Below are 72,089 nucleotides of genomic sequence, written 5' to 3' on the forward strand. Positions count from 1 at the left end.
TCGTAGAATGCCAGTAGGTCGACTTCCACAGGACATCCTGTATGGCGATCTAATAGAAGGCAGGAGAGCCGCTGGTCACCCACTTTTACGTTATACGGATGTATGCAAACGCGACATGAAGCTCTTCAAAATCGACACTGGCAACTGGGAAGAGGTGGCACTGGACAGATCCACATGGAGAGAGAGCATAAAGGAAGGGTCACAGATTGCAGATGTCATACACAACAGAAGCAGAAAGAAGGGTGAAAATGCAACGGCGCCTGGTGATTATATATGCCCAACCTGCGATCGCAGCTGTGTATCAAGGATTGGCCTCTTTACTCACAAGAAGTTGCAAAGGGAAAAGATCGTCTCTCGAGACGTAAAATGCAACAGATATATACACTTGTTAGTAGTTTATATGATTTACTAGGATCTTGTTAACTGACTGTGATGTTCTTTTACTTTTTAATGGTATTGTCCATTTTAAAATTGTCATTTTTTTTACCTCAACTAGCTTGATAGCATTGTGCTACTTTCCGATTATGTACTCCAATATAACTCAATAATACAGAATAATAAAAGTCAAAACATATCTATTATTTTTTCAAGTTTTATTTTAAGTTTCCATCTTCCAAAATAAGTTTGAATAAATTAGTGACATCATTGAACTGTACAACAAGATATGAATTTCATAAGTGTATACACACACGACATTCGTACACAAACCAAGCACATAACAGTGTGTGCATACCTTCACCATACATTGCCAGGCACCGTGTTCAACACATATCTCATTCTGACCAATATATTCACACACGAACACACACACACATTCATCAGTGAAACAAACACTCTTACAGTTTTTGAAACAAACCAAACAAAGATGAGCAATGTAAACAAACAAATATGGAAAGGACTTTTCAGTCAATGTTCTAGTGACCTGTGATACTGAATGAATCCTTCAACAAATATGTCGCTGACCCAGACTCGGTGGTTAAACGGTATTGCGCTTGGCTTCCGAACTGGGGTTCAAATCCTGGTGAAGACTGGGATTTTTAATTTCGGGATCTTTGGGCGCCTTTGAGTCCACCCAACTCTAATGGGTACCTGATATTAGTTGGGGGAAAGTAAAGGAGGTTGGTCGTCGTGCTGGCCACGTGACACACTCGTTCACCATAGGCCACAGAAACAGATGACCTTCACATCATCTGCCCAATAGACCACAAGGTCTGAAAGGAGGGATTTTACCCAGCCGTGAAAGATCTTTACATTCAATTTCTTACATTTTATTCTTACATTCATCGAAACACACAAAAATGACGACCACTATCTAAAAATTTAATGAGTTCACATATTTGAACCTGAACCAAGCAGAACAAGTCACGAACCGTTTCTCGTTCGGCTTTTCTAACAGCAAGTAGCCTTTACCTTCTATGTGTAAGTATGACCTGACACTGGTGTAAGTATGACCTGACACTGGTGTAACGCTTGGCTAACGTGTGCGATGTACTTTAGGGTAGTTGAAATTCCCGGCGGTCAAGGTCGTTTCTTAGGTAAATATGAACTCATTGTGAAACCACAGATGACGATGTACTTCTTGCAGGCTCGCAGCTCTGTTACATTCTAACCCCCCCCCCCCCACCCCCTCATATACTAAGATTGAAATCAGCCCCACCCATCTCGTGTTGTTCATCATTTCAGCACCACACTCTCATTCATTCACACACACACACACTTTCTTTCTCACAATGTCATTCGAAGTGACAATAATAAGAAACGCAAGATGTCGTAATGTCATGCCAGTCATGACACTGTTCATACCTCCCCCCCTCCCCCCATCCATATCACCCACAGACGACATACATCATACACGAGGGTGACTGGGTGGATTTGGGGGGGGGGGTAGGGACTTTAAAAAAAACAGAGAGACACTCTCACGCAGAACGAACCAAAAAGTCAACTCAGGGCAAAGCGACACAGCCAATGAGGCGATGACATAACTAACAATAGACTCGGGGACAACATGACACGACGTGACACAAAACTACTGACACCAGACGCTCAGCGAATGTTTTACAAACTGTCTCCTGCATCTTCTGTTTATTTACAATCACAAAGATAAAATTAGCTATTTCACAATTCCTATCAATAAGACATTTAAAAAAAAATGTATCAAGTTGGCAACACATCAGCCTCTTTCATTATTCATAATTATTTATTCTAAAGTATTGTCAACAACATACATTGCTATTTGGGTCGGAAAAAAAACTGCTAATTGAGTGCATCTGTTCAACTGTTCCAAATGGATGTGGCCAGATATGAAGATATGGGCTGACCCACGGTGAATTTGAGCCAAAATATTGTTTTTTATAATTCTGACATACATAGTAATAAGCAACCAACCTTCGTCCCTAGTTTTAAGTGATTAAAAATAGAATCTTTTGTACAAATTATTAGAACTTAACTCTTTCTCTTCGTATTTTTTTACCACATTCTGGTGGAATCAACGTTGGTATCATCAGTTCGAAGAGAAAGAGTTAACAAACAAACAAATATATCGTAAAAAGTGGAACAGATATTTGATATTACATAGACATTTTGGCGAACATCATTCAATAAATAAACAAAGAAGCAATACTACAGACCACAGTACATGCACAGGACAAGATATCTACACATATCTGAGCTCTCATAAAATAAAGTGTACAAATGTAACATGGCAGACGTGAGATAAAGAAATAAATATATAATAGTTAAGAAAACTTTTTTCACATAGACTCATCTGCCCAAACTTTCATATACCATACAACAAAAGCACCAGTATGAGAGTGTCTGTTTAACTCATGGTTGAAATCCTATAGGAACACGATTTAAAGAATACTTGTTTCATTGTTATTGGTTTACTTTTTTAAAGCTAAGTCTAGTAAATTACAGTTTTTCTTTTTTTTTTTTAAATCTACTGGCTCCTCTTTTCAAAGACATGTAGATACCTATATAAGGGGTGGGGGATACGAAGAGGAAAAGGTGGGAGTCTTATAAATATATGAAGTATCAGATGCTAATGAAGATAGACTTGTTCATTTAAAAGTGTATATTTACTAACGCAGGACTTTGCAGTTAGATCAAACCAGCATCTTGTTTTAATACTGGTCAACAATACTCGGTGAAAGAATCCAAAGCAGAAACAAGGTTATCAAAAATAATGAAAGTCAATCATCACAAGATTTGCAATAATATTAACAGTTCTATTTATAGATTATCACACTAAAGCTGGGACGCCCTTGGCGTAGGCTTTATCCCAAACAGTCACAGCGGTATAGGGGTGCCCTTGGTGGCACTGTCCACTTGAGCTGACCATCACTGAAGGGTGGACATGGCCTGACCTGTCTATTTTCACCGTCACGTCTCGGCCCAAACAGGGCCCTTTGGAGACGGGCCGTGAGTCCGGTGCTGCGTGGAAAGAACATGGTTTGGTTGTGCCGCCGATGCTTCCGGGGGCGTGAATCTTGATGCAAGCGTCCCCGACCGTCGACCGCGAGTAGCCAGTGGCGTCGCTGCGGCAGGTGGCCGAGCTGCAAGGTAGTGAAGTGTTACTATGGTGACAGTTGCCCCCGCTGCCGCTGTGGTGATAGCCGCTTCCGCGGGCACCGGGCAAGTTCGTGGGTGGGGGGTCGAAGGCGTCACCCTGAAACGGGTGGCTGAACTGTTTACCGGAGACTTCGTTGAATGGGCTGTACATGGTGCTACTGCTGTCGATGATAGGCCCAGGGGCGTCACTGTACAGCTGGGGCCACAGCTTAGCAGGCTTCTCGTTAAAGAGTGAGCAACGCTGCTTGGAGTTCTTCCCCTCAAAGTACTCTGTAATGCACATGTGGGCTTTCGTGAGACTCCGCTCACGGCGGACCTGCAGCAGACGTCTGTGGTGACGAGAGTCCGTTCTGAGCAAGTGCACTGCCAGCAGTACCAGCAGCACGAGAATAAATCCTCCGGCTATAGGCACCGCAATAACAGCGGCCTTGAACCAGAGGTCAGGGTCGTCGTGATGATTCTTTGAGTATACTGCATTCTCTTCGTTCGATGGTGCGTTTCCTGTGAAGAAGAAAAAAAAAACGTTTGACCTTTAAACAGTTAAAATGCTATAAGAATGTTTACAAAGTAACTCCACAAGTTGGTAAATATTTAATTTAAACAAAATCCCGTCATTTTAACGGAAGTACTCTGTTCCTCCCCCCCTCCCCCGCCATTTGTGTACAGCGAATTATAATTATAAATATAACAAAATTGATTTTTTTTTTAAACTGAGGATGAAGCGATAATCAAAGCTAAATACTATAATATCAACTGTCACCTAACCCTAATCTTAACCCTAATCCAAACCTGTCAAAATAAAATAAACAAGGATGCGCGGTGGCTGAGCGGTATCGGGTTCGAATCCTGTTGAAGACTGGTATTTTCAATTTCTGAGTCCACCCACCTCTAATGGGTAATTGACAATAGTTGGGGAAAAGTAAAGGCGGCTGGTCGTTGTGCTGGCCACATGACACCCTCGTTAAAAGTTGCCACATTAAACTGATGAACTTTTACGTATATATATATACAATGATTCTTGATTCTGTAGTGCCAGAGAATGGTAACAGCTTATGAATCCAATAATTATAATAATAAAGATGATGGTGATAATAATAATGACAATATCCGAACTAGTAATGGTAATTATTATTATTATTGTTATTATTATTACTGCTATTATATTAACCGTACTTATCAGAGTCGGAAGGAAAAGACTAGTCTATGTCTCAACGACATGAAACAGCAGAAGACTAAATGCATATAGGTCACAAGCTCTGGCGCATTGCTAAATGCTATGACTTAGCATATCTCAACTATGTGACTTAAGATCCCTAGAGACGATGCATTAACATAAGAATAAAAAAGGCACTGTGCATTAGAGACTTAATCGTGACTTGTAGTCCAAGAATGAAAAAAAACAAAAAAAAAACAAGTGGAGCCCACTTTTAACATCGTGAATGGCGTAGGGAGGACAGGGGCGTTCAATTCTTTATTATCAAGGAGTGGAGGTCAGAACCGCCCAGGTGGGCCGGCGGTAACAGTGGGGCGCCTGCTCGATGGATCGCCCCTCGTTTCTCAAATCACAGAACACCGGAAGACGTATTTTCCAGGACGTGTTCTCTGTCTGAGTGTGTGCGTCAAACGTTTGAATCTTGAGAGTCAAATAGCTCAAACATGACAAAGGGAGACAACCTTTACAAATAAATAAACAAACATAAAAAAAAAAAAAGGTTGTACAGGTTTAAACTTACTTAGACCAAGTGATGACAAGTGGATTATTTCCCTACAAAAGATTAACCGAAAGGTCTATATGCAGACACCCATAAACTAGAAATTTTGATAAAATAAAAACAGTTTTTAAAATGTAAGAGAGATAACTCGTTTTCCATACGCAATTTCCAGAAAGAGAACAATCAATAACTTAACAGTCGGAAAAAAAGAAACGGTTTATATAAAAAAAAATAGAGTGCTGCTTCTATCAGCACCCCCCCCCCTAACCCCAAACTAGATCTATATACACAGCAGATAACAAATTGATTCACGTCCGACACATTGTTTCGCTTTGCGATCATTTGTATTCTCTCCCTTTGTAAATAAGAAAATCCCCGTTTCATTATCCCCCCTTAAGTCAGCTTTTCTTTTCCTGTGCCTGGGCTGTGTGCTTAGTGAACTGCCTGATCTTTAACGTTCTGTTGTCACACACACACACACACCCACACACAGAGACAGACAGACACGCGTTAAAAAAAAACTTTCCCTAGTTTAGAAAAAATAAAATAAAATGGGGGGATGTATACAGTAGTCGAGTAAGTCAAATCCCCCAAGTGCGACAGTTAGGCGCCGTAAGCTTAAGGAATACGGTAGCTGGGGGGCTGTGGCTTTTCGGAAAATCAAGAAGCAGAAACAAGCCGAAGATAAACGGGCAGGGGGGGGGAAGAGACAAAGGCGTGCTGAGCAATGGTGGGAGACGTCTTGTGTTGTTGTTTTTCTTTCTCTCTTTAAGGCAACATAAATTATACAGGTCGTTTGCCACGTACGCCTGGGATAATTAACGGTATATTAATATTTTGTTCTCCTGGCGGGAGGACAGCTTTGAAGTGCGAGTCAGGTGGATCTACCTGGCCATAGTCATAGTTCTATTCAGCTTCAAGCTAAACCAAGATCGTCTGCGCGGTGATACTTTGAAATAAAGATATTTATATAATAAGATATATCTCGACTAATCCTAACTTTGAATACGATTATGATTTTTTTTTTGGAAGGGGGGGGGGGCAGGGGGGGTCTTGGGGATGGCGAATTTAACAAGACTCTATGGGTCTACATTTACATACAACTTAATTATAAATGACTATTTATGCTAATTTAAGGGCACGTGAGGTCTATGCCTCAGCTTCTGGGGGTCGTCAACTTTAAGGAAGATAGCGTGTGACTAACAATATTACAATTGCGCAGCATCCGTGAATGAAACCGACAGAGACAAAAGAAAAGATGGCGCCTGGAGCTAGAGCGAGACCAATCGTTATAGAAGGCCTGAACACTGACCTACAACGTCACAACTTGTGGGCTGTTTAGACCAATGGCTCGTTGCCACGTCACAAATTAGGAATACGTTACTTTATGAGTTTATATAAAATGTAGTTCACAGGAAAACCTTTTTCTGTAACTCTAATGAGCTTCATTCGTTTTTCTAACATTTAAAAGTAAAAAAAATGCTAAGTATTGGATACCTCTCACAAACCGATTGCCAGTGACCTTAAAGTGCCAAGATTGATAAACATTGAACAGGCAAACAATAGACATATAATTACAGTGTCATTTTCCCACAAATAAAGTGACAAAAGGATTCTTGTGCCAAATATATTGCCAACAAAAAAAAAACATTTGCACAAATCCTTTATTCAAAAAGATGTGCATGACCTACATTGTTGTAAATAGAGACATACTGGCCTTGGAGCGATCCTCATTAGCTAAGTTCTTCATTTATTAATGACACGAGGACTACTAATGGATCGGCTTTTTTTTTTTATTCATCACTTCATGCACGCGCCTCTAGCACGTGACAGCGTCATTGTTTCTGGTCAGAGCCCCATGACTTAAGTCACTCGGAAATGAAAACCGTGGGGTGCCTGTCTTGTGTGCAGCCCCCCTATCTCCCACCTTCTCCGCCTAACCAACCCCTTAGAGCAATTTAACATCTGGACGTGCTCACACGTTGACATAGCGGACGGGGGGGGGGAGGGCGGCGGGCGGGGGGCTATCTCTTCTTTCAGAACAAACACGCACGACCGACGAGCTCTTGAAGAGACCCTGGAACTCATCGCGACGCTGACTGATGACGCAGTCTTCGAGGGGCGGCCGACTGCTTGGCGTCAGCGTTACCCAGGGGACAAACGTTGGCTCAGTCGGAAGTCGACAAGCCGCGCAAAAATCAGTACTCACGCCTGGAGGTCTCGTGTGGAGTCTGGGTTTGAATTCGGGGCCATGTGCACGGAAAAGCTACATGTGTCAACGCTATCCCGCGCACGAGGTTCTAGTGTGTTGGAGAAAGAATTAAGTGACTAGATGTACAGGAGAAATGAATGACTGAGCGCATTTAGAAATGAAGGACTGAGCGCATTTAGAAATGAAGGACTGGGCGCATTTAGAAATGAAGGACTGAGCGAATTTAGAAATGAAGGACAGAGCGCATTTAGAAATGAAGGACTGGGCAAAGCGGACAGTTCGCCAGGGCACATTTTTTTTTTGGGGGGGGGGAATGTTCTTTTGCCTTTGAGTAATTTAAGATAAAGTATACCAGTACATAAAGAGACTGGGAAGCCGAGTGTATGTAGGGCGCAAACAAACGATGGACAGGCACTGTGATTATGTGCAATATTACCTGCTGTATTAATGTCGATACACGCCAAATTTTAGTTTTGCCCTGACATGTCACCAAGCTAGTTAGTTCTTAGTTCTGTAGTTCTTAAAAGTTATCAAAGCCTTATTTCAATGTCCAGTGGCTATCTAACATGTCGTCAAGTGTTAGTTCTTTGTTCTTAGTTCTCAAAAGTCATCAAAGCATGATTTCAATGTCCAGTAGTACTTTTACATGTCATCAAGTGTTAGTTCTTAGTTCAGTAGTTCTTAAAAGTCATCAAAGCCTGATTTCAATGTCCAGTGGCTATCTAACATGTCATCAAGTGTTAGTTCTTAGTTCTGTAGTTCTTAAAAGTCATCAAAGCCTTATTTCGATGTCCAGTAGCTATCTAACATGTCATCAAGTGTTAGTTCTTAGTTCTGTAGTTCTTAAAAGTCATCAAAGCCTGATTTCGATGTCCAGTAGTACTCTTACATGTCATCAAGTGTTAGTTTTTGTTGTTTTTTTTTGAACGTGTGTTGCATGACATCGATTGTAAGTCACATGCCTATATATATATGTAAATGGCTCAACAGTAGTTTTTTTTTTAATATCTTATCTTGAAACTGACAGGCTTGTAATCGTCATGTTTATGTCTGTCCCTTTTTGTTGTATGTCTGTTTCTGCCAATGTTGTGCCTTTGGATTGTGTGTATCCATTACCTTTAACAAAAGCCTTTCCCCTCATTCAAAAAACAACTGTGACTATTCCTCAGCAGTCTAAGCAACCATTGCCTATATAATTATGTAGTTTGCACTGAGGTGATTTTTTTCCCCAACAATGTGGCGTCTCACGTGTAACACATTCCCATCTATTCATGACATCGTCAATGACGACATATACCACTCATTTTTTTTTGGGGAATATCGAAACAGACAAAAAAATCGTCTAAATGACAGTAATCGATTCTTCATACTCCACACAAGGCAGCGAGTGTCGTGATCTCCAGCCCAGCTAACGTTATCACGAGTTGTGATTTATTATATCGATATCCGATCGACGTCCAGCTAGTCTCCAGGGCGCCACATCAGTTGCGACCCCCCCCCCTTTTTCTCTTTTTTTTTAATCACTCACACTGCAGGTTGATCCTCCTCTCTAGCGCCCCTTTCCTTCAACGTTCCTTTTTTTTTCTCCCCAAAAATCAAGGGCGGTAATCTATCAGAATTAATCGGAGAACAAAATGGGCAGAAGTGAGTATAAATTACTGGGTCACCAGGAAGGCTTTTTTTTTTCAGCATTGTGTGAGTGTGTGTGTGGGGGAGGGGCGATAGAGGGTGAAGAGGATGCAGAGGGATTATGAGAAAGTCAGAGAGGATAAGACACTGTGGGGACTATTTTTAAAAGCTTAGCAGACGATGTCACGCACTCCTTCAAATTTGACGGAAACCCGATATCTGGCCAGCAGACACTGCACACGGAGTTCCCGCCTGATTTCATTTATTTCCCTTACATTAAGGATGTGTGGATTATCTCCCTCTGCCCATTAGAACATCTAAGGGAGAGCATTTTTTTTTTTTTTTTACAAATGTATATTTGATATTGTGTACGACATAACGGCTAGAGTTTCGTCAGAACGTGATGGAGGTGAGACATCTTATAGTGGTGAGGAGGGCTGGGCGTGGATAGCACAGGTTTTAACGTGTCGTCTCTTTACTTTGTAGACTTGCAAACATCAACGTGGATTTACCCCCCCCCCACACACACACCCACATACACGACTATCACCACACACAGAGGAGAGAGAGCGAGAGAGAAGAGAGGTGGAAAAGAGAAATGCAGTAAAATAGTGAGACAGCGAAAGAGAGATACAGACAGAAAAATAGAAAGCCAATCTGAAAGAGACAAAGGCGGATATATATGCGGAAGCAGAGAGAATTATAGGGTACAGGTTTATGTATGTTGAGGGACATCCATATATACACTTAACCAAACAGACAGACAGGGGGTGCGGGAAAGAAAAGAGAGAGAGAGAGAGAGAGATTCAGAAAAAAGGTTAATGGAGACACAGAGAAACTAAGAGACAGAACAAGAGATGGAGAGATGAAGTGAGAGAGACAACGAGAGAGAAAGAGACAGAGCTTCAGAGAGAAAAAAATATACAGACATTCAGAGAAACCAAAGAGAAAGATACAGAGAAAGAGAGAGGTTCAGAAAAGGCAAATACAGTTAGAGAAACAGAGAGAGAGAGAGAGACAGAGACAGAGAAAGAAACCTACTTAAGGTCAGTTTATATGACACTAGATAAATGCGATGCGGTGTCGAAAAGTTGGAGAACCGCTTCTCTCGAAAAGACTATCCTCACCGTAATGCCTATTTCGTACCACACACACACACACACACAAACACACTCACACGAACACACACACAGCACTATTATATAAACCACATGAACGCATTCAGACTGTACCGTAGTTCACAAGTGCCCAGCACCTCATACAACGTACTTAAACCGAACTACCCATACTACCGTCCACTCTTAATACTTAATAATTCAAACTGACCGGGCTTAAGACTAAACACGAGAATCCCTTGTCCACTAAGAATATTGGTCCAGACACGTTGGCGACTCCAGTCCGAGAAACGGACACATAAATTCTGCCACTGGTACAACTCACTGGCATCGGATTTCGGTCAAAAGCAGCATCGCTCTCCCCAAGAGATTTATGGTCACTGGCGATTCCAGACTCTATAATTAATGTAGCAGTCGAAATGACCATAGACGAAATCGATGTTGCTTCATTTTGATTGTTTCAGTTTGACCGAAGCTTTGGGCGGCATTAGTTGTGATTATTGAGACGGGTGAATGGGATAAGAAGATCACTGCACCCAATACAATATAGGTCAGTGGTGCTATTTTGAGCGCCGATACAGAGCAAGGGAACAAACTCCCTCCTTGGAGACAAAAGCCGTTAACATCTTAACTAAGAGATTAAGAAGAGACATTAATTAAGCTAGAGCGCTGACATAGCCACCTTGTTAAAACAAGCAAATATACCTTAAAAAAAAAAAAAAGCTTATATACGGGAAAGCACCGCATAATCACTGTCATGACTCTCAATACAGTAAAGTTTATCTACCATGTTCTATATCAAACAATATAAACGAATTCAACTTGATCCGAGGATGGGAAGTTGGAGACAAAGACGTTTTAAAAGAATCCACCCAGACAGACACTGTGACAGTGAACTATTAATTTCAAGAGTACAATATCTCTGATGTAAGTCGTCATACGTGGCGTCAGTTGTGGACGGTCAGAGTGAATCAATCTTCTGTTTCCAATCAAGCTGTTTAGTTCACACGGCTACTTGACCTGTGTAATGTCAATATGAGTTACTTCCCCCCTCTCCTTTATATTGCACCTCATTCTTATGGCCTGTCTGTAAAACGGGTTAGAGCTAATAGATGAAAACACATTTATAGGTGATGAACTTTGAAATTGATCTTTAATCAGTCCGAATAAAAAAATATAAAAAACTAATGGAGAAGAAGAAAATCTTAAAAATAAAAAAAATAAAAGAAAACCATCATAGTTCACAATTTTACAGAAAAAATGTTTATCTATTTATGCAAATAATCAAAGAGCGTAATTATTACCTAATTAAAATCGGGGATTCTCTAAGTGTGTAGGCTTACCCTATTACAATACTGCTACAAATAACCAGATCTCTATAGCCACATCTTGCGTTTCTTCAGTGTGGCTAAATGACTATGTAGCATTAGGCTTTGTTTTCTGAATGGCATCAGCTCATCAAACTTTCTTTGTGTGGTGCTAGAGTCATAGTCAAACAATGTATGATGCTAAGCGCATGCTAGGCATCAGGCGCCGGTGTCTACGCCCTCTGTCTACGCTACTATCGGGTAATCTTGTGGCGCAATGGAACTGACGTAAACAGCGCCCCCCTTCGCCGTCATCCTCGGTGGTAGAAGACTTTGCCCCATCAGCGCTTCTCAAACTGCTCTCAATGCGAAAACCTTTGATAGTGAATGATCACTAGTGATGTATAATTAATGTCTTGACGCAATAACACGAACAAGAAGTAGGCCTAATAAGAATAATCTATTACTGTGTTTTCCAAACTGTGTCTAACATTGGAGAAATAACATTAAACGGGCACCGCCACTAAATCCACTTGAGAGCCACCCAAGTGTCTGCATCACTTGCTAACTTCTTCCATCTGCCCTGGCTCTCAGTGCGGGCTTATCTCCCGTGTTTATTCAGTGACCGGCATTCGGGATAACCACTAGCGCGGCGCCCTAATCAACAGCTTTAGACCTACATGGCAGGAGCGTGGGGAAGGGACATGTGTGTGTGGTGGTGTGTGTGTTGGGGGGACGTCAAGAGACTATTAAGATATTGAGCTAATCGATGAAATTCGTTTTATTGTTTATTGCACACGCACACACACACGCACTTTCCCTTTTGTTATTAACAATAGCAAACACAAATAATGCTCTAATGATCGATCGAGACTCTACATTATTCATTCAACCACTAAAATATAACTTCATGTGGTATAGTTCTTGTATCTGCTTAGTTCTTAGATTGCCATGTTATTACTTTTTAACAGTACAAGATACAACTGCAGTGTCATGATGTTTGGCTAATTGATATCGTTTTATTTTATATCTAACAATTCTAGTCAGCTAAACTCTTCATATTATTTAAATAGATCTAAGCTTTTCTGCAAAGATTTAAATTAAATTTAATGTTATTTGTAATTTTAGTTTGAAAAATTATAAACGTAAAAAAACTGAGTTTTCCCTAGTGACTAATTAGCTAGTAATAGTATTCAAAGATATACATAAACTGTACAAAGACAAAAAAAGAGTTCTAGGTCAAACATTCTTTAGTTACACAAGTACAGATGATAGAGTTTACACAAATATATTCTGTCAGAGATAGAGAGAGGGGGCGGGAGGTGTCTTGTAGTGGTTAGGAGGGTGTCAGTTGACCGCAACACGGCGCCAACGAACTGACAAACTCTCGATTCCCAATGGGCATCAACCAGTCTAATTAATGCATCAAAGGGGCAAACAGGGCGCCGGGCGTCTTTCCTCAACCCATGGTAGGGAATGAAAAATCTTGTGTGAAGTGTCTTGTGGGTCGCAACTTGGATAGATAAATAATGTCCGCGGAGGACACGTCGATCTAGATCAACCAGAACATTGGCCAAGACCTTGAAAGTATGCTTGATAAAAACTTGATCAAAAACGATTATAATCAGACGATAAGAACAAAAGTACAAGAAATAAATATAAACTAAAAACACTCTCTGGGCCAGACTTTGGTGATTTCCCCATCACACAGAAGATATAAGACAATGATGACAAAGACAGACACAAACACTTTTTTGTTTTTCTGACGATTTCGTCATTAAATACAATTCAACTATCTGATATAAAGACTTTTACAAGTAACTTCTGAGTGACTCGGCTGGAAATGTATATTTTAGTTTCTATGGTTATAATGTTTTGCTTCGTTTAATAAATACACAGACTGTAAGACAAATTTCCTTATGGATAATAAAGATTATTAGTAGTAGTAGTATTATATACAAAGGCAGATTAATTGAGGCTGATTCTTCATACATAGATTCCATTAATTATTTGTGCTAACGTCAGAATAAACCCAGGAACCCCACACAATTAGTGTCCCTTAGTTCCAGGTCTTGAAATCTCCGCTCCTGATTAATGTAAATGGAAATATACATAAATGTAATCAGCAAAAGATTCTTACTTTCGTTCTAAAAAAAACCCAACTAGATCTAGGTTTCACAAACAAGAAAATGCTTACTGTTAGCATCTTACTTTGAAAAGTACTTCTTCCATTTTTTCCCGTCGACACATGTCCGCCTCTATCAGCCCCATTTACACAAGGGCTTACGCGTCCTGACTGCGTACGAAACAGTAGGAGGTGGAGGTGTCTGCGATAGTTAAGCCAGTGCCACAGCGCCAGACTGTTCTGACATATGACACACACGGGCCCCCGTCACTGACAACAATGTGGCTGTCACTTTAAATTTAACTCCAGGAGTCAGCCATGAGTTGTCATGAGTTTCAGTCCAGGAAGCAGTTCAGTGAATCCCAGCATTCACCATCCTCCTCCACATAAACCTCCCCCCCCCCAAGACGGGTCACAGCCGAGAAATGGTAGGTCTAAATACCACAGAAAACTGACTCTCAGTCTTAATACAAACTGTAGCTAGCTGGGAATATAGTCATACTCACTATACAATATGGTGGAGTTATTACTTTCCTTTCTGCGTCTTGAAAATATAAAACCTTTGTAACCATAATGTTAGATCAGCTTACGATAATGTAAAACAAAATGTAAAACCAAGTTCAACTTTCTTTCTTTGTCATATTTAAATATTAAAATTTCGATAAAACAAAATAAGAAATACTAAAAATGAAATATTATATTTACTAAATTTAGACATAGATCAAATGTTTGTGGCAAAATTTTAAATTACACAAGAAAGGCACGTGAGTGTTGTTTTGATTTAAGGAATGTACACGTATGTAGTAATTACACGAAATATTGTTAATGGAATATATACATTTGTAGTCGTTTGACAAATTATGCCATATCTTTAGTTTTCATTCAAATTCGTAGTTTTTAAAAATTGTGTTTTTTGCCTCTATCCTATCCATATCCCTTAGTCGGTTGGACCGTTAGGGCACCAAGCAAGACCTGTGGACCGTCTTTCTCCATTCCTCTCTGTCTTTTGCCTTGTTTAGAACCTCTTTCAGTGGCAGGCCTGTCCATTTTTTAATGTTGTCCTCCCATAGCTTTCTCTGTCTGCCTCTTCTTCTTGTTCCCTGGAGGAAGGTCTTTGCGAGCCCCAAAGATCTTGTAATATGGCCCTAGATTTTAAGCTTGCGTTTTTTTTTTTTTACAATAGTTTGCCTCACGAGACTTAAAAACAAAATGAAACAAATCTTACAACTAAATAAGAATATTGATCATTGCCATTATATATCGATAGTAAAACAAACACCATAAAAACTATTTGTAATGGTATTGGACTTGTTTGAAAAATAAAATGCATGATTTTCCGCAACAGAATTAAGTATCATTGATATTTCCTTGTATGCTATACCAGATTGTCGACTCATGGGCTAGAAATAAAATTAAATTTTGTGGCTATCTGTGGCACTTCACATTTCCAGAGAAGATCTTTCCCCTGTGGCTATCTGTGGCACTTCACATTTCCAGAGAAGATCTTTCCCCTGTGGCTATCTGTGGCACTTCACATTTCCAGAGAAGATCTTTCCCCTGTGGCTATCTGTGGCACTTCACATTTCCAGAGAAGATCTTTCCCCTGTGCAACTTCCCATGTGACTAGAGAGGTCAATCCTTGATGCACAGGTTGGGCATCTGTAATCACCAGCAGCCATTGCACTTTATGATTGCTCTCCATGTTGATCTTTTTTCCCAACTAAAATGAACTCTCAACCGCTTCCCGTTGTTCTACAGGATCAGCCACGTTGAGGAAAATACAATTTACAGTTTTCCCTAGTCAGGTAGTCAGGTCTGTTACCCCCCAATCTCAAATTCTGTTGGGATATTCATCATCTTTGTAACATCCATTCTACTTTTTCTAATCCATTGTTGTAACGCTTTGGACTTGCAATGCGAGGTTACAGCTTACTAGTAAGAGGCTGAAAATTATGTACAGGGTCAAGGTTTGAGAGGGTAAGTGTAGACTTCAAGTTGATGAACGCGAGGCCGTGTAGGTTTTTAAGAATCAGGAGAGCAGAGTTGGCAGCTGACTTTCAATCAAGGCAAACATACTTTCTGTCACACCAATACAATGTGGCCTATTTATAACATCATGTCATTACGTCATGCCACTACATTATGTCATGACGAGACACATATAAATAGAAAACGGAAATTTCCGAAAAGTAAACATAGGCCTAACAGTCGTAGCAGTTTAGAAAATGAGAATTTAAAAAAAAATAGTTTAGCTTCCGGAATTAAGGCATTACCAAGGTATCCATATAAAGCACAGAATTTGGTTAATTGATCATATTGATGCTTTAGTATAAATATTATACCCAACTCTTTCTATAAATACATTGCACTATAACTAACCAAGCTCCGGAGAATCATATCCTAGCGAGGAACAAGTAAATGATATAGCGTGATTTTCTCATTTAATACCAAAAAAGCAAAGTGTCTCATTCACAATTTGCGATCTATAGGGCAGATGATGTAAAAGTCATCTGTTTCTATGGCCAGCGGTTAACAAATGTGTCTTTTGGCCAGTATACTGACCAACTAATGTGAAGTATCCATTAGAGTTGTGTGGACTCAGAGGCGCCCAGAAATTCAAAATCCCAGTCTTCACCTAGATTCGAACCCGATACCCCCTCGGTTCGGAAGCAAAGCGGTTTACAAGTCAGTCACCACGCCCCCATAAGGTAATAAAAAAAATATTTTCGCATTTTAGGGAGTAAGGTAAATGAAAAATAATAACTCACAAAAAAAAGATACAATTCATAATTAGACTAATCCAGTTTGAAAAATGACTTCAATTCATAATTAGACTAATCCAGTTTGAAAAATGACTTCAATTCATAATTAGACTAATCCAGTTTGAAAAATGACTAGTGTCACTTCACCTTCACATTATGTTTGAGATGGGCAAGTGTTACTACATCAGCGTTCTTGTAAACTGATAACAGGGGCGGCCCACCCGTCCCTCCCAGTACACACACACACACACACTCCCACAAGTCGCCCTGTCATTAATCATTCCCAAATAGCCTCGCGAGGGTCGCGAAAATCTTATAATCATACCCTGGATGGGGAGCTATCACTTGTGGCCTGATCAAATATAGATACATAATGTGTCTTATACTTCGTCCGATGTTGGGAAACTTTCTGACGAGGTTAAAGCCAAGCGTCATGGATCTTTCTGGAACGCTAGTGGGCTCACGTAACTATGTCTTCTGCTATGGCAATGTACTTTGATTAGCTTAATTTTCATTAACAGGAAATGAGTCTACAGTCATTTTGTTCCCTTCCTTGATCTTTACATATTGTGTATAGATTGATTGGCTATACTAATTTATTGTAATGTGATAAATTTATCTTAACAAAACAAACTAAATTTATGGTTATATATTTATGAATATTTTTATTAGGAATACGATAAATGTTATCACTTTAAAAAATAATAATGAAATACAAACATACATTTTAAAAAAAGCATCAAGTCACAAGAATTATATTAACTCTTTCTCTCCTAACTGACGATACCAACGTTGATTTCACCAGAATGAGAGAGAGAGAAAGAGTTTCACTACTAGTATTTTTTTTACACCGGCCACTGTCTCCATTTCAGGGTAGTGAAGTTTTTAGAAGGACGATTAGATTATACCAATGTAACAATCTATTTGAATGACATGGAATGAGACACAGCCCTCATATTTATACATTAGAGTGCATTGATAAATAGGCTGAGACAAGCAGCAATAGGGTCCAGCTAATATTGGGAAACCTGTACGGGGCATGTCTTATCAATATATGAGCACCGGTGGAATAAATGGCAATATTATGTCTGTCGAAAATAAAAATTCAATGTTGGGAAAAAAGAAAGTCAAATGGGGAATCTAAGAAGAAAAAAAAAGTGTTTTGGGGGTTAATTGCATATTTGAAAAAAATGGAGAACGTTATTGTGTGTGTATGTGTGTGAGAGAAGGAGAAAGAAAGAGAAATGAAGTGATTCTCAGTCCAATGTGGGAGACCATTACTGCTTCTCTCAATCCAATTGAGCGGCTCCTTTCAACATAAATTTGCCGCTACTGTCAGCACCACTAGGGGCGAAGTAAGACAGGCCATTAAACCACACTGCCGGGAGTCTCTTGGCGCCATCAACGAAGGATCACTCTTGAAGGAGGCGTAGTGGAGAGAGAGAGAGAGAGAATGAGAGAGAAAGGAGGTTAGGGGAGAAGAGAATGAACAAAAGAGTGTAAAAAGGAACATGGATAAGAAGCCCTTTAACGTTAAAACTTCTTTAGGAACGGAACGGTGACACATTGGCCAGTAGAATTAATAGAATTTCAAGACAGTCTGGCAAAAGATGTGTGGGTGAAAGTGTGTGGTGTGTGAGTTTCTGATGTGCCTCACACAAGTGTTAAGTTGGCCACTGCGTCGCTATTGACACATTCTCAATCGACAGGTCCGTATTCTAATGTCTTCATTCAAATCTTGCCGCCCAGTCACGGAACTGTCAAGGAACAATGCGCTTATACAGTGGCGTCGCATAGGTTGGTGTCAGCAGGTGCGGTCGCACCCGTCTCACCTCCACTTAAGACGCCACTGCGCATATACACTCATTCTGTTTATGAAACGTCTCCCTCCCCCCTCCCTTTTTCTTTTCCGACACCGTTTGATTTACGTTGGTAGTGCGGAGTTAAAAAATCTATTTAAAGAATGATTACGCTTCCATAGCGTAATAAAAGCTAAAATCCTGGAAAGAGAATTAGAGGTTTAGTATGAATGATGACATGGACTGTCCATTAGTGTCCACTGCAACTGAACGGACAAAATATAACTTAAGTCTAAAATGGTAGGGTTTTTTTTTTAGACAAACATCTTTACAAAGAATTTTTTGTTGGTAGTTTGGAACACATTCCTGTGTGTGAATTTATGAGAAGTAAAAGCCAGGTTTAATTCGCCAGTCTTAATTACTAGTCAAAGTTTTTGGCATGAGAAGATTGCATTTTATTTCAAAGGGGTTTCAGGTCTGTTGCAAGAGTATCTCTCGCTGTATTTGTTAAAAGGGGGTGCCAGGTTTGTTGCACGAACATGGCTGCTTCATAATGAAAATAATAAAAGGGCTGAGACCTGAAGGAGTCTGTCGCGGGTTAAAGTGGAAGAGCTAGTGAAAACTTCCCCCTTAATTAACGCTGTGAAGCTAGTCACACTTAAGCATCTTTAAGTTAGGGGCGCCATCGCTCACCTCATTGCAGCGTCCATCCAAAACAGGAAAGATAGTTTAAACGTTAGCCTCCCGTTCTACGGACACCAAAAAATTTACGTCATCATTACATTTTTTACCAATGACCGATGGGTTGGGTTCGAATCTCTATGAAGACATGGATTTGAATTTTAGGACGTCCCCGAGTCCACCCAACTCAATGGGTATTGTGAAAAGTTTCTGTTTTCAGTTTTAAGAAGAAATAATTATAACCTTTAACCTATGACCTTACCTCGCGATAAGGTCCCGTTGTATTTCGGGGTCAGTATAATGCTGATGCCGTAGTCGTCACGGATGTAATTGCACATCTCCTCCGAGCAGCACAGCAGCAGGGGCGGCGCCACAAGCCCTTTTCCAGAAGAGGTGGCGCTGATGACATCCAGGCTAAGTCTGCAGGAGGCGTAATACTCCTCGGGCAGGCTGTCCAGGCAACCGTGTGTCTGGTGGGTGGTCTCGCCCCGGACCTCGACCGCCGTGTAGCATTGACCGATGGTGGACTTGCACATGTAGCTGGTGGAGACGCAGCCGGAGCCGTTACAGTAACACCGGAGCTCACCTGAAAATAGGATTAATAAATGCCCATGACTTACAATGCATTTTGAAGACTTCAAACATTAGTTCAATATTATAGTATAGACCGGGAAAACTGGAGACATTTGTCAAACAGGGCCGGCCTTACAAATAGCGGTGCCAATTAAATGGATGCCAGCGAAGCCCATCTTCGAAATTGTGTTTACACTAACATCTATTACTATTAATTAGATCATTATAGTAACATTTATTATACATGCATAGGAATCAACTCTAATGCATTAAGCGCAAATTTAAGTTACGCCAATCGCACGATACACTAAATATGTTAACCCTCTAAGTCCTATATCTTTAAAAGACTGTGTCAGAAGCCCATGACTGATGGTGATATGCTAAATGTAAATCTCGCTGCCCCTGCCAGGCGCGTGTGCAAATTTGGAGCAATAGGTAAAATTGGCGTAGGGCCGGCCCTGCATATCACCCCTACGACATAAGTTATATCTTCATTTTAATAGTTGAACACTAAGTGTGTATCTTTATTCATTTGAGATTTTTACGAAAACAAAATGTCAAGGACACTAAAATAAACGCATTGTTGCCAATGAAAACAAAATGATCTGTAATTGTAATAATATTTTTAATGCTTGGAAGTTGATGTTCGTATTACATTTTATTATCGCCAGTTAGTTGCAGATTCGTTTTTTTTTAAAGTCTTAAGTGGTAAGAGTGGAAGCTTAATGCTTAAACCATATTGAAATTTGTGCAACAAAAGGACCTTACACATTTAAATCTCTGCAGTGCCTAAAATTACACAAAACTTGTCATGCACCTGTTTAAAAACAGAACTTATCAACGCTACTTTGTACATCAGAAACACCAAAAATACTCAGCGGACTATCTAATCAGAGATTTCCCGCCATGTATGAAAATCTCCATCTTTAAACAAATGTATCCATCTAAGTTCGGACCAATGAACCAACCAGGGGCGTAGATAGAAATTTGCCATCATTTTGGGGCCCCCGGGGGTTTTTGGAGGCCCCCCGCATTTTGCGTAAAAGTTAATATTTAATGTAAAAAAAACCCACTCATTTGGGGGCCCTGGGGATTTTTCAAATTCTCCTCGTCCTCCCTCCCCCACAGTTGCTACGCCACTGGATACAACATATGCCTAATTTACAACGGCGTCAAACTATCAGCTCACAAAAGTTTAGATCTAGGGTCAAATATATATCCGGCACGCGAGTCACGGGCCACGTCATCTCAAAGAGAAGTTTTGAGAAGACGGAGCGCAATGACGTCATGGGCGCAATGACGTCATGTGCAATAGGCACCACTGGTATAAGTCTTACATTAATCATAATATGACATTGTCGCGTAAGATAAAACAGCGGCTGATTAACGTTTCTTCTATAACTGGCGTCTGAAGACTCGTAACAGGTCTCTAGCGGGAGAGAGAGAGAGAGAGAGAGAGAGAAAAGGGAATTCCCACAAAACCCCAAGTCGTAAGACATTTAAAGATAACAATTACAAGCATTAGTCGAGGGCAAATATTTACCGCACAATAAACAAAGGAAACACAGACAATGACAGCGGATGTCAAGGTTGATAGCGTCCTGATTGCCCCCCCCCCTTTCCCTTTTTTTCTGTTCCTTTTCCACTTTGAAAAAAAAACAAAACTTTCCCTTAGCCAATGATCTTGTCAATGATCTAAAAGTCTCGAAGTAAAGCAGAAATAAAAGAGAGAAAAAGGGGGGGGGAAGAAAAGAGAAAGGTTTTGTGACTGAAAAAAAAGGGGGGGGAGTATTTTATCTTCACCAAGCAGTACGTGGATACGAAGGTACGAGAGTTGGAGCTATTTCAACTATGTAAGAGTACCGAGGCCCAGCCATTGACATGTAGCAAACAGTAGACTGACGAATTGAAGAAGAAAAAAAAAAAGATCAGACGATAATTCTTGGGCGCCTTTGTTTACAGTAGCCTCCCCTTGGTTATAAAACAACATGATTAGTGACAAATAAAAAGGAACGGGTTTGAATAAAAGGGGAGATAAACGTTTTAACAAAAATCCAAACTGCCGTTTTTTGATTTGCAGACGATACAGAGGTTTATATTTGAATCAAGTAGTTAGGATTAGAAACTGCTTGTTTTTTTTTAGTTTCTAGTAAAGCTCTTTATGTACGTGCGTGTGTGGGTGCACGAACCAATGTATGCAGTTATGTGGGTAGCCTGATTGCATTGTTGCCCTGTGCTGCCGTTGGCTACTTCAGAGGTGAACTGTCTCTGTGGAAATCTGAAGTCTTAACAATTTAAGAAATTTTAAAATGTGTAGCAGAGTGGCGTGATTCATTGATGCTTTACTGGCGAGAAAGGGGCGGGTTCGAATCCCGGGAGAAATGACTCGAGCTGAGTTATGTTTGCATAGCTCAGCACAGAAACTCTTAAAAACCACAGTTCGCTGAGCATGTAGAGCAGCATGGATGACTAGAGAGCATGGATGACCAGAGAGCAAGGATGACCAGAGAGCAAGGATGACAAGAGAGCATGGATGACCAGAGAGCAAGGATGACCAGAGAGCAAGAATGACCAGAGAGCATGGATGACCAGAGAGCATGTGTGACCAGAGAGCATGGATGACCAGAGAGCAAGGATTGCCAGAGAGCATGGATGACCAGAGAGCAAGAATGACCAGAGAGCATGGATGACCAGAGAGTATGGATGACCAAAGAGCATGGATGACCAGAGAGCAAGGATGACCAGAGAGCAAGGATGACCAGAGAGCATGGATGACCAAAGAGCACTAAGCTATTTATTGTAGCATGGAGGACGCCTTATACAAAAGTAATAATTAAAAAATAATTTCAAATCCTCATGTTCTAGTTTCACACACTAATAGCAATTAAAGATTAAAAGATAATCTAGTTCTATGGCCACGGTTTATGAGGGTGTCATGTGGCCAGCACAACGACCAACAGCTTTTACTTTCCAAAACCAATTTCATATACCCATAAGAGTTGGGTGGGGACCTTTTTTTTAAAAATCAGAAATTCCAAACATCCTAGTCGTCATCGTGATTCGAATCCAAGATGCGTCGGTTTAGAAGATAAACAATTTAACGCCACCAAGAACCATAATAACTCCACCAAGAACCATAATAACGCCACCAAGAACCATAATAACTCCACCAAGAACCATAATAACGCCACCAAGAACCATAATAACGCCACCAAGAACCATAATAACGCAACCAAGAACCATAATAACAATTTATATATATATTTTTTTAATTAGATAATTTTTACTATATGTAACGTATGATGGAAAAAAAAAGTATTCGTCGGCTTCAAGCGACGTTCATCTATTCGCATGGTCTCAAAATCTTTTGTACAAAACAACAGCAGATAAAAAAACAACAACATCAAGATTTCGACATTGGAAATTGAAACTGGGGGAAAAAAAAATATTTTTACTTTTTTTTTTTTAGTGCAAAAGCCCTATTCCCAAAATATTACAACCGGCACAGGACTACACATAACGTGACCATAATGCCGTTTCCTGTTGAAATAAAGAAGTTGCAGTTCTCATATGTTCTCAACATAATATATGTAATTTTTTTTTTTTGGTGTTAAAGCTTGCAAGAAAGCAAGATTTATTTTTTTAATGCCATGTGCAATTAACAGGAAAGCCATGAATCAGACCCAAGAAAGAGAATACTTGTCAAGTCAGGGAATATATGTCAGTTTAAAGAGAGAACGGAGCATGCACATTTCACGCGCTTCCACGGGTTTGGCTCGCGGCTGCAAATCTGACTGAGTGACAACTAAGACGGGATGAAAGAACGATTTGAAAAACGCAGTCATCACAAAATGGAAACAGGGGAAGAAAGGGGAGAGAACAAAATTAGAAGAAGGAAGACAAGTTGGTAATAAGAGAATGGTAGACAAGAGATTTTTTAGATTGACAGATGACGCTAACAGAGAAAAACATGTTTTCAACATTTTTTTTTATTTTGTTCAACAGCCAAAAAAAAAAAATGGTTCATAAAAACTGGACATTTGAGTGATCAGGAAAAATCTGGGATGTTTGTGTACTAGCAGATATACCCGGAGTGTTAAACTTATTTACTTTTGATATTCATCTATTTGTCTTTATAAACATGTCAATATATCATTCTCAATTGGCCCAATTGCTTAAAAGGTCACAATCAAATAGTTATCTTCCAAACTACACCCGCCTCTCCAAATAGTCAAATATTCTCTTTGAACGCAGGTTCGATTTTTGCCAAATGGTTGGTGAGTTCTATATCTGAAAGGGCTGAAGGTAAGTGCTTTAAGTCATCCCCAACCCCCTCCTTTTCCTTTCCCCAACTGGTCCAGACAAGTGATACGATCATAGCGAGAAAGCTAAAAGCATAAAATTGCGCTAAACAAAAACAATTGGTACACATTTTTTTAATTGAACAGGTTTATTATTGTTAGTCTAGATCTATTACTAATGGACTTAGATGACTAATCCAAAGTAATTCATACATATTAATATGAACCTTTTTTTTAAAGTTTTTTTTTGTTTGTTTTTCTTGTTTGTTTTTGTTTTTCTAAACATTTGGTTGGTTTACTTATTTGTGCTATATTCTTCATCTTAATGTGTGCTATATCATAGATGTGTGCATTGTATCCTAGATGTGGGTACTGTATCCCAGATGTATGCTATATCCTAGATCGACATAGTTTGTTTGCCACTAACCAAAGATGCTTGGACAGAATTCACCTTCTAGTCAAACTCATGACTTTTTGTTTTCTCTGGTGGAGTATTGTGTGAATATAAATACTCTCGTCTTCATTCTTTTTTTTTTTTTTTTTTTTAAATCTAACCCAACAAACAAGCCTACATTCAGTTGTACATTCAGGTGTCTCCCCACTACGATTAAATAACGCTGACAACACGGGCAGTGTGTTGCTGTGTCAAGACACAGTCGACGTGGACGTTTCACCGTGTCGCGAATGTCAAGGCATGACTGTCATCTTGTCACATCCATCACTCGGGGCGTAGAAGATCTCTTCCTTCCTCTGCTCGACCCATGCGACCCTTAACACCCCCCCCTCCCCGTACGCCACTAGACTCACCTCCAACCCTGGGAGAATGTAATAGTAACCGGTCAGTCTAGAGAACAGTTTTCTCCTTTTTTTTACCCCATGACCCATACAAGCCAAACTACAGCACTTTCTTTTCTGCTATTTGTGGGGTCATGCTGAAGGAGATCAGGTCGTCCAGAGAGGTCAGTTAGATGTCGACCGTTAAGATCAAGACTCAATGGCCGTGAGGAATAAGCTTCGAAAAGCCGTCATTCCCCGCGGAGGTTAGAATCCCAAGCTAAGCCCTACAATGACGCAATGAGGGGTTTGTGCTCCTAAGCGATGATCTTTCAGTTCTGAAGAACGTACTAGAAAAAGGAAAGCCTCGGGTTCCTTCTTTTTAGGAACTTTGAGCATTAGGAAGGATGCAGCCTCTAATTGCCATCACAGGACACAGCGGTCGTCAAACTGTTCCACAGAGCTGTACGTAAACTTGTCGCGTGGTATTTAATATTTGACAAAGCATATTGGGCAACTGAAGTGAAATAGTTGGCTCAATCATACACGCAGTCATCTTGTTTCTTGATGCTTTTGTTGTCTTTACTTTAACGTCTATCAGGCTAAGCAGGTGTCTGGTGCAATGACTAGTCACACAATGCCTCAAACACAAGCAGCGTGAGCTTGGCTCTTTAGTTCAAGGGAAGAGCTGCGTTACAAAGTTTTTTTCCTCTAATAATATGTATAATAATGTAGTCCACAGCGAGGCCATATTTCCAACAGAAGGATCAAGCGATATCCTACATTTAAGATCTCCTCTAATAATTTACTTTTTTGTGGGGGGGGGGGGGTAGGGGGGAGTACTAGAGTTTTAACTTTCGCTAAGTGCAACTCTTTCAATATATATTCTATGTCTTCCTCGATCACCATATCAAAGTCATTAATTAATACACGGTATGAGCCTTAGTTTACTGGGTTTATCTGGCCCATCTAATTGGCTTTATTAAACCTTGTGTTTAATAACTTTCGCCCTCTGGTGGGAGTTGGGTTCAAAACAAATTGGGAGGAAAATATACTCTTGATAGCCGAGGTGAGAGCGAGGGAGGAGTGAGTGGGCACGAGAGGATGCAGGGTGGAAAGCCCGGGGGCCAAGAAATAGTGTGCTGGTATACAAGCGTGTAAGCCCAGGTCTTCCCGTTAATCCCCATCTGAACTTTGACCCCCCTGGTTAAGTGCGAAACGGAGGTGAGGAAAGGTAGAGGATTCAGAGATGTTCAGCTGATTAATGAGCCAAAGGAAAGAGGATGCGTTGAAACAGATTAAATGCATTGACGCTTCCTGTGTAGCTCGTATATTGACTTGGAGCGTTTGTTTTCACGACTAACTCTAAGAGTTGAGTGTGATGTGTTGGTATTGCATGGTTCAAATCTGTAGATTACATCCAGACGTCTAGCCTAGTGATACAGTATCCAAGGGTGGCCGAGGATTCGTATAAGGTGATCAATGCACTTTAGAAATCAAGTACTTTAACACCTGGGATTGGAATCATTAAATAAACACAAAGCTTAGAAAAGGGTATGGTTAGACCAGCCCTTCTGTAGGGTGTCATTAGGTCAGCCTTTCATTAGGATGTCATTAGGTCAGACTTCTAGAGGATGTAACTGGCGAGCGCTTTTAGAATGTGTCATTCGACCAACGCTTCAGGAGAGTCACTTAGCCAGTGCAGCGATCAACCGAATTTACACACACACACTTTTTTTTAATCCCAGCTTTTTGTTTTTACGTATCTCGGACGTATTTTTCAGATAATTACTTCATAGTCCAAACCTCTTGCCTTTTATTTAAGTCTGGATATTATTTCAATGCACGGAGCAGGGCCGGCTTTAGGCCGATTTTACCGATGGCTCCAAACTTCACTCCGCGCCTGGCGCCCCCCCCCCCCCTCATTTACATTTAGAATATCACTATCAGTCATGGATCTTGTCACGGGCTTTAAAGGATGTAGAAAGATGTAGGGGTTAACATACTTAATGAACGATTGACGTAACTTTAATTAAACCATTGGCACCTATTACGTTTCAGTTCCTTCCTATACATGGTGTATACAGGTCGATAAAATTATCTAATTAATAATAATAGTTGTCATTGTAAAAAAAAATGTAGACGAGGGACCTCGCAAGCATCTATTAAATTGGGCCTCGCAATTTGTAAGGCCGGCCCTGCCCATGGAGTATTTCAGATAGTATTAGAACTAAATACGGGCAGGTTCTTGTTGGAGACGGCGGTATACATGAAAGGAGAGACTTCCACAAAGATCCGCAGGGGGAGAGAACAGATTCCCATCAACATACCTCGGCTACCAGGGACAGACAATCTATAGCTCAACTAGATTTGTTAGTGATATCACATAGGAGGGGCTTTGGTCTTCAAATAAACACACTTCCCATTCTGGGAGGTGAAGAGACGGGAGGAGAGGGATAGAGCGATTAGGAGCGCAAACAAAATTAATATACACAAGAAATAAACTATGCTACATTGAATAGAAGGGGTGGGTGTTTTCTCTTAAAATAGCAAACGCCAACCATCCTTCCCTAAAACCAAAACAAAAATTTTCTACAGAATTTTTTTCCCCAGTGGTTTACGAGAACAAGGTCCACCATTTGTTCCAGGCTTGTATGTACAGTCGCTGTATCAGCTTCTAAAGACACTGTTATCTATAATAATTAACATTTAGATTGCCATCAAGACCAAACAAAGCGGTCCCTCAGGCAGTTGTCGTTATTTGAACAGGGTAAAGTACAAAAAATACATTATCGTGTAAAAGACAACAACTTTCGTTTCTTACAGTATATATTCCTTTTTTTTTTCAGCGTAGGCATACTAAAGACTTAGCTAAGAGGTGATTAGTCTGGACGTTCCCGGTGTAATAGAAATTAATAGCTCAATGGTATTTACTTGTGTCTTAGTTCCACCTCAACAATCGTTATATCTAGGTCTCTAGCCTCGGTCCAGACAAAACGCCAACCTTTCCCGGTCCAGACAAAACGCCAACCTTTCCCCGGTCCAGACAATACGCCAACCTTTCCCCGGTCCAGACAAAACGCCAACCTTTCCCCGGTCCAGACAATACGCCAACCTTTCCCCGGTCCAGACAATACGCCAACCTTTCCCCGGTCCAGACAAAACGCCAACCTTTCCCCGGTCCAGACAATACGCCAACCTTTCCCCGGTCCAGACAATACGCCAACCTTTCCCCGGTCCAGACAAAACGCCAACCTTTCCCCGGTCCAGACAATACGCCAACCTTTCCCCGGTCCAGACAATACGCCAACCTTTCCCCGGTCCAGACAATACGCCAACCTTTCCCCGGTCCAGACAATACGCCAACCTTTCCCCGGTCCAGACAATACGCCAACCTTTCCCCGGTCCAGACAATACGCCAACCTTTCCCCGGTCCAGACAATACGCCAACCTTTCCCCGGTCCAGACAAAACGCCAACCTTTCCCCGGTCCAGACAAAACGCCAACCTATTCGTGACCTCCGTGAGATTGAGTCGGTGTTGCCCCATCGCAAAACACAGGCCACCACTATTTCTTACTGTAGCCCCTGGAGTCCCTTGCTGTACCACCAACTCCCCCCCCGCCCCCGGGGCCAACCCTCTCTGTACTCGCAGTTGTAATCCTTCCACACACGTGCATTAAATACTGCATAATCTCAGCAGGAGTTTCCTCCGACCTCTGGATCACATAGAAATATCCATATATTACTCTGACGCTGGGGGCGCAAACTATATTTATGAGTGCACGAAAGGGAGGAGAGGGGCGCCGAGTGTAAGGGAGTGCGAGTGGAGATTACCTGCCCGGAGCTCGCAGGGGGGCGCTTTGTTATCCGGACATAATCCTAAAACTTTCAAGCGCTTAGCGCCCTGTATCTAAACGACTGCACATGTTGATTGGAAGGCGTGTGCTTTGTCATTTGGGTTCCCCCATAAATCACACGGACACTACCTGGGACTCTGAACCCAGGGATTCCTCACACCTTTTTTTTTACTTTGCTAGCCATTCTTAGGAATAGAGATACAACGTAAAGCTCTGACATCATTACAAGTGTCACGTGGCTCCAACATTAAAAACATTTAGGAAACAAAACAAAACACAAGAAGCAAAATATTTATGTAATCTTTATACAAGGAAAAGAAATCCGCTCTTACATCTATATACATCTATTATCTCACAATAATGTAGAAGTTATCTCACTTATTCGATATGAACCAAAATAATTAATTATCAATAATTAGTTGACTAATCGGTTAATTTTTTTTGTATGTCTTGTCTACGCCAATAAATACTTGTTTAAAGTGTCAGCTTGATCCGTGGATAAGTGTGAAAGAAATAACGTGTACAAACACTTTACCAGACAGACAGAGTGAGTTTATACAAGCTTTGTAATAATAAAATTTAAAAAAAAAATGGAATACAATGTAAAAACTGTGTATTAAGTTTTGAAAAATATTTTTCATAATGTTCTATCTAGAATGACATTAAGAAATGTATTTGTAACCTAATAAAGCCCAAAACGTCTCTTTAAAATGGCAAGTAACTCATCAAGTATTTTCAAAAAATGTACAAAATTCAATAGCATACTAATTATTCACTGTTCAGAAAATTATAGTATAAAAGAATAAAAATATAATTATTATGGTATTGTTTTAGAACACTCAATACGACGCATTTGTAATTAAGTATTGTTTTCTTAAGAAAATTTTAATATGCAAATTTCTAAAAGTTTATTTTTACTAACTCTCTAAATACAATACAAATATCGAAAACAACCTATTACGACCGGAATGCGCAAAATATATAGAATACTAGACTGGTGTAGAACTAAGAATTAACTAACTTCCCGTTAACATGGCTAAAAAGTCAAGATTGCAACAAGTAGATATTATTCTATAAGCAGGGAAAGAGGGATGATAGAGGCAGACATCTGGTGTGACGGAGGACACAATGGGTGATATATGGAGCCGTCATCGGGTCCCCGTCAAGAGCCCCTGGCCTGTAACGCAGCATATACACACCACACTATCTAGGGCCACTCAAGGCAATGTGTAGTGTTGACATGAAAGGCACTCGGTGACACCAGCAGTCGCGAACAGGCTCGAGATATCATCACCACTCGGTGAAGGGCCACTCGTAGCCCCATCTCGACTAATTCAATGAGCGTTCAACGATCTACGTACACACACACATCTGTCGGCTAGTTGGAATAGGTCGACCCCTGCACCTACATGGGCAGATAACTGTCACACATGACAAAATAAATATTAGACCAAGAAGAAAATAAACAGAGAGAAGCTTAGAACAAAGAAGTTAATTTTTTAAATGGCTTTTATCTAGCGCCTTTTTTTTTTTTTTAGTTATAAGCATACTTAATACGCATTGGACCAATCTCCTTTTTGAACCCCTAGGGGATGGGGGGGGGGGTACTTATGAGCAGCCTAGCGTGCAACAAACACAAAAAAGCACCAGACGGGAGTCTTTCTTCTTCCTCGTTCTCATTTTTATGTTGGAGCGTTCAGATGACTAGACCAATATATGAGATGAACTGCGCAGTGGTTTCCAAATCAGGGAGCTCTCCATATAGTTTTCTTTCTGTTGGGGTGCTTTGGGGCCAGTGTCTTGTACGGGCCTCTTGGTAAAGAGAGCAGTTTTGAAGGACATGGTCAGCATTCTCTGGTGATACTCCACAAGGGCAAATTTCACTGGTTCCGATTTTGAGCTTCAGGTACATATGTTGTCTCATTCTGTCGTGTCCGGTCCTGAGTCAAAAGATTAGACTCTGATCTTGTCGGGATAGCTTATAATAGGCGTCATCTTTCTTGTGATTCGGATGAGAGCGTGTCCCTTTTTCATTTATTTTATTCGAGCTCGAGCATCCTTCTGTATCCCAGGACAGTGCGGACAGTGTAGACCTGAAGTGACCAATGGAAAACGTTGTTTATGAAATAGTACTGATACTGGGGCTGAAATATACGCGTTCTCGTCAACTAAGAAAAGGAAGATACATTGTTGTCCCACGATCACCGGAACTGGTCATTAAATGGTGTGGGCTCGTGGATGGTTCGTGCGCCAACGCGCGTTGAGACATGACATTAATGAGCGACTTTGAACATAAGTTTATCCCATTAAGAGCATCAAAAGTTCATAAACACGTTCGTATGTAATTCAGTATAGCGAGAGAAAAAAAAGGATTTGGAGGGGGGGGGGGGTTAAAAACAGGAAGAACTGTTTACCGCTAGACGGGACTGCTTGGTACATATTTACAAGATCATGTGTACAGAGTTCTTTTTCCCTACATTTTGGTCTGCAGGGTTTCTCAATCTTTGTTTAGTGGACACACCACTACATCCACAACAACCACTACATTCTTTATTCTCAATCACCTTCCCCATCCCCCCCCCCCACACACACACACAAAGAAAGAAAGTTGGGCGCGATGTCCGGAACTGGTCCGCGGGCCACAATTTGAATGTCACTTTTTTAAGAGTAAAATTAAGTCACAAAATAACTTCCTGTTGGTTTATCCTAGTGTGAGACTGGCGAAACAGCATTGCAATGATAAGTGCTAATTTCCCCTTTCTACCGAAACGGACGTGAGTGACAGCCCTTGTCTACTCCGTTAAAACAATGGTTGTTAATCCAACTAGAATGTCATTTATTTCTCCTTATCCTATACCACTGGTTGACAAGCTTCGATTTGAAAAATCTGTTTCATGCTTCGGTCGATACGAGAAAGAGAGAGGGAGAGAGAGAGAGAGAGAGAGAGAGACTAAAACGTCAGAGGAGAAAGGTGGAGTATGTTGCAAAGTACAGCGGAGATAGCCTACAAGGTGTACGCCAGGACCAGGTAATAACCGAAATACAGTTTAAAGTGGGTGGAGGATCAGGGCGAGAAAGGAGGGGGGGGGGGGGGTGGAAGGAGGGGGGAGTAAGTAGGCAGAGGGAGGGTGAGGGCGGTAGGCGGGGGGGGGGGCAGTTTTGGTGGCAAAGACAAACGAAAACGTCGCCACCGTTTTAATTTATCCACTTGACATTAGACCCCGCAGCAGGCGCGGGAGCAGAAAAAAAAAAAAAAGGAAACCACTTACACACAACCTACGGCTAATCTTGAGTTTTTTTTTTTGTTTTTTTTTTTTTGGGGGGGGGGGTTGTTTTTTTTAGAACTCATCAAGTTTACTGTGTTTTGAAGAACATGGAAGTATGAAATCATGATTGGTAGTTAAGTATGGACGCTACTGAAAAGTATAAAGCTAGGTTTACCCCTTTCGGACCTTGCGATCTATGGGACAGATGCTGTAAAGATCATCTATTTCTATGACCGACGGTTAACAAGGATGTTATGTGGCCAGCACAACGAACAACCGCCTTCCCCGACGTCACATAAGACTTAAACAAGAGGTTTAAAATCTCACGAACTCGAACTCGAGACCCCACCCAAGTCAAGCGCGTTACCATCCTGCCACCACTATCACACTCAAATTGGGTGGCTAGATCATTGATTTGTACAACTTCGACACTTATTTGGGGTGCTCTCTCCCTCCCAGCTAAATCCATCTCTCTCATTCTCCCCCCTCCCCCCCTACTCCTGGAAGAACTAGCTAAGACATTGAAGACATTATATACAATGCAAAAGACAGAGGAATGGAGAAAAACGGTAAGCAGATTATGAGTGGTCCCCCCAATTATTCAAAAGACTAGGGGTTAAGGGAAGACAGTCAACTTGTCTGTGATTTCATTCTAAGGATTAAAAAATTTAGAAATCACAGTTAAATTAAATCTGTCGTTATTTTGTAGCGCTGACATTATACTATACTTGAGATTGGCTACAAAGGCCGCTGGATACACCTTTGAGACCCTGACCACGTGAAATACTCCACTCCTTTATATTCAGACACGAAGACAAGACTTATTATTATATTTTTGTTTGTATATCGTAGATGTGGCATTTTATAGTCGCTGTCAACGCAAGAAAGTATGCCCGATGGGCCGGTAGGGCCACCGAAATGGCCGCATCAATGCCACTATGGCACGTATCAAATTTTTAAAGGTTTTATAATATTCTCGTATACAAAACCCTTCCCTGAGCGTCGGGTTTAAAAACAAATCTTTCACTCTACAGTGTAATACTATTTTAATTTAGCACATTTCCGAAAAAACCTTAATTCGTATACAGTCCTACTAGTAGGCTTCATCCTTTTAAGGCCTATATAGCAATTAAAAAGCAACAAAAGGCCTATATCTCAAATAAAGATATAGAGTTCCCTGTATGCATGCATATCGATATATTATCAAACTTAACATAATGATCTTGAGGTCAAGTAGACCTAGAATTAGAAGCCCATCATGATATAGAATTTGTGGGCCGGATTGTATAGAAATGCCCGGGCCGATTCTGACACCCAGTCTTCCCCTGATGACAAAGTCAATAACAAAAGTCTTGACCTAGAAACTTAACGGTTTTCTAAACATATACAAACAACAAAATGTTATTTGTGTATCCCCTTGACCTTCTTGAATACCCTATCATGCTAGTGATATTTTATACCCTAAGTATATCCAACTATAATTCCATGTATTAAAAATATATACTCCATGTGTTATTCTAAATATATGGGCTAACAAATAGAACAACGCAGCAAGAAATAATTGTATATTGTATTATGACAAAAGGATGTCTCGGAATTATCTTTAAAAAATCCTAAATAAAAGTGAAATAAAATAGTCTACATTCTACAGCATAACATCGTGGATGGAGCAATTCCCAAGGCAGCTCTGTTTTGATATGCACCATTTCAACAAGCTCAATGCTAAACAAACAGAGGAAAGGGGTGAGTTGGGGGGTGGGGGGCTGCCTCGTGAAATCACATCTATTCTGAGCTTAATTATCCATATTTGCATCTCTTTGAGACTCCACAATAGTTTATGTTGACCTTTCATTACGATTTATGATTTTGTGAATTAAACGTCGGGCGAGCCTTTATGTAAGGCTTTTATTTGATGATCGCTTTGTCAAGTTTTATTTTTTTTTTATTCTGCAATCGTGATTGTATTTACTTTTGATGAAAGTTCTCTAGTGAAGAAGACAGCAAGTTTTGTTATTATGTGTTTAAGTTGGCTACATCACAGATTCCTTTGGTTTCGTATCAGGATTTTTTTTTTTTGTAAATTAATAAAGAGAAGAACAAAGAATAAAGATACTGATTAATTATTTCCTACACAGTGTCGATAAAATGGTTATAAATTGTTTAAAGGTTTGTATAAAACTATCTTGTTAATTAGTATGTCTCTTCGAAATTTTAAAGTTATTTTTTGTACCAGCTTGAGATGGAATGTTTAGATTTGACTAGAGTAACACCTTTAGTAATATCACTAAATTTAGAAAGCCTTCAGGAGAGAAGACTCAGTAAGTAAAGTAGCAATTATACATAAAACACTGAACCATAATCTTCAAATACAAAATCAAAATTTAATAAAATACTCAAAAAGACACAAAGATAAAGGCACATTCCTCATTCCATATGTTAGGACAAATTTGTACAAATACTTCTTCTTCCCTAGCGCTATTAGAGCATGGAATGGGTTGCCTGAGCTAGCCAGGAAAACCAATGACTTAGCATAATTTAGGCCATTGGTTAATATGCATGACTAAATGCATGACGCGTAGGGCGTAATCATCTTCTTTTTTTGAAGTAACGTCTGTATTATATAAGATAAGATTCTCAGTACTTAGTATATTCTTTAGGACTCACTACGTCCCAAAAGGTATAAGAAGGCGTGTTTCTATTAACGTTTGACGACCTAGCAAATTCATTCTGAAAAAGCCGGAGCCCAAATAAAACACCAAAGGGAGACAAATGTGTCTTTAGGGCATGCACATGACGAACTGACAGGATCCCACACTTAGAGTCAAACCGTGAGAACATTGTGTCTTCAACGGTCCGAGGGTGGGAAAGTCCGTTGGTCAAGAGAAGACAGAAGTGTCCTTGGCTTTATGGCAGGCTAATATTTACAGTAATTGCAGGTTTACGTGACAATCGTCGTCAAGAATATTCAAGGGTGTTGTTGTTTTTTTTTCACCCCATGTTTTCTCTGCTTCTGTCTTGAAGATCACAAGAGAGTGATTGGAACAAGGTCGATGATTTTGGAGAAATCAAACACGTGAGTCGTTGCCCCTATTTTATTAGGCTAAAAATATATAAATATGTAAAGTCAGCATTTATTTTAAGGTGAACATTTTGTACAGGTTTCACTTGCAGTCTTGTGTTTAAATTTTGTTTAAATATCTTCGTGACATAAAAAAAAAACTCAACTCGTACTTTTATAAGCTACTCGATAGTTGTGACAGCGTTTCAGTGTTATATACTAATAAGTTTATTGAATGTTCGAGATGGCAACTCACATAGAAAGAAGAAGAACCAGAAATTAAGGCTATATTGCAAGGGATGTACATTCAGTCAATGTGTCACACCAGACTGTACAGAGAGATTGAAGTTAATGCTGGGCCAAAGAAAAGGCGGTACAAGTCCGTTTGGGAATGGCTGCGAACTATCAAGTTGGACAGGCATCCAAAAGTCAGTCTTGATAAGAACCTTTGTATTTGTAGCACGCTCCTCAGTTTCAGTTTGAGGACCGCAATAGTTGTATCAAGTTCTAAATTCTATATTTACATATATATATATATATATATTTGTAGCCATTTTTAAAGAAAACAATAATGTTAGTCCGAAAAACAAAAAAAGAGTTTTATCTGATGAAACTTTACGGTGAAGAAAGAGAGACCTCTAGCAGGGAAGGGAAGTCCGAAAGAAATGGGGGGAATGCTGAACCGTTTCTAATCCCAAAGAACAAAGTGTGAAGATGTCTCGGGGCGTCACACGGGATGCAGGTAAGGAAACCGAATCAGTCATCCGTGAAACGTCTGCGTTACCATCTCGCGAGAGAAATAGTGTTCATAAAGCAGACACGGACACTGAATGTTTGAAAATGTTACTCCCCCCACCCCTATTCCTCCTCTCTCAGTTTCCGCGGACCCAAACAATGTTGGTTCATAAAGACGGCATTTTTTTTTATTTCACTTCAGGTAATTGACTTCGGGCTTTGAAAGATGACACACTTGGAGACTACACTTCCACCAAAAGTTAACAAAATTCCCTTCTCCAGGGGATTAGGCTGGGTTATCCAATCAAAGCGTGTTATTCTCGTCTCCTGTCAGATTCAGCAACAGCAGACACTTTAATTTTCGAAAACAGCCGACACTCATCGTTCCGACAACAGCCGACACTCATCGTTCCGACAACAGCCGACACTTATCGTTCCGACAACAGCCGACGCCCATCGTTCCGACAACAGCCGACACTTATCGTTCCAACAACAGCCGACACCCATCGTTCCAACAACAGACGACACTCATCGTTCCGACAACAACCGACACTCATCGTTCCGACAACAACCGACACTCATCGTTCCGACAACAACCGGCACTCATCGTTCCGACAACAACCGACACTCATCGTTCCGACAACAGACGACACTCATCGTTCCGACAACAGACGACACTCATCGTTCCGACAACAACCGACACTCATCGTTCCGACAACAACCGGCACTCATCGTTCCGACAACAACCGACACTCATCGTTCCGACAACAGACGACACTCATCGTTCCAACAACAACCGACACTCATCGTTCCGACAACAACCGACACTCATCGTTCCGACAACAACCGGCACTCATCGTTCCGACAACAACCGACACTCATCGTTCCGACAACAGACGACACTCATCGTTCCGACAACAGACGACACTCATCGTTCCGACAACAACGAAACCCTTCTGTCCGAAAATGCAGATGGGCACAAAACCAGTTGTAAAATTTGAAATAAAAATGAAGTGTCGATGAAAAAGAGAAAGCTAAAAATGGTCCAGCTAGATCTAGTTACATGTAACTGAAGATGGCTCTAGACAAAGTCAACAAATATAGTGACATTGGTAACTAGCTCTATGTTGTACTACGGAATACAGACCTTCAGGCCTTCTGTCAATAGTCAATACAACCCTCTTCTGCTGTTTTGCTAATCTACAGAGTTCTTTCATAACCCAAGTCTATCGCACGCTCTTGGATTATTTATTTCTCTTAATATGTATTGGATTATTAACAATGGCAACTGGACCCCACGATGACCTGCTGACCATTGTAAAAAAAAAAAAAACGCAAACTTAAACTCTATGGCCATATCACGAAGTTCTCTGGACTCGCAAAGACTTTCCAACAAGGAAAAAGAAGAGGAGGCAGAGAAAGCGAATCGAAGACAACATCAGAGACGGGCCTGTCAAAAGACAGGAATGTAGAAAGACGGTCGACAGATCATGTGTGGTGGCCCAAAGGTCCAGCAGACTAAGGGTTAGATCATGTGTACTGAGTTCATTTGGATCATTTCCATCTTCCTGTGACATTTTGCGACATTCAGTTAGTTTTACGGTATATAGAAAGAAAAAGACATTTTGCGACATTCAGTTAGTTTTACGGTATATAGAAAGAAAATGTGCTTTTAAAAACGACAATCATTTGTATTAAAGCCACGAAAGTATGTAAGATATAATGGCTTAACTCTAACCTTTATCAATTTTATGCAAAGAAGACAACCACGGTTTACAAGAAAGAAAAAAGGGGGGAGGGGGTAACATTTACGGCCAACAAAAGACCCAACCGTGCGGCTGAATGCACAGATGTCGTCGCCGACACGGTAAATGATCAGGGTGAATTGAACCTGTCTCTCCGGTCCTGGTTTATTAACTCCCTCGACTCTTGCCTCGTCTTTCTGTCCTGTGTGAGACAGACGTGTTGGAGCTGTGTCTTCTAGAAAGGGACTTTTTTATCAACAGGGTCAGGCCGAGATGGCAAGACGCCGTAGCTTGGAGGATACTGTTACCTCAACCTCGGAGAGACTTGATAAGGAACTTTTTTTTTGTGTCCGCCTGTGATTATTATGGACCCTTTGCCTCAACGCGGCATTGCAGATAGAAAATAGTAAGAGCGTAGATCTAGGTAATGGCTGTTGACGGATTATATCATAGAAGTGAACGGAGCTTGTTTTACTAAAGCTAGTCCTGCACTAAGTTCTATTGACGGAACTTTACCTCAAGCCTAACAACGACTTTAAGAGATAATGATCGATCCGCTTATGATTCCGGAAACGGAAATACCGTTGCTCACAGACTTACGCAATACAAACTACTTATCTTATAGATTACAGAACTTACTTCAAAAGAGAAGATAGTTACGTCCTACACAATTCATGTGTCATGCATGCCAATCAGTGACTAAAACTCTGCTCAGTCGTTGGTTTTCCTATTTCAGTCAACCTATTTCTTTCTCTTGGGGCACCTGTACGGATTTGTTCTAGCATATATATATATCATATATCTTTGTGTCTTTCTGGGTATTTTATTAGGTTTTGTTTATCTATTAGTAAATAATGGTTCAGTGTTTAATGTATGAATTCTACTTTGCTGTAATATTGATTTTCCTCATTTAATGAAGCTTTGGTTTACAATTATATTAATTTTAGCGACGCTAACAAGTGAATAGATTAGACATGATTATGTACAAATGCTTTATTGACCAGGGGTATTTTTTTGAAGATGTCATCTCTGCCTTCATCTAGGATTTAGACCAAAATAAAAAGACCACCGAAAGAACAGTTTTAGGGCTCATATAAGTTCAAGGCCCATTTTTTTTTTTGGGGTGGGCTAGGCCTTAAGTGTATTTGCTTGGTAGATGGGGGCAGAAGTCAAGCCTTTAAATCCTGCAGACATAAGATCGCGCGAGAGAGAAGAAGGAGCAAAAAAAAAAACGAGCATTGACGAGAGAGAGGACTTGATATGTTCTGATGAAATGTAATACTGAACACATAGCAGCAGGACGAGAATGGGGCGAGGGGCGCCTCAACTAAGTGCTGGTAAAGCTAGCGGGAGGGGAGGGGGCGACGACTGTTTTAAAGGAGGTCGAGCCTGAAATGTTAAAGTAGTCGAATTTATTTTAAAAAAATGCAGTATGTTCTTTAAAGAGTAGTTCATAGAGACCAGAATAACATGTCAAGGAAATATTCGCCCCCCACCCCCCTTCTTTTTTTTTTTTTTTTACAAAGGGTCCAACAAAAATTTAAAACTTACTTTTAAACCACACCCAGCAGTTCAACATTTTTCATGGCTTTATGTTTTGTCCAATGCAATCCAGATAGAAATATAAGAACAAATAAAGTTTTCAAAAGTATAATTCACCTAAGTTTTTAAAAAAAAATTAACATTGATAGTTTAAGACAGTCTAACAAGATCTTAACCATTCCAAAGGAAAACTTTATAATAAGAGTTTGTGCAAACAGTTCATTAAACTTAAGTAATTATCTAGTCTAGTCTGTTGATCTTGTCTCATTGGTCTGTGCGGAACAGGCTAAAAGAAAACGGGTCTCATATCACCAATACAATATGCTTTAAGGTACATGAGTGGGTCCATCTAAGAACTATCCCGAGGAAGATCCATAGGTTTTAAAAACTAAGACCAGAGGCAAGATCCAGGGGTTCTCACAAACCTAAACCTAACCGAGATAAGATCCATAGGTTTTAAAAACTAAGACCCGAGCCAAGATCCAGGGGTTCTCACAAACCTAAACCTAACCGAGATAAGATCCAAGAGTTCTCCAAATATAAGACCTAACCAAAGCAAGGCTCAGGGGTTCTAAAAAAAATTTCAACCAGATTTAAAAGTTTTCTATTCGTGCGACTTGTCTAATAACAAAGAATTTCTTCATATTAAAATTTTGTACTAAATGAATAGGATGTGAGAAAGTGGGGGGAGGGGGGAATATTCATAGCAAGGCTGTTTGTGTCCTGGACCTGGCATTAATCAAACAGCCCTGCTAATGGCTTCAGCCGAGTCAGCGTCGGGGTGGAGGTGGTGGACGAATGTTTGACGTACAGGCCGCCCCCAAACAGTTTGATGGGCCGTGACGGGGGCATGTTTGTATGGCAGAGATCCATTTCCAGTCTTAATATTACTAAGTGCAGGCCCACTTGTGTGTGTGTGAGTGTGTGTGTGTGTGAGTGTGTGTACAAAGTAAACAAAATGAAGTCAGGGGTATTCACAAGAGCATTAACTCTTGATTCTCATTTAATATGGGATTTTAAATTTGGCAAATAAAATGAAAAGAAAATGGAGGATCAATTATGAGAAGAAACGTAATATCGTAATAATAATAGCGTGTTGTGACTATATGAAAATTCTATTATACGTTCAATGCTAAATATATATATATATATTTTATGTTTCTCTGATTAAATTGCAAGTAAATATCTTTGGGAACTCAGCTACAAAATTCTTTAAACTCAAAACCCACGCACATAAGAGTAATAAAAAAAAAAGATTTTTATAATCTCCACAAGGATATTTCTTGCCGTTGATTGATTACCTTATGATTAAAAACTGGCAATTTTTCTAGGACGACACATTAATGTAATAATGTGGTAAAAAGTGTGTCCGGCCACGGCCATTTTGAGTTCCTATTGTATACGTACTGTACAGCAATATCTGTATGTTAAATGTAAGCCTTACATCTAATTCTTAGAATCTCATTACATAGAACGCATGTTCTAGTATCTGGAGGGAAGAAAATGAAAGATTCTTATCAAAACAGGAAATAGAGTAAAGAGTCCTTTAATAAAATACATATAAGAAAAAAAAAGAGGTTGAAGGAGATACGCATATTATCGTAGACCGTCTAACAAACACAATCACACTGGTAAAAACAAAAATAACAACGCGCGTGTGAACTGCGGGTGTCGAGGGGTAGCACTCATCGCAGTGACCTGGGGAATGGTTTCTTAAAAAGGTCAACAAGAAACTGTCAGGCCAGGACATCAGTACGTTTGTGGTCCGTTCTGTGTGGTCTCCCCCCCTTGAGTTCAGACATCTAAAAGATCTATTATCGGCTGGTCGATGTTACAACTTGGCAATCCGTCGTCATTTTTTATCAACGTTCATTTTCAAATCAACTTGAAAACTGATCTATTAGGGTCATGGAAGTTACACGCTTTTTCATCCATGCAAGTAGACAGCTTTCTCTACAGAACTCATCAACATCATAGCAGGCCGAAGAGAGAGAGAGAGAGATGGACAGACAGACAAACAGACAGAAAGAAAAATTATTGCTTATATTGTACTGAAATGTGAAACAATAATGGATTTTAAAAACAAAAGCCTGATTAAAAAGTGATATTATAAAAGAAACGAGCAATTGTATTCCATTCGCACTGAACATTCTCAGTCACGTGATAGGGCGCAGTTTGGGGGGGGGGGGGAGAGAAAATGAAGGGAAAGAATGAGTGAACGAATACAAGAAATACACACACACACACACAGATGCCGGATTTGTTTGCGTGTTTCTGGTCTGGATGGCGTCCACTGCTAGTCCGAGTCTATTGACACAGTCCAGAGTTCCGTTGTTTACACGCGAAGGGTGACCAACGCAAATAGTCAATGGCAGATCGATCGTTGTCGGACGTGTAGCCGAGGTTGGTGGGGGGGGGGGGGCGTCTTTGTGTCTTTGTTTTGTTTGCGCAGACTGGATCCGTGTGTGTGTTCGTGTGTGTCTATTTATTTGTTTGTATGCGTCGCCACAAGTATTAGTAATACTATTATTATAATATGGTTCTGGTTAAAAGAGGGTCCCCCCCCCACAACACTTAAGCCAAAACACTAGAGCCCGACCAAGTAAAGTGTAAACTTGAAGGCCAGGCCAACGATAAAAAAAAATGTTTTGTTTTGTTCTGTTTTTAGCCTTCAAACAATCGAAATTGTCAATCAAAATACATGCATCTACACAACTGTAGGCATATACATAGCTATATGCATCTACACAGCTATATGAATCTACATAGCTGTAGGCATCTACACAGCTATATGCATATATATAGCTGTAAGCATCTACACAGCTATATGCATATACATAGTTGAAGGCACATACACAGCTATATGCATCTACACATCTATGTGCATCTAGTTTTTGTGGAGAAAAGGTGCTGTTACATTCAATCTCTGCTTTCCTTTTAAAATTCATTTTTGTGTGTTATTCGTGTGTTGATGTATTTGTCATACCAAGTTCTATCACTGGTGAGCATGCGACAGTCAGTCAATAGGACCCTTAGCACCCAAAACAGAATATGCAATTACTCTTCACGGAAGCATGGAAGAGTAGGTCTGTGCAGGTCTTGAGTTGTACACTTCTGTTTCGTCTCAGTGCGGTGATAGCCAAACTACTACCAGGGGGACAAATCCGGCTCACAGTGTGGTCCTATCCGGCCCCAAGAAACTTCTGCCCAGAGGACCCGATAAAGCCGCTGAGGCTCCGTTTTGCTGGACTGATTTTTTTTTTCTCCGAAGGGGCCCATAAACACGCGTGTCGGATACACCTATGTCCCCATGGACGAAGAAATATGGTAGGTCATTTGTACTGATTTCATCAGGTTAAAGTCATAAGTCATAAACAGTCAAGGTCATCACACACAAAATACACGCACACACACACGAATGACAGAGACGTGATTGATACGTGTCAATGTTTCTCCTGCAGCCAGTGGCGACGTCAAGTAAATGTCACTCATGTCAATGTCACATCTGACTGCCAAAATGACATAACAGAAAGGACTACAAAGTCTACTAAAGTCTGCATCACGAGAAGATCGCGGCGACACCCACCTACTAAAGAGAAAGTAAATTTCTACCCAGACACTGTGTACACAGAGAGGGGGGGGGTGAGACCGTCTGTTGGAACAGCAAGCAATAATGGGACTTCTGGTCAAGCAAGACTAAAAACAAAACGGGGGACAAGACATGACCTGAATTGTGCCGATGTGCCATAAAATCCAAATCTGTAATTAAAATGGCAGCTTAAGAAAAAGCGTGTGATATATTGTTTTACATGTTTTAGGTGTTCCTTCAGCTGATGTCATCCTAGCCCAATCCTCCCGCAGGACGACGGTGGCTGGCATCTGGCAGGGTTTAAAACCGAGACAATCGGGACGACGGTCCTCCAAAGTGCTTACCACACGACCAAGCAGCCAGCATATAGGCACACACACACACTTTACAGTATTTGTTTTTAAAGGAGAAGGGATGAAATCATTTTTATAGAAAGTTTAATTTACAAAAGTTTAAGAAAGTAGACTAAGAGGTAAAAGCGGGCGTGTTGGTTTGTGTCTTCACTAGTTTCTTTGTTGTTGTTTTTGAGTTTAAAGGGTCCCAAACAGAGAAGGCACATTGTAATATTAGCCTCATCTAGGTTGAGTAGCATTTTGTAATAATAATGTCATTATTTAAAAAAAATAGTGTCACTTCCCTCTGAACTGATTATGGAATGTATTCTTTACAAAACAGTTTTGCTGTCTCTATGCTAAGTGTTCGGGGCAGTAGTAAGTAAACTGCGTGCAGGAAATAGGAGGGGTAGAGAGAGGCAACACTACATAAGTCAAATAGGAAGAGGGAAAGCTGAGCAAACAAAGCACACAAAACGAAGGTGAGGGGAGAGGGCGGTATTAGGTAGAGAGCAAACTTTGGGGGAGGAGGGCTACCTTTCATCATGCGGCTTCTTGTGCGCCCTTGTGTATATGTCCCTTACATGCATTGTGTCCACATCAGGGGATCGCCTCCCCCCCCCCAAATGAACGTGTCACACGAGGCGGGCCTCACGTAGAAAACGATGTAGTAATAGTCTCATGTTAGCTACAAGTTCTTCGTGTGTATAGCGCAGCCTCACATAAATAGTAACCGGCCCGTCTATTTGCACAACAAAACTGTGGAGTTTAACCAGATCCATGTCACGTTTGTTTAAAGGCAAAAAAGGATCGGGGACAAATTTATTATAAAAAAAAAAACTGAAACCGAGCACAATGACTCTTATTGAGTCTTTTTTTTTAACGCTTTAACATAGGGACGGTAATAGCAGTTTGGAAAGGGATTGGATTGGAACATGAAAGTGTTATGGTTCAAATCTTGATCGATTCATATTAGAAGTTTGGAAATGTCTGTCTGACCACCTCTATTTGTCATTTGGGCATCCCTAACTGGTCTATGGAGCTCACTGTCGGTACGAGTTAATTTTCCTCACTCAGACCAACCCAATCACCCAAAAACGACCCAGCATAATCAACAATATATAGCAAGCATCTTTTCAGCGACCAAACAAAAAACAAAATAAAAAACTGGTTAAACGAAGAAGAAGAATTTGAGCATATCGAAATTATGCAACAATATGATTGTTATCTGGACATCGCGAAATGATGCAATAGTCCGATTGCTAACTAAACATCAACAGATGACGTAAACATCTGACGGCGGATCGATAATCAACACCCCATGATGAAGTAACAACTGCGAGCAAGGGGAAGTGATTTACAAAAAAAAAAAAACAATCAACGATGCTATAAAGCGCGAAGAGAGTAAAACAGTTGTGTTAGCCACACAATGATCTGCCCTTGTTAACCAGTAATCGTCGAAAAAGATTGTTTAATTTTTTAATCATTTTAATTGAGTTCAGTTTATCCAAGGTCGTACACATTTCGTAGACGCAAAAGAATTTCGGAAAGTGTTCAGCGGAGCCCTGGAGTCCAGATATTCAATGGGTCTAGGGGTCAGCTAATTCACTTTTTGACCCCGCCTACCAAAGCTCAATCAAAAAATATTCTAAAACGTGATCTGAGCAAAAAAAAAACTGGTCAGTTTTGAACTATGGTCAACCCCCCCCCCACCCCTCTTCTCACATCCCCCTCCAGATCTTGACTAAGTCGCCATTACTGTCTTTTTCTGGGGAGTGAGTGCTTTAGGTTAGAGGAGGGAGTGTCATTGAGAGTAACTGGAGAGTGGACACTGACCCAACACGACAACTCCTTCTTGGAAGGCTAAAAATAAACGAGGGGGGAGGGGGAGGGCGTCTTGGAAGGCCAATATTTAGTGTTGACTCAGGGCTGTCCAACACAACACGATCAACAAGAGCAGACTCAAGATAGCATGCGGGAGTGAAGGGTAGGGGCTTGGCGACGGTATGGCTGACAGAGGTGAAAGGTTAAAAATCACAACTTTCAAACAATCGCAATTTTCAAAACTGAGGACATAAGAAAATTGAAGATGTCATTGAAAAAAAAAGTTGTGACGAAACAAGAAGATATGCAACAAAAAAGACACTAAATACCTTCACCCATCGGACACATGAGAGTATCTGAGAGACCCGATTAACCAAAATGTATACCAATATACACCAACTTACATGAGATTCAATCACGAGCTTTTGGACTTAATGGGCATTCGTTTAGCTTCTCAATGCCAGCGTCTTTGAAATCTTAAAAATCCAGTGCTCTCAAAAACTTTACACCGGCATTACCAGAAACGTGAAAGACAAACGTTTTTTCGCTCATGTGAATTTTTAAAGATCAGGAAACAATTTGGTGGTTAAAAAAACGTTAACATGATATTTAACTGTGACATTTGGACAGTCTATAGCCACTTTAAAACTTGGCAGACAAGAATATTGAAGCTAATTATAAGCGCATGCATACATGGTAAAGCTGTTTTTAAACGCATATTTTTCTCAGATAACAAAGAGTTCACTTCAATGTAGATTGTCTACGTACTCGATTATCCCTTACAAGACATTATTTACTAAGTAAAGAAGTATTTAAATAAAAAAATACCACCAAAGTCTGCCCAATAGTAAGCACCCAAAATTTGGACCCAGACAATTGCATAAGACTGACACATTACATACAATTGACTGATAAATTAATCAAATAACACCGATCAGATGACCTCATCAGGATCGGCTAATTTACTTGATTGACTCGTTGACAAGCGGATTTTTCATTTTTCCTTTCTCCCCAGTTCTTTCACAAAAAAAGGTAGATCCTCGAGTGGTGAAACATGTTGATTTCTCTGCCAAGTGCATTACCAACAGTTCCTACAGTGGAGGGAACAAAACCTCAGACGATTCTTGCCTTTTATCCGAGCCCACTCGAGGGTTATTAAAATATACATTTTGACATTAGCAGTCTCTTTCCGTACGGCCGTGAAAAAACATTTTCTACGCAGAGCCCGACAGTACAAGTCCTCTTCTGTCACTTCTTTTATCCCTTTTTTTTTCTTTCTATCACGAAAGACCGGTACAAAGAACGCTGGTCTCTGCGTCTTTTGTTGACTAATTGAAGAGCTCCTTTAATAATCGATTTAGCGCCAGGTCCTCCTACGGCGGGATTATTCTTCGCGAAGCCTTTGTCCGGTGCCCTCGTTAACAAATGCATCGTTGCATGCCTCAATGGGATTTTGAGGGCCGTGGTAAGGGGGTCGAAACATTAAGGGGGGGGGGGGGGGCGAGGGATCGACAGATGAATGGCGGACGGCTTTCCCCCCGATGGTGATGGGTTCGTAGACCCGGGGGGGGATGAAGTGAGCAGCGTAACCCCCCTACCCCACCCCTTCTTAGAAAGGCTGACACGGGTCAAGGAAACCGGGACTGACGGACCGTGTCATTCTATCGGTCGTCTTCCTTTGGCCCCCCACTGACCAACAGTTACAAGAAGAACAAAAATGTGACATTCTCCCTGACCTTGTATAGTTTTGAAAACTACAGCTACGGCGTCAGTTCCAACTAACACGTCAGTTACAAGTCAGCGACAATGGTTTTCAATGAACATGTACTTGTTCCTTAACAATAAATTAAGATAATGGTTATTAATATTATTAAAGTGATTGCCTACCTACGGCATGCGGGTCACTTCCTGTCCCTCTATAGTGAAGTGCATAACGAAACCGCATAGTCTTGGTGCATTGCACTAGGCGATTTTGTTTCGGCGGTTGAGCCGCCAAAGACACCGGCGTTTCAAATGCGATGGGGTCAGAATAGAAAAAGATCTGGCACCCGCACCAATAATTTATAAATCTATGCCATGAACCATCACAGCTTACGCCTCTGAATCTAGTAGGTCATGGTGAATGGATACAAATATTCTTTTCAATAAGCAGACTCCACACACATCATAGCCGAGGCCAAACCTTATAGTAGGCATCAACACTGACATGTGACGTCGCGGCCTGTGGGTAGTTTAGGCCAATAGCTCGTTGCCAGGTCACAGTTGGTGACGTCAGACCTGTGATGTTGCAAATTCAATAAAGCTATTCGACCTGACTGGACCACGATAGAAAAACATTGAAAGCTCACATAATGAACAAATCCTTATTACATTTTAACGTCTGCAATGGCTATGGCGATTCTAAACACAAGCTAATATGTTTTAGTGGCCGGGACACATGGTTAAGTATCGTCTCACTGTGTTTGGGGATAGCATAACCTCCAAGCCCCCACACCTCCGGACCAAAAAAAATAACAAGCTCCTAACAAAAGGTATTAGATCTCCAAGCGTTGCATAAACACAGATAGAAAGCAATAATTGTGTGTCCAAATATTTGGACTTGACGCGAATATCCCCGAGTGGCGGGGATGTCTGGCCGAGTTGATAGCTTCAACAATATTACATCACGAGATAAATGGCGAGGGCGCACACTGAGGATGGGAACTGAATGACCTCAGCATCCGCCAGACGTCTACTGTTGTACAAACAACGTCGTTGTAGTTCTTTTTTTTTTTTTTTTTTGTTGTTTTCACAAGTACCATATTTAAACTTGTAGTGGAAACTGTGGTAAGCACTACCAAGAAAAAAAAATTGTGTTATATATAAAGTCATTTTTTTGTGTGTTAAAGGGGTGGGGATAGTATGAATAGTCTGAAGGTGAAAAACATCTTGTTGAGGGTGACAATAGACGATGAGTCATGAAGGTTGGCAATGGAAAATGGGTTGTGATGGATGACAACGGATAAATAAAAATATGATGGTAAAAAAGAACAACTAGATAACCATGTCAAGGACAACTTGATTCGGTGTGATGGTTTTCCACATGGTAATAGTGGTCAGTAGTCATACTAAATCAACATTCATGGGGCAACAAAAACTTCTCTCTCTCTCTCTCTCTCTCTCTCTCTATATATATATATATATATATATATATATATATATATATATATATATATAATAAAAAGGAAAATATATTTTAAAAATACTTCAGAAAAAGCGAATATAACTGAACATTTACATCAATACATTTCAATACTGTAAGATATATTTCCCTTTCTCCACATCAAGCAAAATTAATGAATTACAACGAATTATTAAATTAATCGGTTCATTTTTTTTAATTGAGTCGTGTTCCGTTAGGAATATTAAATTATTGTGCAAAGAGAATGGGAAGAGAGAGAAATAAAGTGTACAAAATGTGTACCAAACAGGTGAGATGACTTTAGCTTTGTACCAACCAACAAACACATTTCGCCCACAAAAGAAGATAAAGAAAATGCAAGATGTTGGTATCTCTACCGTACCACTAATAAGTCTGTAATTTCAAGGTCTACATTCTAAATCACCAGTTCTACAAAGGTGGCACTTTGTGCTTGTTTTTGTTTTTTTCTTCTTCTGAACCAGATTTGACCGAAGTGTAGGCACAAGAAAAAAAAAAAAAAAAAAGCCAAAGAGTTCCTGCACTAATCCAGTCAATTACTTAGCACTAAACAGTCTGTCAATCACGCTGGATTTTCTCTTATTAGCACTAAATACTCCAGTTGAAATGGAAGTTTGGAAACCTGGGAGCGCCTTATCCTGACGTAGCTTCAGGGGTTCTGCTACTGTACACATTTAGGGCACCCTAGTCGATATTTGTAAAAAATTGGAAAAAAAAAAATCCTCTAGTGTTATATTTTTATTTTAGCCGTATTTATTTAAAACGTCATGGGACAGGTCAAAACATGCAAGTCGGAATTCTTACTAATCTTCCCACCATGTTTTTTTTTATAATTCAAAACTTGATGTTTAGTGGAGGAAACCCCCCACACACACACACACACACCTTTTTTCCGTATTAAGAAAACAATTGCAACACGAAACAAGAAAGTAAAGATTCTAAAGAAGTGACTCTTATATCTTTTAAAAGACGAACATCACAAAAGTTTTTGAAGATAAAAATAACCATTCGTTAGGCTCTCTCATAACAATCATGTAATTATTGAAATCATTATAGGATTAGAAATCTATTGAGCTGTTTAAATAAATATGATGACAGCAGCAAGAAAACATTTTCTTTACAAAAATAGTTTTAACACACAAAATTTCCAAAATACGAAATGGTAAACAAAGGAAACATATTACTGGTAATTGACAAAACTATAAACTATATTTGAAACTTAATAATTATAAGACAGCAACAATATTCTGGTGCAAATGTGTATAGCATACAAACAAAATAACACATAAAAGAAAAACTTAAAACAGAACAAAGAGAGTACCAACCGTGACCAACAAACAAATGTCCTGTAACAAAATAATGATAATAATAATCTAAAATATGTACTGTATACATGAGTTCATAGCGCAACGAACCATAACACATACAAAATAATACATTTTCAGAAAAACACAAATCACAAGGCATATTTCTTTTTCCGTATGCTAAGAAAGATGCGTACAATTCCCCCATCATACATAGAGACATAAGTGCACAGAACGGGTTGTCTGAATCAGACAGAAATACCAATGACTTAGCAGAGTTTAAAACTCCATTTAACACGCAGGAAAAGAATAACATCCGTGTGTATGTAAGACGTAATTTCTTTTAGAAAGTAACTCTATAATCTCTTTTTGAAAGTACCTCTGTAATCTCTTTTTGAAAGTACCTCTATAATCTCTCTTTGAAAGTACCTCTGTAATCTCTTTTTGAAAGTACCTCTGTAATCTCTTTTTGAAAGTACCTCTATAATCTCTTTTTGAAAGTACCTCTATAATCTCTTTTTGAAAGTACCTCTGTAATCTCTTTTGTTTAAAATGCTGAGAACGATGCGACACAAATCAATGCAACTGTACAACGTACATGGACGCCAGGACTGAACGCCCCCTTAATCTTCATAACATATCTAGACATGTACGTTACATGTAGAGCAATGAAACTTCTAGGGGTCCTACACTGTGTTGGTCTGCTTATGACATGCACTCTTACATTAACCCGCCCCCCCTCCCCGAGTGAAAATCCTTGATCATATTTCTGGTCCCTATTCTCAACGTCTCGGTATTGCTTTGCATTTCTGCAGGACCTCCTATGAAGAGATTAAAATATTTTCGCTTATAATGCATAGCCTATATTTTTATATAAAAAAAAACTCAGTCGTGGAGAAACAAGAAGTCAGTAACGCTTCTAGACCCCCAGCACGCTCGTGTGGTAGGCAACACACGAGACAGGGGTTGTGTCTTACAACACACAGCATACACAACACATAAATAACTCGTCATGGCAGACGTAAAAAAAGATGGGGGGGGGAGGAGGGGGGCATACAATTTTTGTTGTACTGTTTACACTTGGGTGAGAAAAAAAAATGTGGATGTTGTGTGTGGGGGTGGGGGGAGGTTAAGAAACAGAGAATCTAAGGCAAGGAGGGGGAGACGACCCGGCGGGGGATGAGTGAAACTGTCAAAATGTCTTCGTCTGCAAGTCGAATAATTCATTTAATTACACAGAAGGGGGAAGCTACTCTCACGACTCACCTAGTAATGTAAGAGTTATCTTTGCATGTTTCAAACAATTCCTAGGCATAAAGAAGAAAAAAAAAGGAAAAAAAAAAACATTATAAGGAATCACTACCTCCTTATCCCCGCCCCGTTTAATTTTTTTTTCCTTCCGAGGGTGAAGACAGATGAAGAGGAGGAACTTGGAAGAAGCTTTACAGAAATAGCTAAGACAAAGATACCAAGGCAATAGCTAGAAATGTCTGGATGGGGTGGGGAGAGGTAGGGGCGGCTGCAGACAGGGGAAAAAAAAAAGGGGGGGGGGAGCAAATAAATGTTTCTTATCACGAGACGGGACATTTATAACCAAGGCTACGACGACGCATAGAGCGGATGCTGCCCTGTTTCATCAGAGCGCGGCTTCGTTTCTATCCGATAGGAATAATAGAAACATTAGTATTTCAACAGTAGGGGAAACAAGAGAGAAGAATGCCAGGTAGAGTGGAGGAGCTCAACACAGCGGCTAATAGACCTTCACATCTACAGGCTCTACAAGAGGAGCACACACATTATGGTTGGAACCGTTCGGAAAGTTCATTTTAATTATATTTTTTAATTAAATTAATTTGTAGAAGCACTGGTTGCTTACATTATGAATTTTTTAAAGTTATGTTTTCCCTATGGAAACTTTTTTTTTGGTTGTTGAAAAAAAAAAAAGAATTTGAATACAATTAAAGTCAATCTATCATTGTTAATAAGAAATTTCGTTCATGTTTAATACAACTTACAGAGACAGAGCTAAAAAAAAAATCTGAATCAATATGCAAGCAAAATATTTTTAAAAAATCTTTTATTGAACTCAAAGCTTATATGAGGTAAATAATTGCACATTTATAGTCAACTACTTCATATTGAAAGATATATATCATTTTACTATATCAAGCAAAATTTATTTATTACCTCTTATTAATTCTTGGTTGATTTTGATTGATTCATGTTTTTCAGGGACAATAAATAAATGTTGCAAGTTTGAACTTGGTCTGAGAATGGGGAGTACGGACAATTAATTGTTTAAAAAAAAAACGATAGCTTGTTTTCTTTTGTGATACCACTTAAAGTGGGTTTTAAAATATCCATTCTACAAATCAACCCAGCGTTCAAATTAACTTATATTCTCAACGCTCACATACTGACACGTATAACAAACCTGATGAACTAACAAAACAAGGGGGGGGGGGAGTCATTTCGATTTCAATTATTTTAAAATTTCTATTTTCTTAAATAAAACCTCTGCCATGCAATGACACTCTAAGACGACTTTGCCATGCAATACCGCGTCGTTATTATATAGACAAACTTTTGTTACGTTTCTACCAAAATGTACCTGAATACTAACTCGTGTTTATTAAGGACTTAGTAGGTCTACATATCGGGACTCGCTTAAATGGAAGTTAGCAGGAAGTTTGGAGAAGTCGGTAAAATTTTTGGTCAAGTTTTTTTTTGTCTAGTTTAATTTCTTTGATCAGTTGATTTCGGACTGCTATGCTTCAGATTTAGTTATATTGAGAATGTAAAACTTTTAAAAATTTCTTCTTTTTATTAAAATCTAGGTTTTGATTTCGCCATAAGAACCAGTTCAAAGCATATTCTGAAATGTTGAAATGCTCAGTTCAGAGGAAGACGTTTCATCAAGAATCTAGTACTCACGGTTAAAAAAAAAACTAACCCTCGTGTATTCAGAACTAATCGAGTCTGTTGGAATAAGGAGTTAACCGAGACTAATCGTTACAGAAGGCCTCAACACTGACATGCAACGTCACAGCATGTGGGCAGTTTAGACCAATAGCTCGTTGCCACGTCGTAAAAACCTGTGACGTGCAACGAGCTATTGGTCTGAACTGCCCACAGGTTATGACGTTGCAGGTCAGTGCTCGGGCCTTCTGTATCAATTGGCCTCGAGTTAACTAAGAAACACAAAGGGAGGGAAGAACTACGAAACACAAAGGGAGGGAAGAACCTAACTTTCTGATGTGTACAACTGATGACTTTGGTGTGTACAACTGATGACTTTGGTGTGTACAACTGATGACTTTGATGTGTACAACTGATGACTTTGATGTGTACAACTGATGACTTTGGTGTGTACAACTGATGACTTTGGTGTGTACAACTGATGACTTTGGTGTGTACAACTGATGACTTTGATGTGTACAACTGATGACTTTGATGTGTACAACTGATGACTTTGATGTGTACAACTGATGACTTTGCGAAACGACTAAAAATAAAACGTTATTCTAATCCCCGAGTCGCAATGTTTCTTGGCACAGCCACGGAATGCCACCACCCTCCCGCACCAGCAGTTTATGGTGGTATAAATTATCATCCCTGCTTGACAGCTCAGGATATCTGCAACCAAATAAAAATGTTTAGGAAAGAGGTGAATATTATTTAACATATCCTGGCCTTTTTTTTTTTTCAAACATTGGCACCGAGTGTTACAATTATCTAATAAACCAAGTAAAAAATGTATGGATCTAATTTCATCTCCCCGAGAGATAATGTCTAATTACCAGATTCACACAAAAATGAGCACTCGATGACCTTATTTAAAATGTCTGCCCTCTGCAACTTATGATATAGCTTTGTTTCTTCTTTCTAAATTTATTCTTGTGTAATTGTTTTTTGGTTTTAGTAATTTGAATTTAAAAAAAACGACATTTTCTCTTACATAATAGAAAATATCCTAAGAGTAATTTATTTTCATTTGGAGAAAATATAATCGTCGACCGACAGAAATAAAGACGTAACAGTTCACATCATCAACACGTATTCTGTAACCAAATAATTGCAACGCCTTTTAGTATTTCGAAAACTACTGATAATTCCTAACAAATAAACCAAACAACATGTAGTTCAGAATTCAAATAAATATATTCTTTCATTGTTTTCTTATTTATAATATCATCTGTCATCATTTTAAAAAGCCCACATCTATATAGTCTAGGTCTAAGTCAAGTAGGTTTGCTATGGACGACGAATTAGATTGTTCATAGCAATTTTTTTTCTTCTTTTTTTTAAAAGCATTAATAATAAAAAGGAATATTATTTAAATTTTTAGCTCAATTTTGAATGTATTCATATTATAATGTATGCTGTGCTTTTGTTAATAGATTTTGTGGAAACCAAGAGAAGAGCAATCGTGTCTTCATCACGTGTCGGCGGTGCTGCCCCCTTCAAAAGGCCTTGATCTGAAGTGTAATGAGAAGGTGTTCCTTTTGTAGTCCTCTTGCCCTCCAAGTGATGAAGGCGATAGTATAAAGATAAGATGCGAACACGATGGCCGGACAGTTCTCACATCATTGAACGGACAGCCCCAGTCAAGTCAACAACACCAAAAAAAAAAACACAGATGTCGGGGTACGTCAAAACGGTTGATCTCCGCTTTCAAGACTTGAGAAAGATGCAACATGAATGAAGACTGAGAGAGAGAGAGAGAGTAACAAAAGTTACATCTTCCTGTCTTCTAGTTCCACTTAAGGGAACTACTTCCTGTGAACTACTGAAGAACAAGCATTTTGGGAGATTGGGAGAGTGAGGAGAAAATGCGTCCATTCATCGCCAATAAAACAATCGAGATGAGGAGAATAGAGGCTCGGGGTCGAAGCCGGAATGGAGAGAAGAGGCAGGCGGGGAGAGAGTCAAGGAGTCGATAAGAGGCTCTAAGAAACACCTGAAAGTTCACGAGGGGAAAAAAACGTGCGCGAGGTTTTTGAAGTGTGTAAAATAACTTGAAAACTATAAACAACGGAGGAGCGAAATTGATTTACAGCTGATAACAAGGTCATTTAACGATGGCTTCTGACGTCACAATTACACGCAACATTTCTTTTATTTACTGACCTTTAAATACTAAAACGAAATAGATACAATTGTCTAGGTGGTAATGGGTTAAAATCAATTACACTTCCAGAAACAAATAAACGATTGCAGTAAAAATAGAAATCAAGTAATAAAAAAAATTATATATTTTTATATATATATAATTTGATATACATGAGAATTCTCAGGGTTAGTTCAAATCATTGATAGATTCCAAATCTATGATGAACGTGGGGATTGATTGTTTTTAAAGGGCACTTTTATTCATTAGAGCTACTTATTCGTTCAGAAGTCTAGGAGCGAACACTGAACAGAAGTCGTTCTTTAAAACTAGTCTACTAAACCAAGTTTTAAGCGACATTATTTGTGTACAAAATGAAACAAATGCTGTCTCCACTAAAATGAGTTTCTTATATTTGAAATGTCTAGACTCTAGAGACTAGACCTAGACTAAGAGAAGAAATATCTAAGCTCTAGGACGATTTCGATTTCACAAGAAATAGTCTAGTCTACTTATCTAGATCTAGAAACGATGTAGATTTAAATAATTAGATCTATAATTAAGCTGTAAGTGTAAATTTTTGAACAAATACTTGATCAACATTCTATTGGAGACTATCATGCATGACGGAAAATATATATATATATATATATATATCTATATGATTATATATATATATAAAATAGCAAGTTGTTTTGGAGTATCTGGTATACTGAATCAAAAAATGAGTCATGTGTTGTTGTTTTTTAAGAGTACACATTGCAGCACTGTAGAATTTTTTTTTTTACCTTTTCCTTTTGTTTTGTAACTTTCATTTGGTATCATTGACGTTCAATATTTATCTAATTCTGCGAGCTAGTCACATACCTAATATATCTATCAATATCTAACCCTGTATATTATATATCTAGATTATACATTTCACAAAGTAGATCTAATATGTTACATAAATTAGCAAAATGATAAGGGGCCATACTTGAAAAACACTGACGGTAATTACTTTTAATGTGTAGACTCGATATCTATATTTTTACTAGATCTAAATCTAGATTCTCAAATTTTTTTTACCATGCCTAGGATAGATATTTAGAATCTAATCTAGATTATTCTAGATATAGATCTAGATGAATATGTCTAGATAGTCTAGATCTAGAATTCAGACTTCTGGATGTTTAAGATCACACCAATACGGCATTACATTATTACAAATGTCTTGACTTTTCGCAAATAGGCCTATCACTATCTAGAATCTAGATTAGATTTAGAGTATTTTCTAGATATAGACTCTGGATAATTGATTCTTAATAAAGTCTGTGTTAAGTCTCTAGTCTAGGTAAAAAGGTTCTAGATCTAGATTTAAGTTAACATTGCTTTTAAGATGTATCTAGATCTAGATCTGGTCAGAGCCGAGACTCTACTCTCCTCTAAAAATACTCTAAATGTTAAATATCTTACCTTCAGTGACTGCCAGACAATAGCCAAGCAAGAACAACAGAAGAAAAGGCGAGGATTCGGTCAAATTACTCCCGATCATGGCTGTCTCCTCCCAGGGACATTCAACTGATATCCAGAGTCCCCAGGCTTTCAAGAAATATAAACAACAGAAATATTTGTAATGTTACTAGATCTAGATTCTACACTAGAGCTAACAACAATTCATCCACTTGTTTTAATAGCACACGGAATCACTCGGTACTAGAATCTACACTCCAGTGTTCGGGACCTCGACAAGGCGTTCGTTCAACGCGTCTCCTTGCACGCGCATTGTAAAAAGATTCACAAGAGGTCTTGCAGTCTTCACTGCCCTCGCCCAAGTCGTTTTACTCGCGTCCCACAGAACAGGGGGAAAAAAATGTAAACATTGAGTGATCGGAGAGTGTTTTTGTTACCACTGCTGCTAACACACGGGGCCGAAGCGAGGGTCCAGTGTTCCGCGCTAGCTCTCTCTCTCTTCTTCCCACTAGCCTAAGCGTAAACCACTTCCTCGACTAGGCTTTTCTACTTGAGTGAACGCCGAGGTAAGACAGGTAGAAATCTTCAAATCGGCCACATAACTTAGTGGGGGGAAAGGCGATAGCGGCTTGCCAGTTTTGAATCTCGCCTGGGTTTCTCGCGGTGGTTGGTGTGTCTACGTCTGGCCGTGGCAGATACGATTCGCGTCGTTTTCTCGTGGAAAAAAAAATGACTGTAATCGAAGATATGTGTAGATTTTTAATAGATCCGAAAACATGTATTAATATTTTAAGAATAAATTTTTACTTGGCGTTATAACTGCCTCGACTCTAAGTTTGTTTACATATAAGGCAAAGCCAATACACCACCAACATAGTCAACTTACGGAGTTACCATTGTCAATGCCAAAAAAAAAAAAAAAAAAAAGTTGTGGGCGGTCCTATGGGCGGAGCAAACCTGCTTTTCCCCCCTCTCCCTCCTCTTCTTCTTTCTTACCGAAGTATTTCTGTTAGTGCTGTAGCGCGGCGCCATTCCGGCGGGCCTGTTCGCCTTAGCATAAAGCACTGTCAGACTAAATACCCAGTTGATTTTCTGCAGTTGTTGATATACAGATCTCGTAGTGATTACAGCGTGGAGGGGAGAGCAAAGGCCGTTAGAGGGAGGGCTTCGGCCGTTAGGTGGTTTGTTCAACCTCCTAAAAGCAACCCCCAAACTCTCATCCTTACCACCACCACCCCTTTTTTTTTTACCTTTCTGGCAGTGTATGCTCCGTTTTCATTTAAGTCTAAGTTGAATAGGGTTTAAAAAAAAAATAAAGTGATTTGAGTTTGGTTTGATATTAGCCCTCGAGACAAGGCTCGGAATCAATTGATCACTTAACATTTTTTTGTTAGTCGTGTGGGTGGGAACCTAGAGCTGGGTTATATCGTATCAGAAAACACTGATGGCAGGCCTGTAGTTAGTGTAGTTGGATTTGTAAGAGTTGTATCAGAGGCAGTGTACAGCTTTAAATCTGGGGTTGATGTCTGCATCTTTAAATGTTAATATCATCTTTTGATAAATCTCAGGTTCCTCGTCTTCTACTAGGCTATGTATAGAGAATCCTAGCAATGGAATGGAGAAGCTATAGAATAGTATAGAACAGCGGTTCTCAACCTTTTATGCTCGGCGACCCCTTTTTACAATCCCCCACTCTGCCGCGACCCCCCCCCCCCCACCCCCCAAATACACACAGCAATAGAAGAATAGACAAAAACAATCAATTTTTTCGATGGTCTTTGGCGACCCCCTGACAAATCGTCAATCGACCCCCAAAGGGGTCGCTACCCACACGTTGAGAACCCCTGGTATAGAAGGATACCAGGTCTCGCTTACAAAGACAGGATCACAAATAGAGAGATTCGAAACAAGATCGCAACGGCAATTAGGCATCACGATGACATGTAAAAATAAAAATCAAACTAAAACTCTATGGCCATATCACAATGTCCTCAGGTCTACCAAAGACCTTCCTTCGGTGAACAGTACCAGGACAAAGAAGAAGAAGCAGACAGAGAACGCAATAGGAAAATAACATTAAATAATGGATTGGCCTGACAATGAAAGCGATTCTAATCAGGACAAAAAAAAACAAAGGGATGGAGAAATAGGGTCGACAGATCATGTGTGGTGCCCCATCGGCTCAGCAAACTAAAAAGCAGGTGAAGCTGATAGACTCGTTTAAATGACTTATTCAATATTATGACGAATGTGTGCTTAACTTCAAATATGACCTTGTCATATGGTCATAGTATTTAAAGACTTTGTTTAGAAACTCAATTATTAAACCATTAATGTTTCTAGTTCTAAATTTCTCAATGTAAAAAAATATACATTTAATAAACATATGCATTAAGAACGTATAGGCCTATATTATCGCTGTAAAAGTCACACAATTATTAAATGGGAAAGTAGGCAATATGAATAATTAATTACTTTGCTGTTAAAATTTAAGAGAATCGAAAAGAGCCGACCGCAAAGCATATGGATCTGTATGTTATAAATGAAATAATATGCTCTCTTGATTGACACTATGTGCCCTTGCTGTTGTATAATTAATGAGGTGGCTCAAATGCATATTTCGGCCGTGACCTTGGTAACCCCTTGAGATTTAGACTGGCAACCGGGTGATCTTTATTTCAAAACAATATCAAACAGCTGGTACAAACACACCATTTCCATAATTGTATCCACATTAATGCGTGGACTTATTGACCTTTCGTGCTTCAACATTTTATAGTTATTAGTTTCGATATATATTTGTGCATATACATAATGATAGTTACATATATTAATATATATATATATATATATATATATATATATATATATATATATATATATACTGTGCGTATAAATAACAGTCCAGTATTAATTATTAATTGCTTAGTCAACACAATTTTACCCTCTTTTTTTTTTATTCCTTTGTGAAGAAAGGAATGAAAAAAAGGGGGGTGGGTGGGTGGAAATGGCGAAGCAGTCGTCCACTGTCTGAAAGACGGAATGTCAAACATTTATATGGCGCAGATTTCAAGTGGAGATAATAGAATGTACACATAACAACACAGGACATAGCCCCGATCAGAGACGGGCACTATTGCTAGTACTTTCAGCGTCTGTCTACTAGAAGGGAAACCCGTCGTATCAAATTTTCTCTATTGAACGAATGCAGTTATCATTCAGCGGGTTAAGAAAGTATGTTTTTTCTAAGTTTTTTCCCCCTTTAATATTGTGTTTGCCTTAAAATAAGAAGCGTTCGCTTTGTGTTTATTCACTTATAGAAGGAATTTGATTTCGGCTTTCGGGACATACGATCGTATATTCGGAATGGTAGCATTTTTAAGGCAGATGAAGAGAAAAAAAAATGTTTAGGGTTATTACGAATGGAGGTCCGGACAAAAGTGTCCTACATAAGAATGCGGTATTACGTATAGGGGTCCGGGCAATAATGCCCTACGTAAGAACTTTTTATTAAGAATATTCTGTTGTCTGTCCTGTCTTATATTCGTGATTATTATCAACTAGGTCTACTCACGTCTTAGATCCTATTCCATCGCCATAATATTTAATCACTCTTTGGATGTCTCCTATTTTAGGGGAGGACGACAAATTGTTCAGACAACAAGTTCAACAACAAATGATTCAGGACAATTAGTTCATTGGATAATTGGTTTACAGGATTAAAATGTGTCACCCAACGAATCATTCAGCGCATAAACGGTTCACCGATGAATAGTTCACAAAGCTTCATTATAGGTGGTTCATAGACTATGGGTTCTGATGGGTTCTGAAACAAGTGGTTTCTGACAAATGGACAGCTGGTTCACTAAGAATTGTTCACTCAACAAATTAATCGCTGCATTTGGTGCATTGACAATTCGTTCGCAGACTATTGGTTCTCGAGATAGAAGCATTTCGCCTATATCCTTCTCGCAAGTTTGATTTCTTTGCATTGAAAGTACTTAGAGAGGATCTACACTAACATTATTACTATTTTTTATTACTTATTATTGCTTTACCTCCAAAGCATAGTAAAGTTCCATTTCAGATCATGCGGTCTCTAGGGCAGATGTAAAGGTCATCTGTTTCTGTGGCCACGCTTAACCAGGGTGTCATGTGGCCAGCACAATGACCAACCGCCTTTACTTTTTCGTAACCAATGCCCGGTACCCATTAAAGCTGGGTGGTCTCAGAGGCGCCTAAAGATCCCGAATTTAAAAATCCCAGTCTTCACCTGGATTCGAACTCGGAACCCCTGGTTCGGAAGCCTAGCAATTTACAGCTCATCCCCGTGCCTCCTTTACCTCCAAGGATTGCGATTAAATCCGTCTTTGATTGTTTAACAAAAAATGGCACATTTCTTATTCCATATTCTGGGACAAATTTGTACAAGTGCACCTTCTAAATTAGCCAGGCAACCCAACGTGTTTACTGAGTCACCAATAGATAAGCATGACTACAGTGACACAAGAATACACGTAGGACGTAATATCTTCTTTTTTTTTTTTTTTTTTTGAAGGAACCTCTGTAATTTATAACTTTCTTAAGCGTGGGAACAGTGAAAACAAATACAAAAAATATTCAAAAACCTACTTGTAACAAGTCACAGGTACAACTAAAATGGACCGTCACTATATTACCAGGTCTAAGATCCAAGATTGGAATCTGTTATGTCAGGGAATGTGTTGTTGTTTTGGTGGATCATTCAACTCGTCCCATGATCTGCTGAGGAAACGTGTAGGTAAATACATCTCAATGAATGGTCAGTAAACACCCTCTCCCGCGAGAATGATTCCCTGTCCAATAAAGTTTTATTACTCCCAGAGGCGTCTTTCTGTCTAGCGGTCTATTAGGTGTGAAGTCAAGTATCCAGTTGGATGGATAGGTACTAGATAGGGAACATAAGTAGAGGATAGCCCTATGGAGGATTTGACCATACTGCCATGATGGTATGTTCATTAGAGCAACATCTGGGCCAGACGTTAACCGGATGTTACAAAATTCTAGAGCAATAAAAGTCATAAGGTGAATAGAGATACGCTATTTAACGAGAGAGGTAGTGCTGTAGACAGTCGTCGACTTGTAGCACCAAACTCTTGGTAGACAACTAAACCGCTGTAGGCGTAATATATTTTAACTTTTAAAACTGGAAATAACTTGAATAACTTCTTTGAGAACAACGAAACCAAATGTGACAATATAGACAAATTGAACTTGAAATAAGCCTGTATTTTAAATCAATGTAACTCAGTACAAACCACGTCCTGACAGTCTGGTGTCGTCGGGCGTACCTGACACAGCTTACGACAGCGTCAAGGCTCTTTTTCTTCTCTACTATACGTCTGTGTATTTCAATGCTGATTAATAAATGTAAGCAAGTCCTGAACAATACCGTAACGACACATATAACGACAGAATGAAGATTCAGAATGCCAATGTACAGACAGTTAACTTGTTTATTACATGTGCTTTAATATTGTATGGACACAGTACTGGCAAATGAAATATCCAGTATCCATTTAAGGATAACTGCTCATAATATAACTCCCATAAGACTGAAAAATAACTGTACAGAAATAATTAGAGTCAATACTTTAACTCTATAACCAAAATCTAACTGTACTGGACTAGGAACAAAAAACCACACTGTTTTATTATGGGTTACATTCCATTCCAAAAACCATCTCACAAAGTAAAACAACCCAAAACAAAAACAGTCTTGAAGTCAACACCCTGAATTGCCCCCCTTCTCCTCTGAAGTAAACAGGAGACCCAGGCTGACCAGAACTCAGTCCTGACAGACAGCGTCGTTTATTTTACTTCATTCTATACGACTTATATTAAATTAGTGCTCTCCTTCTAGAACTAACAATAAATACTTCCCTTTCTTCATTATCACCTTGGAAACACACACACACACACCCACACCATAACAGGGAAACAAAAGTCGAGGAATACAAATAATAATATATTAGTCTACACAGTAGAGTCTATGGTATCAATTCAAGAAGTAAAAATGTCTGGCTAACAAATTAATAACTGATAAGGTCAATTCGTTTGGAATCCAAACAATCAAATGGTCAACCAAATAATATAAAAAAAAAAAAACAATTAGCGCAAGATAACCAAGGTAAAGCTCCCCTTTCAGACCTTGTGGTTTATAGGGCTAGGTGGACTCAGGCGCCCAAGGATACCGAAATTAATATCGCAGTCTTCACCAGGATTCGAACCCGAGACCCCCGGTTCAGAAGCCAAGCGCTTTACCGCTCAGCCACCGCGCCTCCAGATAACCAAGGTACTAGGCAAGAAACAGACAATAAAAATAATTGAATTATTTGTAAATCTATTTTCGCTAAAATAAATATTAACACTGTTACTATCCAACTGACCAACTGTCGGTTAGTTACCAAAAAGAATTTTTTTTTTATGTAATTCTCGGTAGAAATATTTTCAAGTGAATTGTTACGCAACCTAAGCCAAGACATTCTCAGTTTTTCGACCAAAGTAATGGGTAACTGGCATAAGTAGAGAACGATTGGTCGTTGCGCTGGTCACATGACACCCTTATTAGCCTTATCCATAGAACCTGATTACATCAACGGTGCCTAACCTTATTTTTGACCAGATGACCAGATGATCATTGATCTATATGTTTCCGACATACGTGTCACGGTCGACATTAACGAAAAAAAAATTTGCACCGCGGGCAGAATCTTCGAGAAGCCAGATAGCACTGCGTCCTGAGTCGGATTTGACCATCGGGCCGTAGGTTAGACATCACTACATCCCTGCCCCATGTTATATTACATTTGTTTCTTTCTTGCCTATAGATCTACATAGTAATGTGCAACAACTAGAGGTATGTCACGGGGGCATCACTGCTGAACCTCTGAACTGGTTTAGTCTTACATAAACGTAACCTTGAGAAAACACCGTATCAAGGATTTGGGGGGGGGGGGGGAAGAGAGAGGGAGAGCAGACGTGAGAGGTGTGAAGAGAGGTGGTTGTGACAGGTCCACGTCATCACCAGTCATTGCACACCAACAGTTGCAACACATTTTCACGCCAAGATGTGAAACAGTGAAACTCTGGGCTGTACGGATGTGAAAATGGCGGGAAAGGAGAGGTGAAAACGAACAAGGACTTAACTAACTAGAAAAAAGAAATAGAAATAGTGTTGGTTACTATGGTAACCAAGGTGAGGAAAAGACGAAGTAGTCTTTTAAATAGGACTCGTCTTTCAACCATTTTGAAGATATCAAAAACATTGTTTACAACTCTTGGTCTGAAAGATACTTTTGTAACATGGTTCAGTGGCGTAGCTAGGATGGGGGGAGGAGGGGGGAGAATTTGAAAATCCCCCCCGGGTCCCACCTTGAGGAGGGCCCAAATGAGTGTTTTTTACATTGAAAATAAATTTAATATTAAGCAACTGCAGGGGCCCCCAAAGAGGTCAAGCCCCCCCCCCCCGGGCCCCCAAACAATGGAAAATTCCTAGCTACGCCCCTAACATGGTTTCTAAATCTAAAACTATTTTCACTCCGCCATCTTGTAGGTACCAACACATAGCAACCAGGCTCAAGTGTGCAGATCCCTGGATGATGTCAAAGAATCTGTTGCTATCGATTGTTTCGGGTTCCATTAGACGACAAAATACGTTTTTTTTTTATATATAATTAGCTTTGAATTCTTTGATGCACCTTTTTGATACCTACATATTGCTTGTGTGATAGGCCTGGCCCGTGTAGTTGATGGCTGTTTGACTTCGACAGATTACTCTGGAGGTGTTTTGCGTTTTTTGTACGGGTGTATTTTATGTACTTAACTAACTAGTAACAAGACCTACACATGTAAAAAGTAACAAGACCTACACATGTAACAAGGAACAAGACCTACACATGTAACAAGTAACAAGACCTATACATGTAACAAGTAACAAGACTTACACATGTAACAAGTAACAAGACCTATACATGTAACAAGTAACAAGACTTACACATGTAACAAGTAACAAGACCTACACATGTAACAAGTAACAAGACCTACACATGTAACAAGTAACAAGACCTACACATGTAACATGTAATAAGACCTACACATGTAACAAGTAACAAGACCTACACATGTAACAAGTAACAAGACCTACACATGTAACATGTAACAAGACCTACACATGTAACATGTAACAAGACCTACACATGTAACAAGGAACAAGACCTACACATGTAACAAGTAACAAGAACTACACATGTAACAAGTAACAAGACTTACACATGTAACAAGTAACAAGACTTACACATGTAACAAGTAATAAGACCTACACATGTAACATGTAACAAGACTTACACATGTAACAAGTAATAAGACCTACACATGTAACATGTAACAAGACTTACACATGTAACAAGTAATAAGACCTACACATGTAACAAGTAACAAGACTTACACATGTAACATGTAACAAGACCTATACATGTAACAAGTAAAAAGACAAAACCGTTATACAAGCTTAGATGACATTTAATATTGAAAAGGCCACAGTCGAGTCTATGTTCGTAATATCAAGTTATCTCTTAAACCCTAACACCAACTGACTATATTAACATAAATAAACTAGAACCCAGTAAGTCGTGACGTCACTTAAATGTCGCGTTCAAAGTCTGTCAATTATGGAGCGTCTCTATACAAACTAATACGTTTTGTGAGCTAATCTAATCTGACTTCGCTTCTATATTACTAATTACTTCACATTAGCCACAGCCCACAGAACATTACAAGTTAACAATATACTTAATAACGACTTTCACTGTTATAACATGACACCTTCTTTAATCATTGGGAAATCCGTCCAGTCTCCCTAAACGTCGCTATTTCTAACTACTATCCAAAACAGCCTACTTCTATACTATCGCCATGTTGCTCTCTTCTTCGCCTAAGTCTATTACGTCATTAGTCTGTCTTACCACGTCACTACTTTTACCGTCGCTAAAAGCAGTACACAATATATTTGTCTAACAAAACTAACCTACTCTCTAAACTAGTACATAACAGTGTCTAACACTTGGTTTGTGGCCTATTGCTTGGACTGGCTGTATCATTGTGTAATTCACAAAAAGTAAAGTCTTGTATGGTGGTCGCTGAAGGAGTTGAGTCTTTTAATCTCTTTTAGATAGAGTAGAACTTGGCAACTGCAGAAATAAGCCAAATTCCCTTTTTTTAAATCAGATGCTATTTGAGACACTATTAAGACCCTCTTCCAGACAGAACACTCAGTTCAATCAGGCCGGCAGAGGGAGCTCTTGTTCGCTTTTGGCCTAGAGTTTCAAGAGCCTACTAGCTCAATTCTACCCGACTATTTCAAATTAGTTAGTATGAGAAATACCTAAGGGCTGGACAATGTCTTACACGAAAATGTTAATGTTAGAAGTAACTGATTTAAATAATTTTATTAGTTGTGCAACATTAACTCTTTCTCTCCGTAATTATTTTCCTCGTTCCGATAGTATTATTCATTTTGCTTATTTGTATTTCACTACCCTGTTATGATTTAAACTTCAATAACTTTGTTGTTTGTTATTAGAAAATGGGATATTTGGTCTTGAATAATAGGACAATGCATGCTCCCCTGACACGACACATATTCAACTGTATAAATCCAAAACCAATGTAGTTTAATGAGGTCAAATCAACGCTGGCCTTGTCAATTCGGAGAGAAAGAGTTAACGGTAAGCTACATTAATCTAATGCAAATTTTACCCACTTCGGTGATGCCCAACCTACGTCCAGCGGGTTATTCCGGCCAGTATCCCTTTTACATAATGAAGTCACGGGGGTTCGTTTTTAATGTCGGAAATTTAAATGGCTCCCGGGGCTTAATTGGCTGGATACCGCTGACCTACTTTATTACCGGTATATTATAAGTGAGTAAGGTGGTGGCATGGTATCGCAATCAATACAACTGATCTAACCTTGATACTTGATTCTAATGATACGAGGTCATTTCTGCTTCTATTTGTTCTCACGATTTAAACCGGTGCCTAGCAGAATGATTTTCACTAAAAGACAATAATCAGTAATTCTTCACTGTCTGTTGAGCCGAGACCAATCGTTATAGCAGGCCACAACACTGACCAGCCTGTTGAACCGAGACCAACCGTTATAGCAGGCCTCAACACTGACCTGCGACATCACAACCTGTGATCATTTTAGACCAATAACTCGTTGCCACGTCGTACAGATCTGTGACGTAGAAACGAGCTATTGGTCTCCACTGCCCACAGGTTGCGACGTTGCAGGTCAGTGTCCAGGCCTTCTATGACGATTGGTCTCGGTTGAACTCGCGTAAGCCGCAGTGTAGTCGATATCATTGTATCAGTGACTAGACGCCTTACTTGAATGGGAAGCACCATATCAGCAAACGCCAACCTAGATGATGAGGTAGACTTCCGTATTGCTCGTGCCAGTGCTGCTTTTGGCAGACTTCAAGGACAAGTATGGCAACGTAGAGGGCTCAGCATATCTACAAAACTGAAAGTCTACAGTGCTGTAGTTCTCTCGTCACTCTTATATGCTGGACCCTATATTCCCCCCACTCCAAAAAGTTAAACTCCTTCCACCTACACAGTCTAAGGAGTATCCATAAGGTGCGTTGGTCCGACCACATACCAGACACAGAAATCTTAAAGCAGTCCAATATGCACAGTATAAATGCGACAGTAAAAATATCCCAACTTCGATGGGCGGAACATGTAGTCCGCATGCCAGACAATCGCCTCCCCAAACGACTTCTGTATGGGCAGTTGTGTGCAGGAAAGCGTTCAAACGACTTCTGTATGGGAAGTTGTGTTCAGGAAAGCGCTTCCAGGGAGGACAATACAAGCGCTATAAAGACACTCTCAAGAGCTCCTTCAAGGAATGCGATATCAACATTCACAGCTGGGAAGCACTAGCTCTCGATCGCTCCTCATGGCGTGAAGCTGTGTGTCTTGGAGTCTTAAGATTCGAAGCAAGAAGAGTGGCCAGAGTGAAAGAGCGCTGAACCAACAAAAAGCTGAGAGAAGAAGCAGGCCTATCTGCAACTGACCAAACCCACACATGTGACGTATGCCGCCGGCTTTTTAAAGTGAGGATTAGACTTTACAGTCAACCTCGAGTCCTTAGGAAATGAGAAATGTGCTTATCTTCGACCACGAAGGAGGAGCTATAGATGCCTTTCTTATTATTCCCACATTGTGACAACATCTTCTCAACGTACCTGGAGAACCTTCCGATCCCATTTCTTGCGATGGTCTCCCCTTGCCAAACTAAGGTTAGCTGAGCAAACTTATGACAAACAAAAATGGCGTAGATGGGGGTATGTTACTTCCGCTGACGTCATCGCCTAATGATGTATTGCGTCACGACAAGAATTCTTTCTTTATTCCCGCATTCCGTCTCTCATATTTCTTCCGTCCATCTATCGCCCTTTTAAATTATTTTGTAATGCAAACTCACACGACAAGAGATGAATCCATATTTTAATCAAGCATAGCACGCCACAAATCAAACAGATATCTTCTCCCCGTGAACCTGGAAGGGGGCGCCGCGATCAAAGACCAAAAAGAAAGAAGATGGCGCCTTGCGATCCCCACTCGAGACCCCTGCGTTCGGGTTCCAGGCGATCTTTTAAAGTCGCGCTATTGCTGCGTTTCTCCTCAGGGTGATGCTAAAGACCAATATTCAAAATGACAACACTTCTTTAATGTTTAACATAGTGATAAGAACAAACGGTAAACATTTGACAGCGGCGAGTACAGACATGTACGTTGTGTACAGAACAACTGGTTATACACTGACTCGTTAACTTGTACATGATTATGTTCTTTCATTTTGGAGTGGGTCCTCTATTTGTCTGTTTTCCACCAAATAATAATTTAAAAAAAAAAACAAGATTAAAAAGAGAGTTTGTGTTATCACACAAACTCAGAGGCAGCCCCGTCGGAGTCGGATCCCTGTCGGATCCACCTATTCGCAAGGAATATTCATGACGTGATTTAATTTTGATGGTCAAAAGTAATAATGTTTCAAAGATTCATTTGCCATTGTAAAAAATGTTTTTTTTTTCTGTTTTACGTGTTTCGGATGTTCTTCTAAGTTAAAAATAATTAACGTCTCGCTGGACGACGGAGGATGAGAGCGAGCAGGGTATGAACCCTGCCTGGTCGTACAGTTTGCGCGCTGGACTGTCGTTTGGATTTATCGATGGTCCCTGGTTTAAACCCTGCCCTCTCCCATCCCCGGTCGTCCTGCGGGAGGTTTGGACTAGAAAGTAAACTATCTTCAACTCTGAAGAAACAGCCGAAACATGTAAAACAAACAAACAACCCTGGACCTTGGAGATAATCAGTTCAGCACGCTAGCCACACGACCAGGCATTGCTCTTAACTTAATAACAAACTGGTTACAAACTAATAGCCTGTTATTGATAAAGAGATATGTTAAACATTACGGCATGTCATCTACCTGGATATGTACAATATGCCAGACGAGCGATTTTAGATAATTGATTGTAATTGAAAAAAAAAAAAAAGAACAGATACATCGTGCTCGTACTTTGATGTCTCAGCACAGTTATCTTATCTTATAAACTTATCTTATATAATACAGACGTTACTTCAAAAAAAAAAGAAGATGATAACGTCCTACGCGTCATGCATTTAGTCATGCATATTAACCAATGACTTAAATCTGCTAGCTCAGGCAACCTATTCTAATAGCACTAGGGAAGGAGTATTTGTACAAATTTGTCCTAGCATATGGGATGAGGAAAGCACCTTTATCTTTGTGTCTTTCTGAGTATTTTATTAAATTTTCATTTTCATAAAATGGATAGCTGCTAGGTTGTGTGGTACGCGCTTTGGACCGTCGCCACAATTGCCCAGAGTACCAATGCTACTAGATTCAACCCACTGCCCTTCTGCTGAAGGTCGGAGCTAGGAAGTCATTGTTTTGGGGTGTATTTGCGTGTTTCTAATGTAGCCATGAGTAAAAGTGAGCGGATGTTTTGGTTGTGTAGGCTGAATAGATTCTAATAAAATCACGTGTTGGTTATGATGTAGTTCAAGTGAATCAATAAGAAGTGGGAAACTTGAAGAAGAGCGGCAGGAAGAGACGAGAGACAGCAAGTCGTGCAGTTTTAGTTTGTTTCAATTCTCTTTTTTTAACTCGTGATTTTCATGCTTATACATACGTTTTCTTGCGAATATTCCAATCAGGGCCAGACTTAAGTAAAACGAGGCCCGGTGCTGAAATTTTGTGGAGGCCCCTACTGTTTTTGGAAGTCTAATAAACTTTCTCTCTATCTCTAGAAACATCCACTTTTAAATAAAAGTACTTACATCTAAAAGCACGTCAGATTCAGTGTACTTGTACATTTAATGTTATTTTCCTTTTTTTTTTTAATATACATATTTTTAGTAAAAAAAAAAAGGTATATTTTTGTGTTTGTGGAAGTTAAGGCCCTGAACCTTTGTAAACAAAAAGATGCACTTATATATTACAGCACGCTACCAGCGGGCACTTATAGACAGTGTTGTTAACAGTGAGATTTAAAGTATTGTCTGTGAAAACAACATATTTTTGGCCCTTTAGTGAAATTCCGATATTATTTTTATATCTACTGTTGGAGACCTCTCTTTCGTGGATGCTCCTGGGCAGTACCTCTGCCTACTCTCCCTCTCTCCTTAGAACAGGCCCTGATTCCGATGAGGAAATGTCATTATTTTCAATTGGAGATTTTCATGCATATTTACACTAGACTGTTATTTGTTTATACTTTTACATTTAATTCTACAGTGTTAAAAAATTATACGCACCATAATACTCTATATGGTAATAGTTTATTCCTATAAGCGTGTTCTATATTTCCGATACACCAAAAAAGCCTGCCATTTATGAATTATCATCCGATCCGTGTTGGGAGAATCCACAGTATCTATTTTTATGAAAAACTTAATTCTAGTAGAATCTACCAAGTACGTTATGAAGCGAATAAACTCACATAGTATGCGTAAGCAAGATCGAAACAAAATACCAGTCAAAAGATCACAGAGAAGTCTGTAGACTAAATCCCCATTAGGTTTGGCAGCATGTGCCAAGGAATTCGTTCCCCTGACTTTGGAATTCGTTCCCCTTACTTTGTGTGGGTGATGGTCTAGTTGCAAGTTTCCCACTGGATTACAAGAACTCGCCGCCACTGTGTTCACAGCACCACGAGGTGGGCACGCTCTCCCTTCAATCTTCTTTCAGCAATGTTGCACGCCACGATTTCAGACTCCCATCCCGCGCCCTCAAGAGCCCATATGTCGTCACAGATAGGTTAGAACTCAGGTGTTGCTCAAATGTTGGGTGCTAATTGTCATGTTGGGTTTGCTCAAAGATTTCTGAACTCACCAGCGTTTGCCATCAGTACTCTCCCCTGAATAGAGCTTTATCTGATCGTATGGCTGTCCCAATAGGATTGGAAAAAAACGCGTTTTAGAAGAAAAATAACATTAGATCTAAAAAGCAACTCATTCAGAGAAATGGCACGCGGGAATTAGGCGTTTCTTCTGCATGCCCGATCTGTGTTGAAAATAAAATGTCGTGCCTCTTCAGAAATGAAGACAAAAAGGTAGTAGGTTTATATAACTCTTATACATCTGTCCTCCAGTGGGTCATTGTATGCAGTGGTTTCTGGGTGTGTGTCTATGTAGGCAGTGGGTCTCAGAGTTGTGGTTTCTCTGTGTGCAGTGTTTCTCAGGGCAGAGGTCTCTGGTCAATCGTATTTGGGTACTTGTCTCTCTATGTGGGCAGTGGGTCTCTGAGAAGTGGATCTATGTTGGCAGTGGTTTCTTATGTCAGTTACTGAAACAAACAGTTTATATTCATTTTTCCACTATAATTTATTTCATCTTTTGGATCTATATTTATTTTCTGTGAAGTGACTTTATGTTTACCATAATCAATACTTTTATTTTCTACCCAAACTTAAACTGACCGTGGAACATATATAAATAGGTCCATATGTTGGTGACTGTCTGTAGCCATCAAACGATCCTCGCTTATCTGGTCAGTTTAAATCTACAGACTTGTGTCGGACCATTGTTTGTAGAAACCAAAACATTTCTTATCTGACCGTCTGACCACATTAACCACTCAGCAGTGCTCCGGCCACATTGATTGATAATATCTTTATGAGTGAAGACTTTTATTTAGAGTATGTCTGTTTAAGTATATATATATATATATATATATCTAAATCCAATCCACTAGATTATTCAAAAGCAAATGTTTTAATTTTAAAAAATGGATTTAAGCCTATTAGCTATTTTGATTTGATAGCTTCATTCACACTATTTTTACATTGACACATTCGCTTTACTTATTACAATATTATTTCGTTTAATTGTTTACAAAACACTCTCAGTGACTATATCGAAAATAATGCGCAAATAAAGACCCGCGGGTCGCGGGTAACATATGTCTAGTATATCTATATTATAAAGTAGAATGTGAGGTGTATGTATGGATGTATGTTACTTATAGACATCAAAACCGCTTGACCAATCTTGATAAAACTCGGCAGGAATGTTCCTTGGCTACCAACTAGGACCGTAGTGTATGTATTGTAGCCCTAAAACAAACTTAAGACCCTCAAAAAAAATAAAGTTGTCCGACTCTATTACAGCTATAGTATTTTATGGATCTAGGCCATGTCTACAAAGTTGACATGAGAAAAGATAGAAAGGATTTAGACCTAGATCTAATTTTAAGAAATACACTTTGCGCAGATAGTTTTTTACTTTGACACATGAAAATACAAAAGAAGATCCATTGATTTCATTATATAATAAAATTAACCTTCAATTTTGTGTTTCAAAAGCATTTTTTACATTAATTAGTTCCTTATATCTGTGTTTACAGATTTCCCGAAGAACATTCTTTCATTAGACAATTCCGTAATGAATCGCGTACTAAATATTAATTCGTTTAATTGTTTACTTTATAATCCCATCCCTAGATCTAAAACTCTAATTTAACTCTAAGATGATAAAACTTCTCTTCGCACAGATAGTTTTATACTTTAACACATAAACATATTAATTAAAGTCCATTCATTTCATATTTTGATCAAATAAACATTCAAATTTGGTTTTCTAAAGCTACATTCGTCTACGAAAGCTGCGAAGCCGAGTTAAAGGCCTAGATCTATATTCATTCATGAATCGCGTACTAAAAATTATTTCGTTTAATTGTTCACTTTATAATCCCATTTATTGCTCTTTTCGTTTTTAACAGATAAGAATGTATAGACTTCGGGTAAACCATTTTCGCAAACCTAATTTTATTTTCGTAGCGAAAGAGAAATAACGTGAAAGGATCATTAGCTACGTTTAACATACATCTAAATCCTATCCACTAGATTATTCAAACGCAAATGTTTTAATTTAAAAAAAA

General features: G+C 39.6%; 1 protein-coding gene across 1 annotated transcript; it reads right to left on the reverse strand.

Annotated features, from left to right (window-relative positions):
* Positions 1-578: 578 nt before the first annotated feature.
* LOC106075226 (uncharacterized) lies at positions 579-56,433 on the reverse strand. Its single transcript, XM_013236173.2, has 3 exons — positions 55,578-56,433; positions 19,175-19,498; positions 579-4,071 (listed from the first exon to the last, which is right to left on the reverse strand). Exons 1-3 carry the CDS (start codon positions 55,654-55,656, stop codon positions 3,242-3,244), a joined length of 1,233 nt encoding a protein of 410 aa, XP_013091627.2. The 5' UTR covers positions 55,657-56,433; the 3' UTR covers positions 579-3,241.
* Between the last annotated feature and the right edge of the window lie 15,656 nt (positions 56,434-72,089).

The sequence above is a fragment of the Biomphalaria glabrata genome, chromosome 1 (genome assembly GCF_947242115.1).
Source record: "Biomphalaria glabrata chromosome 1, xgBioGlab47.1, whole genome shotgun sequence".
In the NCBI taxonomy this organism is placed as follows: domain Eukaryota; kingdom Metazoa; phylum Mollusca; class Gastropoda; family Planorbidae; genus Biomphalaria; species Biomphalaria glabrata.

Coding starts and splice junctions, on each gene's coding strand:
- LOC106075226 (XM_013236173.2), bottom strand. CDS start 55,656: ATGATCGGGAGTAATTTGACCGAATCCTCGCCTTTTCTTCTGTTGTTC. Junction 19,499..55,577: donor TTGTCTGGCAGTCACTGAAG/GTAAGATATTTA, acceptor TCCTATTTTCAG/GTGAGCTCCGGTGTTACTGT. Junction 4,072..19,174: donor CAACGGGACCTTATCGCGAG/GTAAGGTCATAG, acceptor TCTTCTTCACAG/GAAACGCACCATCGAACGAA.